At 33.9% G+C, this 66,073-nt stretch overlaps 13 protein-coding genes and 1 non-coding gene across 21 annotated transcripts; 7 read left to right on the top strand and 7 right to left on the bottom strand.

Annotated features, from left to right (window-relative positions):
- Positions 1–258: 258 nt before the first annotated feature.
- On the bottom strand, positions 259–6,422 carry LOC105648786 (CBS / octicosapeptide/Phox/Bemp1 (PB1) domains-containing protein). The gene is made up of 15 exons (XM_012235289.4): positions 6,057–6,422; positions 5,743–5,931; positions 4,203–4,371; positions 3,962–4,094; positions 3,699–3,869; positions 3,488–3,566; positions 3,274–3,387; positions 3,065–3,131; positions 2,811–2,916; positions 2,657–2,715; positions 2,150–2,259; positions 1,931–2,064; positions 1,157–1,242; positions 963–1,052; positions 259–726 (listed from the first exon to the last, which is right to left on the bottom strand). The coding sequence occupies exons 2-15, from the start codon at positions 5,877–5,879 to the stop codon at positions 547–549; spliced, it is 1,635 nt and encodes a 544-aa protein (XP_012090679.1). The 5' UTR covers positions 5,880–5,931; positions 6,057–6,422; the 3' UTR covers positions 259–546.
- A 1,704-nt stretch (positions 6,423–8,126) lies between these two features.
- LOC149492950 (uncharacterized) lies at positions 8,127–8,720 on the top strand. The gene has a single exon (XM_089715596.1). The coding sequence runs from the start codon at positions 8,384–8,386 to the stop codon at positions 8,591–8,593; it is 210 nt and encodes a 69-aa protein (XP_089571722.1). The 5' UTR covers positions 8,127–8,383; the 3' UTR covers positions 8,594–8,720.
- Positions 8,721–10,061: 1,341 nt separating this feature from the next.
- Positions 10,062–13,030, top strand: LOC105648784 (uncharacterized). Of its 2 annotated transcripts, none has more exons than XM_012235286.4 (2): positions 10,062–10,776; positions 12,472–13,030. In XM_012235286.4, exon 2 carries the CDS (start codon positions 12,507–12,509, stop codon positions 12,714–12,716), a length of 210 nt encoding a protein of 69 aa, XP_012090676.1. In that variant the 5' UTR covers positions 10,062–10,776; positions 12,472–12,506; the 3' UTR covers positions 12,717–13,030. The 2 variants fall into 2 exon arrangements, with proteins under 2 accessions (XP_012090676.1, XP_089571809.1); XM_089715683.1 differs by lacking the exon at positions 10,062–10,776 and adding an exon at positions 12,206–12,378.
- A 2,080-nt stretch (positions 13,031–15,110) lies between these two features.
- Positions 15,111–17,598, top strand: LOC105648782 (MADS-box transcription factor 15). 2 transcript variants are annotated; one of them, XM_012235284.4, is made up of 7 exons: positions 15,111–15,406; positions 15,515–15,593; positions 16,505–16,566; positions 16,644–16,743; positions 16,906–16,947; positions 17,037–17,078; positions 17,169–17,598. In XM_012235284.4, exons 1-7 carry the CDS (start codon positions 15,225–15,227, stop codon positions 17,262–17,264), a joined length of 603 nt encoding a protein of 200 aa, XP_012090674.1. In that variant the 5' UTR covers positions 15,111–15,224; the 3' UTR covers positions 17,265–17,598. The 2 variants fall into 2 exon arrangements, with proteins under 2 accessions (XP_012090674.1, XP_012090675.1); XM_012235285.4 differs by having other exon boundaries at positions 15,112–15,406; positions 17,175–17,598.
- Positions 17,599–18,934: 1,336 nt separating this feature from the next.
- LOC105648781 (gamma carbonic anhydrase-like 2, mitochondrial) lies at positions 18,935–20,494 on the top strand. Its single transcript, XM_012235283.3, has 2 exons — positions 18,935–19,368; positions 19,947–20,494. The coding sequence occupies exons 1-2, from the start codon at positions 18,999–19,001 to the stop codon at positions 20,321–20,323; spliced, it is 747 nt and encodes a 248-aa protein (XP_012090673.1). The 5' UTR covers positions 18,935–18,998; the 3' UTR covers positions 20,324–20,494.
- Positions 20,495–25,820: 5,326 nt separating this feature from the next.
- Positions 25,821–30,772, bottom strand: LOC110008614 (F-box/LRR protein). Of its 3 annotated transcripts, none has more exons than XM_012235282.4 (10): positions 30,292–30,757; positions 30,024–30,134; positions 29,834–29,926; positions 29,612–29,740; positions 29,226–29,330; positions 29,097–29,136; positions 28,177–28,332; positions 27,626–27,807; positions 27,090–27,208; positions 25,821–26,560 (listed from the first exon to the last, which is right to left on the bottom strand). In XM_012235282.4, exons 1-10 carry the CDS (start codon positions 30,490–30,492, stop codon positions 26,095–26,097), a joined length of 1,602 nt encoding a protein of 533 aa, XP_012090672.1. In that variant the 5' UTR covers positions 30,493–30,757; the 3' UTR covers positions 25,821–26,094. The 3 variants fall into 3 exon arrangements, with proteins under 3 accessions (XP_012090672.1, XP_020540716.1, XP_089582895.1); XM_020685057.3 differs by having other exon boundaries at positions 29,226–29,327; positions 30,292–30,756; XM_089726769.1 differs by having other exon boundaries at positions 26,303–26,577; positions 30,292–30,772.
- Positions 30,773–30,918: 146 nt separating this feature from the next.
- Positions 30,919–35,183, bottom strand: LOC105648780 (F-box/LRR-repeat protein At5g63520). The gene is made up of 10 exons (XM_012235281.4): positions 34,449–35,183; positions 34,200–34,307; positions 34,021–34,113; positions 33,767–33,931; positions 33,485–33,586; positions 33,323–33,362; positions 32,905–33,057; positions 32,520–32,698; positions 31,760–31,872; positions 30,919–31,571 (listed from the first exon to the last, which is right to left on the bottom strand). Exons 1-10 carry the CDS (start codon positions 34,659–34,661, stop codon positions 31,118–31,120), a joined length of 1,620 nt encoding a protein of 539 aa, XP_012090671.1. The 5' UTR covers positions 34,662–35,183; the 3' UTR covers positions 30,919–31,117.
- A 491-nt stretch (positions 35,184–35,674) lies between these two features.
- Positions 35,675–38,701, bottom strand: LOC105648779 (squamosa promoter-binding-like protein 13A). Of its 3 annotated transcripts, XM_020685056.3 has the most exons (5): positions 38,250–38,701; positions 37,300–37,679; positions 36,820–36,953; positions 36,260–36,454; positions 35,675–36,151 (listed from the first exon to the last, which is right to left on the bottom strand). In XM_020685056.3, the coding sequence occupies exons 2-5, from the start codon at positions 37,551–37,553 to the stop codon at positions 35,868–35,870; spliced, it is 867 nt and encodes a 288-aa protein (XP_020540715.1). In that variant the 5' UTR covers positions 37,554–37,679; positions 38,250–38,701; the 3' UTR covers positions 35,675–35,867. The 3 variants fall into 3 exon arrangements, with proteins under 3 accessions (XP_020540715.1, XP_020540714.1, XP_020540712.1); XM_020685055.3 differs by lacking the exon at positions 38,250–38,701 and having other exon boundaries at positions 37,300–38,229; XM_020685053.3 differs by lacking the exon at positions 38,250–38,701 and having other exon boundaries at positions 37,223–38,227.
- A 2,647-nt stretch (positions 38,702–41,348) lies between these two features.
- SAE1A (SUMO-activating enzyme 1A) lies at positions 41,349–45,790 on the top strand. Of its 2 annotated transcripts, none has more exons than XM_012235279.4 (11): positions 41,349–41,504; positions 41,577–41,734; positions 41,820–41,871; positions 41,964–42,159; positions 42,330–42,409; positions 42,548–42,664; positions 43,406–43,456; positions 44,738–44,804; positions 44,997–45,100; positions 45,178–45,282; positions 45,384–45,790. In XM_012235279.4, the coding sequence occupies exons 2-11, from the start codon at positions 41,652–41,654 to the stop codon at positions 45,492–45,494; spliced, it is 966 nt and encodes a 321-aa protein (XP_012090669.1). In that variant the 5' UTR covers positions 41,349–41,504; positions 41,577–41,651; the 3' UTR covers positions 45,495–45,790. The 2 variants fall into 2 exon arrangements, with proteins under 2 accessions (XP_012090669.1, XP_012090667.1); XM_012235277.4 differs by having other exon boundaries at positions 41,350–41,504; positions 41,639–41,734.
- A 120-nt stretch (positions 45,791–45,910) lies between these two features.
- On the top strand, positions 45,911–47,172 carry LOC149492949 (uncharacterized). Its single transcript, XM_089726768.1, has one exon. The coding sequence runs from the start codon at positions 46,414–46,416 to the stop codon at positions 47,104–47,106; it is 693 nt and encodes a 230-aa protein (XP_089582894.1). The 5' UTR covers positions 45,911–46,413; the 3' UTR covers positions 47,107–47,172.
- Positions 47,173–47,419: 247 nt separating this feature from the next.
- Positions 47,420–47,808, bottom strand: LOC105648777 (uncharacterized). The gene is made up of 2 exons (XR_016322911.1): positions 47,668–47,808; positions 47,420–47,579 (listed from the first exon to the last, which is right to left on the bottom strand). It is a non-coding gene; the product is annotated as an uncharacterized LOC105648777 (transcript).
- Positions 47,809–48,691: 883 nt separating this feature from the next.
- On the bottom strand, positions 48,692–50,866 carry LOC105648775 (putative UDP-arabinopyranose mutase 1). Its single transcript, XM_012235274.4, has 4 exons — positions 50,289–50,866; positions 49,838–50,088; positions 49,546–49,714; positions 48,692–49,232 (listed from the first exon to the last, which is right to left on the bottom strand). The coding sequence occupies exons 1-4, from the start codon at positions 50,610–50,612 to the stop codon at positions 48,924–48,926; spliced, it is 1,053 nt and encodes a 350-aa protein (XP_012090664.1). The 5' UTR covers positions 50,613–50,866; the 3' UTR covers positions 48,692–48,923.
- Positions 50,867–51,348: 482 nt separating this feature from the next.
- On the bottom strand, positions 51,349–52,501 carry LOC105648774 (uncharacterized). Its single transcript, XM_012235273.4, has one exon. It carries the CDS (start codon positions 52,233–52,235, stop codon positions 51,480–51,482), a length of 756 nt encoding a protein of 251 aa, XP_012090663.1. The 5' UTR covers positions 52,236–52,501; the 3' UTR covers positions 51,349–51,479.
- Positions 52,502–60,299: 7,798 nt separating this feature from the next.
- LOC105648773 (heavy metal-associated isoprenylated plant protein 7) lies at positions 60,300–62,362 on the top strand. Its single transcript, XM_012235272.4, has 5 exons — positions 60,300–60,512; positions 60,604–60,862; positions 60,962–61,176; positions 61,261–61,348; positions 61,776–62,362. Exons 1-5 carry the CDS (start codon positions 60,504–60,506, stop codon positions 62,216–62,218), a joined length of 1,014 nt encoding a protein of 337 aa, XP_012090662.1. The 5' UTR covers positions 60,300–60,503; the 3' UTR covers positions 62,219–62,362.
- Positions 62,363–66,073: the final 3,711 nt, after the last annotated feature.

Raw genomic sequence — 66,073 nt, 5'->3', positions numbered from 1 at the left:
TCCGCCGCTACTCTCGCCACCAACTTACACTGCTACTAAATAAGTAGAAAATCAGATTTAAAATGTTGGCACCTAGCAATTTGCCAATCCCCAAACAAACTGGAAAATGTTGCTATCAAAAATTAATACTCCACCGTCCGAATTCCAAACTCGCAATTAAAGAAAAATGTAAAATTGACCAGACTAGGGTTCAAGGAATGTACTTGCTGAGGCATGAGGGTTTAGTCGTAAATAAGAATGATTCTCGACGAGAGAGAATTTCCAAAGTCAAAATTGTATAGTGCAAAGTGGAAACTGGAGCGGCACAATAATTTATTTTCTATACATCAAAATTCTCCAACCTGTATATCTGAAAAAGAATACACAGCAGTAAGTCCATACATGTCAAGTGTGCAGTGCAGCACCCAGCACCAAGAATTTTAGTTTTTTTTTTCTTGTCCATTTGTACTTCTACAAGAACACATTGTCAAGCAGAAGAAATGCTGTCACGATCAATTCCACTCTTTCTCAATTTAATTCAGGTAAATTGATTTGTATTCCGACACATTAGTATCCGGATCTTCGCAAATATGCAAGCACGCCTAACCCAGCAACCAGAGCAGCACCTGCTGCTACAGCACTGTATGCAGCAGCCCATGCATCTGTGTGTGTGTAATCTAAATCTCCTGAACTAGAACCACCTCGGCGACCATGTACGCCAGAATAATCTAAATGCAACCTCAGACCCTACAAAAATTCATTATGATGTTAGCGACCGCAGAGTTTAATGGTTTACAAAGAAGAAGAATTCCTTGAAAAGGGATCTCTAGTATATGAAGGATATGAGTTTCTACTTCTGTTTGCAGGGTAGAACAAGGACCAACTCCCTTTTTGTCTTCTAAGTGAAAGGAAAAGTTATCCCATCTCATGCTTCTTTTTTCTGACAAAAAGCATTACAAAACCTATAAAAAACAGAACCATACCTTCAAACCAGCTGATTTTGCATGATCGACAGCTGTTACAAGATCACTATCTGACTCCAGAACAACTTTGTCATGATCTTCATCTTCATACTTCAGAGTGCAACCACAAGTTAGCATGAAACTAAGAAATCAAATATCAAGAATCCCAGCAGAAGAACGTAAAAATATGACCATATGAAGTTCATAACATGTACCAAAATTTGAGGCAAGTTGTTACGGTCAATGTCATCCCCTAGTCTCTGAAGTATTGAAGTTATTAAATCTGTTAAACTCCGAGTATCTGGTACAAAATGAAACCATCCATCAGATCAACTATCTATTATATAAGGATGACTTAATATGCGAAGCATCCCATATTTGTGTGCTCTAGGAAGAGTCAACATATGCAACCTTCCTCCTGCTTTTGAAAAAAAGGCTATTTCCATGACTTGAACCCACGATCTCCAAGAACCTTATCATTACACCAATACCGACATTTATCAACTACCTATCTATGAGAATCATAATTTGATTAAGAAAGCTCCCATGGTTATGTCGGCATTTCAATCTCCTAAACCAAATGCCTCGACCAATCATGAAAGCCAAAGAAAAAATAATATTTCAGCCAAAAACAATATTGTTGTAATGCTTGCTTCTTAAGGCAAATCACCTGGCTAGCCACCCTCTAATCAAATATCTATTCTATCAGAATCATCATTTGATCTAGAAAGTGCCCATCATTTTGTCGGAATTTCAATCTCCTAGACAAAATTCCTTGACCGATTATGAAAGCCAAAGCAAAAAAATATTTCAGTCAAAAACAATACTGCTGTAATGCATCGCTTCTTAAGGAAAATCACCTAGCCAAATCCATAAACTAGAAATAAGGGCTACATCCATGTCCTACATGCATGTGATACACTATATGGAAAACACACGAATAGTGATCTGATAGACTTGCATAAATGACATAAAAAAAAAAATCTTACCACAAGTAAATCTGTGCATCCGGCCCTTCTTGTCTTCAATTTTAAAACTAAACGTATTTGGCAACCCCGATGATGAAGGATAGGCAAGAGATCTCCCTGTATCTCCTTCGGAAGGTACTTTTAAGGAACCTTCACTGAGATGTCAGCAAATTAAGTGTAAGTAAATGCTGATGGAAAAAATCAGAAATCTATTCTAACAATAACGCTAAAGCATATTACCTCCGTGTATCCTCATCATCCTCATTGGGACTTAAGGCCATTGCAGAATCCCAAAACTTTTGCATCATTGTACTTGCTGCCTCATTATTTACTCCAGTAGTGCTTCCAGCCTGATTATAAAGGAATGGAAAAGAACTTTGCTTGATGATAAAGATATCACAAAATCATAACATAGCATATGTTTCTCATGAAATAACTTTCTGCCTTCAGCATGCAGGAAAATGATATCTATTATCGGATAGGCTGCATTACAAGGGGTTAGACCAGTCCCCCAACTCGTCTTATCTCAAGAGCAAGTGACATTACAATCAAAAATAGCTTGCAACCGTTGTTTATAGTGCCACCACTGAGATCATTATTCTAGTTTCCATTGTTTTGTAGAATTTATTGTCCATATTACACATTATCTATAAAGAAAGAACTGATTCTGATACACCCAGCTTATAGGGAGACAAATTATGGGCTATAGAGCAATATATAGTTCCAGAAAGGCATGACTTGACTTACCGTGGCTACTGCAGCATGAGTAATATGAATTACATCAACAACAGCAACTACATTCCCATCTGTATGCAATCAACCAGGATCATCAGAAACTAAGATGACTTAAGATAAAAGAGCATGCTCTTTATTTCTAATAGAACTTAAAACAGCATATTACCTCTGTCTACCACTGGAAGGTGCAAAAATTTTCCATCATGCATGGTATGCAGAGCATCAACAATCGGCGTATCAACAGTTGCACATTCAGGGTTAGGGGTCATGACCTATAGATAAAATCAAAAGAAAAGTTTCTGAATAAAGATTGTTTTCTTTTATCAATGACATTCAAGGGGTATTTTCTCAAAAACTATATTCATTTATTAGACAGAGCCACTTGAAGAATGATTTGAGCCACCAGGAAGACAAATATACCTTTTCCACCAAAGTGGAATCTGGGGGAAGATTTTGTGCTATTACCCGCATCAAAATATCCTTTGAACTGAAACAAAAAACAGGTGATTACATTATGTAATAACACAATAAAGGAAAGATTTCCCACTGTAAATTTTACATGAAATATTGATTGGGGATGTGCAACTTTTATTGGATCCACCGTTAAGCTCAACTGAAAAGAGACTCACGTCAAAATTCCCCGTGGTTTGCTATCAACAATCACCACTGCAGAGCTTGTTCGAAATTCAAGCATCTTCTTTGTCGCTGCCAAAACTGTTTCAGTTGGTGAAACTGTTACAACCCTGAAAGATGACACACGTATCACACTACTTGCAGACTAACTTTCCCCAAATGCTACAATAAACAATGCAATGCAATACAATAAAACAAAACATTACCTACTTTGAATTCTCTGGAACTATGGTAGATAAAGAAGGCCTAAACATCCGCTCTCTAAGTGTCTCGATGAATGTATTAGGTCCTGCATACCAACCAAAAAAACAGCGTTGGCGGGAAACTAATTGAACAAATCTGCAGTACAGTATATAGTGAAAGGGTAGCCAAAAGAACTGCAAGTAGTCCAAGGTTAATCATAGCAACATTTTTCACCAACCAGAAAAAGATGTCCCCCAATTTTTCTCTACACCTTCAACTGCTGCAGCAATTGCCTTTCCTTTCTCAGCTGCTCTTTCCATGCGAGCAATTGCATCATATAAACATTTTGCTATGTCAAGTAATGCAATGACCTCTCCATTTTCAACAACAGGCAAATGTCTGAATTTTCCTGTACATATTACCAAAATTGGAAGCATCATTAACGGGTTAAGATATGCAATAGCACAATATAGCTGTTATGATTTTCAATTTTCTACCAACCTTGAACCATCTTCTGGAGAGCTTCCACAGCAAGAGTGTCGGAAAGAACAAAAACTGGGTTCCTGGTCATAACTTTAGAAATGGGTGTTTCCTCAAGATTAACTTCACGAGCAATAACTCTTGTTGCTATATCCTACAACAAAAAGGGAGTAGCACACGAAATAAATGTATGAAGGTAAATACACCAAAGGAATGTGGATTTATTTTTAGCAATCTACAATGTAAAAACTCATAACCGTACCTTGTCTGTAAGAATTCCACAAAGTAATGCATTTGAGTCGGTTAGCAATAGGGCATCAACTCTACGAGCAGCCATACGACGGCAAGCATCATAAATACTTGTGCTTTCAGGTACTGTCAAGGCCTTTGACAGGCGCAGTCGTTTTACTGTACGCTCACCAGTTAATCCCCTGTTTCAAATGCACATGTAAATAGAAAGCTAGATTATGTATTAAGGAGGTACTAGAGTAGCTGTGTATGTGACTGACTAGAAATTATGGAATGCAACTCCTCATGAATATGACTTAAGGCATAATGAACCGTTTTGTATATTGACCAAGCTACCAACTGGTTGGGATGTCAAACTATATGCACCTTTCAAGAATATACTAAGTGGAAACGAAACAAATAGCCATAAAAAGCTCTGATCAGAAATAGACAGTAAATACCAAGCACATGCATCCAAAAATGAAGTAGCAGAGTAATTGATTATTTAATGGACTTATTATCTCTTGCATCTCAACACTGTTCGGTTGAGTTGACTGGAAAGGTAGGAGAGGAAACAGTGCTATTGATTGCTTCATCTTTTTTTTTTTTTGGGGGGGGGGGGGGGGGGTGATATGGATGAATGATTTTGAAAATATTCCCTACTTCTACCAAAACCCCATAGTATACTTGGATAATTAGAGGAAACAAGTAAAAGGTAAATAGCATATGACTGCATATTCATTAAAGCTGCACTTGAAAACTCTTCTTCAAACACAAATAAGGAATACACTTCAATTTACTTGTTAGATCATCCTTTTCCTTTCTTTTCCACGTTATACACAAACAAGAGAAAGGTGATAAGAGATAACCTCAAGGACCTGTTTGATCATTGGAAATGAGAGGACTGGAACAAACCATGAATCTAATCCACCTTGTAATGATCTGTTAAACTGGAATGGACAGGATTGGGAATGATGAATCAGAAATGAAAATCACTTCACTATTTTGATTTTCTTTACCACATAGGAACCGTGTATTGTAAACGGGAATGCTCTTTCTTCCACTGACATTCCTTCATTTGCAGTAACCAAAACCACAATGAATTGCTGCAACTTAATCTATAAATTTATTCTTTTGAACCAGAAGTTTTTTGTTTCACTTTGATAAATAAATAATATGATAGATTCATTAATGCAATTGACACTAGGTAACAACCTTAATATCCCCTAATTCTGACCACCTTTTCTCTCTCAAACTTAAATAGCTTCCTTATCTCGTAAACCAACTATCATTTCAATCAAATCAATAAACATATAGAATGAATAAGTGGTTTTTTTAACGAATAAAACATAAGCATAATTGGCAAATTAAATACCAAAAATTCCTTGCCTTTTCCACAACATTGATTGTTCAAAACTATATACATAAAGAGTGGGGAGAAGAGAGCATAGAAACCAAAAGTTGTTGTGTAAACAAAGAGGAAATGCCAACAGAAACCAATAAATGGCAATGAATAAACAAAAGATTATTCATTCACGCAATGCTTTAGGGGGAAAAATATCACAGCAACGTACCCGGGCCGAGAAGAGTTGAAGGATTTTCGTGAAGGATCGGGGCCTCCACCATTCTCAGATGCTTTCTTCCTCCCAAGCACAGAAGATGAATTTGTCAACGACAGACTTCTCCTGGAAGATCCGCCTTGACTGGTCATCTTCGCTTATAATCCACGCACAATTAACTATCTAGAGCCCTCCTCCAAATTCCTGCGTCCAAAATCACCAAACACTGAAATTTCAATTTTTTATTTGCAGCACCAATTCCGACTTTTCATGGTAAAACATTTCCCAGTCCATTTTTAAATTTTGCGCAAAATTAAAAAGGAAATCACCTCGGCAGCTATAACAATAGCAATAAGGCAAGTGAAGATTTCAATCTAGAAATGAATATTTGGTAAAGACAGCCTCAGTCTAAAATTTCGAAATCAAAGATTTTGGAGGTAACAAAGTAGGTTAATTGTGCGATTGGCAATGAAATTTTACAGGGAAAAGTTGAAGACAATCGCAGGTCGGGATTGTTATCGGAAAATAGGATTTTCCGTAATATTCACCGACCGGCGAGTCAAAGAGAGAGGGAGACGTAACTAGGTAAGGAGAAGGTGGAGAGAGGCGAAACCCTAAAATACGGGAAGATGTGAAATTTGCTCTACGGTGGGATAGGGCCCAATGAAATTCGTGCACGTTAACGATTTAAACTGAAATTGCTCCAATTTCACAGGGATGTTATGGCTTTTTCCATAAACGGTCGATTTTCATTTGAGTTACAGGTAAATTATTGAATTTACTTCCTTACCCTTACTATGATTTTGTTTATCGGTAAATTTAGTCACCGTTGATGGATGCTAAAGACTTTTCGTATTTCCTTTCGAATGAGTGGATGTTAGTAAATATTCTCTTATTCCCATAATAGAAAAAAATTATTAGACACAAATAAAATATGTGCTTGCTATGTTATAGAATCTTATCTTTTGTTTTTCAAAGTAAGACTACGGCTGTTTTTAAGAATTGGTCTACATGGTATGTTGTGCATATATGGTGTCAACGTGTCATTAATATAGTGTCAATAATATTATTTTTAATAGTATCCATCTTTCTAATAAAAAAGTAGAATTGAGAAATTATTGATAATAAATACATATTAAATGAAGACATACAGAAAAATTGAGAGATCAATTTAATTGTACAAAGTCAATTTTTATTGTTTTATCAAAGTCAATTTTCCTTTTCCAGAGTTAATTTTTCAATTTTTTTTACTTATTTATTTTATCAAATTTGTCCAAAATAATTTAAATTTTTTATTTTTTTAGAAAAATAGTTTCTTATTATTGTGGTTTTCTATTTTAATATTTTTCATCTTTTATTTTTAATATTTTTTAGTATTTTTACTATTGAGAAGAGAGATTCAAGTTAAATATACATTTATCACCAAAATTAAATCCAATTTTATTAATATTACTTTTATTTTATATATTTATTTTACTAAAAGTATAAAAAATTTATATAGCATAACATAAATATATTTGGTATTTATTATTTATTTTTGTGAAATTAATATTTCAAGGATATTTCAGGAAATAAAAGTAAATGAATTTTCAATTATGAATTTATTAAATATTAAATTATATGAAATTCAATTGAATTACATGTTTTAAATTAATTATACCAAATATGAAAAATTCATTCACAAATGAATTATACTAGAATTCATTTATAAATGAACGGGGTGGCATTATATTATTTCTTTCTAAATTTTTAGTTAATTTTTCTTTTAATTTAAATATAAATGACTACTCCTGATTCATAGAATATTAAATTAAATTTCATTAAGGATTATATGGTAAGTAAAGCTTAAATTTTATCATATTGGATAGAAGATAATTAATTAAAAAAATTATCTTCTCTCATATCACTGAAATAGATATATATATATATATATATAAATCAATCCCCATGAGTATTTCTATCGTTACATTTCATCGATTTTTTTAAATCTAAGGGATTGATATTGACATGTCAAGACAAACAATTATTTTTCAAAATTATTAGTATACTTTTCTTTCACCACTAGTTTTGTCAAAATAAATAATAATTTTGTATTGGAAATGAAATTCGTAAGTGTGGATATGACAAGTATTGGGCCCACTATGGCCCCACATAGAATCACTGATCACCTCACGGACCACGGTCGACATCAAGTATTCAACTTTTGTGGATGTGTCTGCAGTTGGATCGATCTGCCACGTGTATGGTGAGTGCAATGGTTGAATAAAATCCCATAATTTTCTTCAGACGAAATATTGATCATCAGTTTAATATTTTAAAGTTTTAAATTCAATTTTATAAAAGATCGACAAAACTTATTTAGATGAAATTGAATTATAATAGAAAAGAAACATATGAAACATAATAGAATTTTTCAGAGGGGAATATGCTTAACCCAACCCAAGGCTCTGAAATGCATGTATAAAGTAATCGAAGGTCCCTTGCGTGAGGATTTAGTTAAAGTGATCAGGAATTCAAGGCTTTTGAGCTTCAAGTGCAAGTGGTTAGGTCAGAAACATAACATAATACACAGCATGTAGAACGAAAGTATATATATATATTAACAAACATATCAAGTATTCTTGTGGGCATTGTTTCAAACAGTTAGTGAGCAGCAATGGCGGATTGGGCACCTATATTAATAGGATTGTTGCTATTCATACTTCTATCTCCTGGGCTCATATTCCAGCTACCAGGAAGCACCAGGCATGTAGAATTTGGCAGCTTCAAGACCAATGGCAAGGCTATTGTTGTTCACACTGTCATCTTCTTTAGTGTCTTCACCATTCTCATTCTGGCAGTTCGCGTTCGCATTTACACTGGCTAATTTTGACACAGCCCGAGATGTGATCTTTTACATTTTTTTTTAAATTTGTTTTGATTTGTATCAATTTGATTGTTACTAGTTTTCTTATTGGCTTGCTATGTATTTATATAGGCAATTTTTCTCTTTCTTTTTCTTTTTAACAATTTCTTGATGCTGTGACTGATTGTTGGAAGCAAAGAGGATCAGACGATCAAAAATTTCTAAAAAGTTGGCGCTAAAGTATTGGACTGCCTTGCTGAAACGATCAACGATAAAACGAGGCAGAAGAGTTTCCTTCCAACAGGGGGAAACTTTTCCTTATCATCTATAAAAACTTGTCGTAATAATAAAAGGGGCAATTACATTTATGATATTTGACTTTCTTTTTTTTTTAAAAAAAAAAAAATTGTTTGGCTATTGATATCTGGAAAAAATTTGGAATTAACCGTATGAATTAATGATTTTTATATAATTAAGTTTAGCTAAAATTTCAACTGAAATATTAAAATGAATAATTTTATTTCATTTATTTTTCTGGATTATTTCACTTATTTCTTTTTATTTTTTCCTCTCTTTTTTGTTTTAATATTGTTTTGGAATAAAAAAAATTAGGTATAAAGAATTTTTAACACTTGTTTCAAAAAAGAGATATAAGGAAAAAAAAGAGAAAAATAAAAGGATGCGAATTGAATGGATATTTATATTTGATATTTATTGAGTAAAATGATTCATTTTAATTTTTCATGTATAATCCAATTAAATGCACTTAATTGCAACATTTTTAATAGTCTAAACACTTAATTATAATTTGTTTTTCAAACACTAAAATTAAAAACTAAAAAAAAAAAATAAATACCATAAGTATAATTAATCCAGAAAAATATTCCAAGAGGAGGATAGTGCGAGTCTGCGTGATGAAAAAAATATTACAGACCGTCTTATTAAATTTGGATTGGTCCGCTAGAGTATTAGAATCTTGATACCCAAATGTTTCTTTGGATTGGGCCTAATAGGAAATGTGAGGAGTAATTAAAAGAAAATAAAATGAATTTTATTTTAAACGTAATGGTTTACATTCAAATATTTTAATCTAATGATTAGCACTTTTCCAAATATTACTACTGTTCCATTTTATTTTGATCAAGAAAAAATGTTTTGTAATTCTAGAATATTCTTCAAAAAATAATTTTATAATGATAGAACATCCTGTTTGCCAGTTAGAAATTGGTATGCATGGCATTAAAAATGTTACAATAAATAACAATATATATTTGGAAAATTTTACGGTATCCAAATGCTGTTGGGACAAAAAAATGTAAAAGAAAAAAGAAAATGAATAATTATGTAAAAGAAAAAAGTTCTCTCTCTACCATGCGATCCATCCAATTCAATTGCAGAGGTGAAGGAAACTCTCGTGCGCTCGTCCTTGCTTAAATACAAATTGTATGGTTTTGAGTACGTATATAAAGCTCGCTGAACGGACTTTTAATGTGTTTGGTCGGCGAATTACTTTTTTAGGATTATCGTGTTTTTCTTTGTCATTTCTAGCTTTTCCGATCCTCTGCCATTTTTGTCTCTTAAGTTTCCTTTTTCTCTATCTTCTCTGTCTCTGTTGTTTTTGGTACGGTACTCTTCCCTTGATAAAAATAAAACTTAGATGAACATCAATATTGACTGTGCTGTGTTTACTGTTCAGCATTTGCTTTTCGTGTTTTTGCCTTTTTTATACTAACGTAATTGCTTAACAAAGGTACAAATCGCCGTCGTTTCTAGGTCATTTTAAGCTAAAGATTAGCTCGTGAGTACCAGGGTTTATACCCACATTTGAAGTCAAATCTGAACCGCTGATACTCTAATCTGACGGTTGGTGTATTAGAATTCTTTTCAACTTATGATGTGATATGATGGACGCAGATTACGGTATCTTAGAGAGAGAAAGAGACGCTTCTTTTCCAGAAGAACATCATGTCCATGGCGGTTTAGTGCTCCGAGTCCGACTCGCTATTTAACTGAGTTATGGATCCAAAGTATTGATCCATTAGACTTCTGCATCTCTTGTTTTCCGGAGAATAAAGAAGTTATTTGGTTTGAAAGTAAGAGATTCATTTTCAAAGGCGAGGGACTTTTCAAAGAACAGATTAGCCGTCGTGTTGCTTCTATTCCTCTTCATAGTGCTAATATTCATGCTTCCGCTTTTTTTACAGGTGCGTATATTACAAAACACTAATATATATCTCCTTCATTATATGTCCTTGGATCTAAGATATTCCCTGTGTTGGTGTGGTTAGCTTTCAATTTTTTTTTTTTTTTTTTAAATGGATGAGAGAATTCTTTGGCGCAACTCTTTCAACATGTCTTTCCCTTCCTTCAATAACTTGTTCAAAATAACTTTAGATTTGATGAACATTGATATCAACTGTGCTGTGTTTACTTTTCAGTATTTGCTCATTCGTGTTTTTGTCTTTTTCATGCTAACCAAATCGCTTAATCCTCATACAAAACGCCATCGTTTCTTGGTCGTTTTAAGCTAAAGTTTAACTTGAGTCCTAGGGGTTTATAGCCACATTTGAAGTCAAACCTGAACGGCTCTAAGCTCTAACTTGGGTCGTTTTGGCTCGCAGCAGCATCCTCTTTGTCATGCTGCTTACACTTTCTTTGTCTTGTAGGGAGGGAAGTAGAATCCGTTGTGTCATCTGCATTTTTCTTAGAAAGGAATTGTCCATTTTCCATATGTTTTTTTTTCTTCACACTAGTGGCAGAGTAAGAAAAAGGAAAGCAATAGCAATTTTAATCAAGAATCATCTTCAAAGAAGAAACACAAACAAGAATACTTTTTTGAGTTATTGTTCAGATAAAAGAGTGGCAGAATAAGCAAAAGGAAAGCAATAACAATTATAATCAAGAATCGCCTCCAAAGAAGAACTTTGTTAATAAAAGAAGCAAATAAGAATTCTTTTGTGAGTTCTTGTTTGGATTTATAGAGTTATAATATCTCATACTACTGGGAATTGAATTAAACTACACTACCGGGTCTGAAAACCTAATCCTAACTAAAATAAAACTAAATAAGTCCTGATTAGAATGGGACAGAGAAAAAAATTATTATTATGTAGGAATACGATGAAAAAGAACTCCTTTCTTGGCCACAAATAACAAATCCAACTACTGGTTGAAGTGCTATTTTGCAACCCCGATTTCAAACTTACCGTAAGAAAAAAAATACAACTTTTGAGATTGTTATGCAATGAAATTCATTAGCCTCAGCCCCAAATCTAGGCGAACTCAAATACTCAGAAATTCAAAGACAAAACATAGCTTAGTTGACATGAAAAGCAAAATATCTTCTTTCTCTGAATTTAACAGATCGGAAAGGTTAATGACAGAAGCCTTCACTGCACATCTGACTCTCCGATAACAATTTGGAGAGGCAGTTGTGCGAAATCTATAAAATTTTCTTTTTTTTTTTGGTCTGAATGGGCTGGGCTCCCATTCCTTTATTTATGTAAAAAAAAGTGGTATTTTCAATAAATGGGCCCAAGTAACAAGCTCAGTCCAGATGCTTTTGCGTCACAACTGGGCCTCCAGAACTGGATTGAAAACTGAATATAATTTTTTAGAAAAGATAAATGTTTATCCCGAGAAAATCTGAGCCGTCGAAAAAACAATGGGGAAAATGCAGAGATGCGTTTTGAAATGCCAGTGCAACCATTAGTTGTCACGAGAAGCATCCATATCAATGCACTTGTCTATGGGTATTCTCTTTAGTTTCAGTATCTGATATATATCTCGTCTCGACTCTCGGATCGGTACAAATTTTAAATTTTGTTCCCTTTGTCAAATCCTTTGCTTAAACTTCTATTTCCAGTTCCCTTTTCCGAATTGTTTTGATCTGTGATCAGAATACGTGTTTGGAGGAAAACGAAAAGAAAAGGAGATGGCAGATTGGGGTCCAGTGATAGTAGCAGTGGTGCTGTTCGTGCTGTTAACGCCAGGGCTGTTGTTTCAGATACCAGGAAAGGGTAGAGTGGTGGAGTTTGGAAATATGCAAACAAGCGGCGCCTCTATCATTGTTCACGCCATTATCTACTTTGGCCTCCTCACTATCTTCCTTATTGCCATTGGCGTTCACATCTACACCGGCTAGTCTTTATTTTTTCTCAGTCTGATAATATCATTTCATTTTCATTTTCTGCTGTTTTTTTTTTTTTTTTTTTTTTTTTTTTTCTCTTGTTGCTGCTGTGATTTTATGGTTTTATTTTCAATTAATTTAGGGTTTCATTCATCTTGAAATGGGAAAGGCCGAAAGGGTGTGCGTGAATGAGCGATAGCCGATAGACGTTTGATTGGTGGGTCTGTGTGATTGTGATTTAGATAGTGAACCACATAAATAATAGAATATGGACTTTATTGCTTGTACTTTGCAATGTATACAAAATAAACTTTATTTTTAACTTTTTACTGTTCTTGTATGAGATTGAATCAAAGTAATGTTGTTGAAGACTAATGGTTAAAATGGAAATTTTCCAATCTTACCGCTAATTACCTTAAAATGCCTAAATTTTATTTTTCAAAAAGAAATAAACACCAAGTTTCTTTCTTAACATAATTGGGATGGGTCGGTTTCCACATGACCCAACCGACAAAATAAGGTTGGGTAGAAGTTTTCAATTACGAACAGGGAAATTGAGAAAGTGAGGTGAAATGAAGGCCCCACATCAACATGTCTAATTTCCGACACCAGTTGCTGGATACAGGGGACAATTGAAACCCCACCTTAAGTTATCACTAAGCTGCAAAGTAAACTACGTTTCGATCTGTTCTTGGTTTTGGTCCCACTCCAACCATTCAGATTCCATTTTTGCTCTCTCTAGTCATCCATTCATAATCTCAGCAACCACTGAAAATGAGAGTTGGAAACAAACTAAGGAAGTTGACTGCCATATTTATTACTACAAAGTATATTTAATCATCTTCAATTTTAAGTGTTTCAAAGTTCTTAGAAAGCAAGACAAACTAAAAACATTATCTTTTCCCCTCCTCCAATCTCCTTATCTGAAGTGAAGCCATTGTCTGAAGGAATACAAGAATCTTTTTTTCTCTATCCATTTTTCTTTTCTTTAAACAAAGATTATACCTTAGTATTTAAGCACAAAATTATAGAGTTAATAAGGAGAATTTCCGCACCTTTTGCCCCTCTTTTTGAAATGTTTTTTCCTTTTCAGAGTTGGGCATATCTCGCTATTAACCATTAAACTTGCAAAAATTGCGGTCTAATGTCAAGTGTACCTTATGAGTTATATTTATATATTTTTAGTAGTATTAATGGATTAAAATAATGTGCTGTAATAAGAATAATTTTCTTTTTAGATTTCAAATTAATAAAAATTTTTGCGATAGAAAGTATTCGAATCTTGGTCGAGGCTTATAGCTTATTATAATTATGTTGCGTCGGCTAGCAGTCTAATTGATTATTGAGTTGATGAGAAGCACAGCAGAAGTTGGATATCATCATAGGTTTAAAAGAATTAGCACCTCCGGTTGGTAATAAAAATAGCCCCACAAGTAGAAGTGTTCCTTTCCCTTATGTTGACTTGCTTTGTCCTTTCAGTGACGTGGCCATTGATATTTTGAAATGTTTCATGTATGTTTTCTGGAGAAGCTTCATGGTATTAGCCTTAACAAAAAAAATAAAAGGAAAATTTTTCTTATTCAAATAGAAATAATTATGAGATATGCTAACTTTTTGGATTGTGTTATAAAATACATTCCACTCCAAATTATCCTTAACAGCGTAATCAATCAATCAAAAATTTCTTAAAACGTGTCGATCTACCACGGGATTGTATGGAATTTGACCTTGTCACTGTTTTTCACGTGTCAAGCATATGTCTATCTAAGGAAAATTGCTAACACCAGGGCGCAAGCTCCACGTGTCAAGTAGTACTTCGTTAGGCTGTATTGCCCTTAGTAGTTCGTACTTATTTAGCAAAAATTATGTCCATTTTCTCCCCCTGAAAGCTAATTAGTTTTTCTATTAAATTTTATTACAAAAAATATATATTTTTATTTTTCTAAACAATTCAATTGAAAAAAATATATATATTGTCAAGACAAGTTAAAAGTGTAATCTCTATTTACCATGAAACAGAGTAGTCATATTGCTGAAGCTTTGTTCCTTGTCTTGTGTTGAGAATGTTTAAGTACGTACCTCTTGAAATTTGTTTTGCAAATGTACTAAATTCATTTAATAGTCATATTTCACTACATATTACTAATTGCAAATTAGAAAAATAATTAAAACCAGGAAAGAAATGCATGCTAGAAATGGTTGATTTTTTTTTTTTAAAAAAAAAAAAAAGAAAGAAGAAATAGAAAGTCTTTCTTTCTCAAAGGGAAATGTCTGTTTAGTGGCGTCATGTCGCTTCATATGCTCCAAGAAAGTGCACTCATCTGTTAAATATTAATCAATGTTATTATTCTTAATTAGACATACTTAGCATTAATAATTTATATGGACAGGCAGCGAGCTTCATTATGCCATTGCATAAACTGTTTCTCTATATATAGTAATATCTTAGGTAACCCTCATTGTATGTGCCTCTCTCTCTCTTTCTCTCTCTCTCTCTGAAGTTTCTCTTTGCATGTAGTGAATATGGGAAGAGGGAAAGTGGAGCTGAAGAGAATAGAGAACCCAACAAACAGACAGGTAACCTTCTCCAAGAGAAGAAATGGCCTTCTCAAGAAAGCTTTCGAGCTTTCTATTCTTTGTGATGCTGAAGTTTGTTTGCTCGTCTTTTCTCCATCGGGAAAAGCTTACCAGTTTGCAAGTCATGAGTGAGTTTCTTCTTTGCTTCTTTTTCTTTTTCTTTAACAGTTTTTCTTCCTCTTGAATTTAATTACATGTTGGTAACTTTTGGTTACCATTTTCTTCAATGGTTGCAGTATGGATAGGACCATTGCCAGGTATCGGAGCGAAGTTGGATTGTTAGGATCAAATGATCAGCGTTCCAGATCCTTGGAGGTAATTAATTAATAATTAAATATTCTGGTCTTTAGATACACATTTTTATTGTTGATTATGAATTGATTTGACTTGACTTATCTTTTTATGGGCATAATTAAAGAATTAACTATACTATATATATTAGGGTTAATTATATATATATGTAATGTGTCTGAACTTTTTAGTTTTTACTCTATTTTGATATATAGAAGGTAAAATGTATAATTGGTATCTGAATTTAACAATTTTTTTTACAATTAAATGCATTTAGTTGAATTTTCTCATGGAAAAATCAAAATGAACTGTTTTACCATATTGCTTTACTTTATTTATTTTTCTAAATTGTTATCTCTCTCTTTCTTTTTTTAAATAATATTTTGGAATTGAAAGAAAATATTTAGAATAAATTTATGGGATTTTTTCATAATGGATGTACGATAATGATAAATTGAAAAAAATTGAAAGAGAAATTAGTCGAATGAATATTCATATTTGATATTATTTATTGAATAAAGTGATCGAATTTAATTTTTTTGGCAAAATTATCCGGCCAAATGAACTTAATTGTAATTTTGTTAATAGTTTAGCCACATGAATACAAATTGCTTTCATTCGTTAAGTAAAATAGGAAAAATTAAAAAGTTTATAATTAACATTTTTTACTATTCATGCTAGACATGTAATTGAAAGTTGTAACCTGTTTTTGGACTTTTGTGTTATATAGATTTCAACTTTTATACGACTTCTCTTTGATATGACACCCCCTTCTTTTATGTTTAAATATATATTTGTAAATATATTATTTTTATCTATTTAGCCTTTAATGAATTAAAAAAAAAAAAATCTAGAATATAATAACTGACTAAGAAGAAAAGAAACTTAAGTGTTTCTAATTTTTGAAGCTTACTTTGGATTTTGTTTGCTTTCAGTACTGGAGAAACGAGATTGAAGAGTTAAAGAGAACAATGGACGCAACGGAAACAAAAATCAGGTAATTAATTAATTAATATAATAACCTCCAGCTGGTCCTGTATTAATTAATTAATTAAATGTTGTAATTTTAATTAGGCACTTTTGTGGAGAAGATATATCGAAGTTGGGCATGAGAGAGTTAAAGCAGCTGGAGAGGCAATTAAGGACTGCGATTGAGCGTATCCGCTCGAAGATGGTACGGTAGTATTTTTATCATTATTTTAAATTAATTACAAATCTAAAAAAATGAGTTTCTATTTAAATTCAAACTCTTACTTGATTGGTCCACGTAGCACAATGAATTTGAATAAATAAATAAATAAATAAAAACTAATTTTTCGTTATAATGAATCAATAGAGCCGCATAATTTCGGAGCACATGAGCTTGGAAAAAAGAAAGGTACGTAATAACATCGCTCTTGGAATTTACTTAGATTATATAAATATTGCAACTAAAATATGAAATTTCCCCTCTTGGTTTGAACGCAGCATAAAGCATTGCAAGAAGAGAATGCTCGCCTCCAAAAAAGGGTGCGACATTAAAGTGCAATATTTATTCTAAAGCTTAAATAGATTAAGTGCTGGACTTCTAAATCTATCTTTTTTTTTCTGTATTTTGAGGTTAAGATTCATGAGCTAAATGATCCAAACGTAAGGTACTCAATTCTGGAGGCAGATGCTCTTTGCAGGGTTCTTCATGATGGAGCTGTGCAATAAACTGCTAAATGGACTGCTCCATTGGTCATGCTGATCTTTTATCCTCATGATTTTCATTATCATAAGCTTGTATTGTTAAATAAATAAATAAATAAGAAGTATAGATAAGTAAATAAATAAGTAATTGATATGAGAGCGTCAGGGACAACATCGCTTCTGTGCAGGAATTTCAGACGGGGATGTGGTGAATTCAACTACTTGAAGGGTAGATTACAGTTCAGATAGGGATAGCAGTTTCTATTTTGTATTAGACTTGAGAATTTCTCAAGATTGATTAATGTGTTCAATATATATACATACATAGTATGTTAATATGTTAAAAAATAATTGCTCATCACCTGTACAATGATTATACGTGCAGAATGGATTAATTATACATAATATATATAGGAGAAACTATTTTGTAGATTAATTAATTAATTAATTAACAAAAAGCTAGTCTAAACCGCTCTCGAACACTAGAAATGTATTTTGCAGCTCTTTCATCGATGTTTTCATTGGAGCCGGAGTGATTTATTGTCCTTATTATGATATACAACAGCAGAAGCAACTGAAGATGGATAAGGCTTCGCATACTGCACACTAGATGATGGGTTGACTGCTTGATAGAAAGACATCGCTATCTTGTGGTTTGCCTCCACTAATGCTTCTTTTTTCTCTTTGTCTTGAGTGTTATATATTTTGTGTCTTGTGAATGGCAAGACAAGTTTATATTTATAGCGTGCTTCCACTTGGATGAATCAAATGGATAAAAAAGATGGTATGATATGCTTTTTTTCGAGCAACCTGTTAAAATCTTTCTAGCAAATTAACAGGGAAAAGGGATTGCAATTTTAACCAATTAAAATGTAAAAAGGGCGGAGAGAGAACGACGGGAAGAAAGAATATATTTTATATGTAATTGGATAAAGCAGGGAAGAAAGGTGAATTACATGTACAGTAGTGCAGAAAAGTTGTTCATCTCTGTAAAAGCTTCAACTGAAAATCCAATTATTTGGTTGGCTCTTTGTTCGGATTTTACCTAGTCCAAAACATAACCAAAAGAGGCTGATACGTTGTTGATGGGATATATAACTTATCCACAAGCTTGTCCATGGCGGAGAGTCGAGTAAAGAGGTCCCAGACTCCACTTTATTCTCTCATCGGATGGAGAAGAGGAGATGATTCTCCACTTTCTTATTTTAATATTTTTTTAATTTTAATTGTAACTCTAAATTAGATTTAGAGTACAATTATTTTAAGATATTATAATCAAAAGGTTCAAAATAGGATACAGTTACAATAAGTGGAAGAGTTCAAGATATTTTCATGTGCTATTTTTATCCTAAAATATAAATCATTTAAAATTTTTATATAAAAATTAAAAAAATAAATTATATTTTGGAATAAAACTATTATCCTAAATTGACTTCTATATTTTGGAATGGAGGGCCTAATATGTTACGCCTTGCAATAAGAGACCATAGGGTTCTCTCGCGTGTGTGTGTGTGTGTGTCAAAGTTGGGTAGTTGTTTTGCTTCTGTGATCTATCCAATCTATTCGGCCTATTAAAAAGGCCGATAAAAGATAAATGGGCTTCAAACCTCAATCTACAGTACATTGAATCGGCTTAAACTTTTAAGTCTTGGGCCCAATTTATTTGGCCCAAACACTACTGCCAATCTCTCTCTCTTTCGTCGGTTTTCTCAACGCTCTGTACATTTCATTGAGTTGAAGCTTGATAACAGTGGAAAAATGGCGACTGCCCTAGCCCGTATCTCTAGAAAAGCACTAACCTCCACGATCTCCCCACAGCGCCACCTCCTTAACCGATCGTTTTCCGCTGAGGCATCAACCAAATCGATTACTCCGTCGCCGGATCGAGTGAAGTGGGACTATCGAGGTCAGAGGCAGATAATCCCGTTGGGCCAGTGGCTCCCGAAGGTAGCCGTTGATGCTTATGTTGCACCAAATGTTGTTCTAGCGGGTCAAGTCACCGTATGCGATGGAGCTTCAGTTTGGAGCGGATCGGTCCTGCGAGGCGATCTCAACAAGATCACCGTCGGATTCTGCTCCAATGTGCAAGAGAGGTGCGTCGTTCATGCTGCTTGGAACTCGCCAACAGGTTTGTTTGCTATTTTCGCACTTCTTCTTCTTATCTGATTAGTTAGGATTTTAGGCCATTTTTAGGTTTTTGTTGTGTCAAGTTGGGTTTTGAGCTTCTAATTAGTTAGGGTTCTAGGCAATTTTGAAATGTTTATTGTTGTTGTGTCGAATCGGATAAATTGTTCAATTGCTTTTTGAATGATCTTGATCTTGCTTAAACTCGTCAAATTGGGAAAGGCTTCTTTTGCCGTCGTGCTTGACATTTTTCTGTAATTTATGCGCCTGCATGTTGCATGTAAATTTCCTTCCATCTCTGCGGATAAACTACAGACATATTTGTTATTACTTGACTTTGATGATAGAAATTCCTTATTTATGCTCAGGCCTTAGGGTCACAGGTGTGATCTTTCCACTTTCTATGTGCATGTATGCGTGCCCCCTGCTTATTAATTTCTGCGGCAATTCAGTTGCAGCATTTCTCATTAAATGTAAAGTTCTTGAAGAAATACAAATGTGATTCTTTATTACGAACTCTATGGAGATGGAGAACCTCTGAATTTCCCTTTTTTTTTTTTTGGTTCTGTGCAACTTCGGCAGGACTGCCGGCAGAGACATCCATTGAAAGGTTTGTAACTATTGGTGCATATAGTCTCTTGAGGTCCTGCACAATTGAGCCAGAGTGTATCATCGGACAACACTCTATCCTTATGGAAGGTTCTTTGGTGGAGACACAGTCAATCCTTGAAGCAGGGTCTGTTGTTCCCCCAGGGAGGAGAATCCCAACTGGTGAACTTTGGGCAGGAAATCCAGCAAGGTTTGTGAGGGTTCTTTCTCATGAAGAAACACTAGAAATACCTAAACTTGCTGTCGCAATTAACGATCTTAGCAAAAATCATTTCTCAGAGTTTCTCCCTTACTCAACAGTATATTTAGAGGTTGAAAAGTTGAAGAAGAAATTGGGTATTTCTATCTGATTCTCCTGACTGTTATGTTTTTGTGTACCGGTTAATGGCAAGGGAATAAATAGCTCAAGAACATGTTAAGGGAAATTCCCATGTTTCTTTTATTTGTATTTGATTTTGTTGGCTGTTGAAAAAAGAGTTATGAATTTCAATCAAATGGGTGATATTAGTCACTGGGGAAAATTTCATTTTTTCTGTATGTCCTACACTTTGTGTGCAAAGCTCACTGAATTTGGCTGTGCTCGACCTCAATTGATGTTGGCGATCAAGAGAAATGTTCTTTTTTTTTTCTCCTGAATATAAGTTGGGATATTGAAGTTCATCAAAGCAACTAATAATTGTAGTAATTTGCGTCTCTTGTCAATGTTAGGGGTTAGATATATTATGGGAAACTCTTATTTTGAGTTGCTATGATGGTCGAGCAATGGAAACCAAGCTAGACTGATGTTCTGAAAGTGCACTTTCACATATGCTAGCTGATTTTACTAGTGTATGTAATGGGTTTCAAAGTAGTTCTCATCTTGAGTGGATTCATGTGGATCTCTTTTATATTGTGTAGATTTTACCATACAAATAATGTCAAATAGTGTAAGAAAAAGTTTGTATGGTGAGGTTTTATTTTATTAGAGAGATGCATATGGATCCGGTTTAAGCAAACATTTTCTGTTTGATGCATTTTTCAATTAGAAGCATCAATGTAGCAAAACTAGTGTTAGTAAGAATGAACGAATACCTGGTTCGTTGAACTCACCACCTCTCACAGAATTCTATAAAATTGAAATTTCATGGGTTTTATCATTGAATTTCACATTTCAGTCTTGGAATGAGGGAACAAAATTTATAGAATTAAGGGGTATTTTTACAATAAAATCAAGTCATTAAATTCTGTCTAATAAAAAGGAAAACAAAGAAAAGTGATTAATCACGGTGGTTGGGATGGTAAGTGATAGGGGTGAGCAAAATGATCAATCCAATCAAACTAAAAATTGAACAGACATTGTTTTGTAAGATCAATTTTTCAGTTTAATTCGGTTCAAATCTAATTTTTTTTTTTTTTTTTTTTAGTTCAACTCGATTAATCGGTTAAGTTAAAATTTGAACCAATCTGAATAAAAACTATAAACTCCAACTCAGTTAAATTCAATTTGGTTTTGATTAAAACTCTGGTTCGACGAAATTTTGCTATTGGATGTTGGGTATCCCTTTCTCAATCTGAATGAATTATAATCTATTGCGAGTGAATTTGGCACTCTAAACAGTTAAGTAACGTGTCTTTTATTCTTGGAATTGGTGGCCTAAACTGGGATTGTAGATTTAGATGGGTAGGTAGGTTCCCCTACGTTGTTGGTATATGTAGCAGAGCAATTGCCAATTATTAGAGGATATTGTATTGTAACTGTAAGTGGCCATGGCCGACCTATTTCTTCAGTACTTTACACTCCACCATCTCTCTGTTTTTTACTTCTTTTGGTTGAGCAGGTCATTAATGGTCATCAAGATCAAGCTTCTCTAATTACTCAATATGCAGAAAAGAAAGAAAGAAAGAAAGAAAGAAAGAAAGAAAGAATATACTGATTCCAAGCTCTCACGCAGATGGAATTAATTCTAATTATTTATTTTTTTTACAATTTTGTGATCAAACTTCTTATTGTTGAATGTTACACATCATGCAAATTTGAAATTATCATATATATATATATGAATGCTATTGCTCATTTGTTCTGCAAGTCATATAAAACTGTACCAGTAACAAATTATTTAGAGAGATAAATTTCAAAAAAAAAAAAAAAAGAAAAGAGAAGGTGAGCATTGGAGGGACCATTCGACAAGTAACCGTTCAACCAATCAAAAGCAATAAAATGAAACAGCTGCCTTTCAAGCTGGAGTCAAATGTAAATTAGCTTTGTTAATTATCCACTAATTTATAGTGGGGGAAATTAGGACAAAAATATTAGGTATTTAGTCATTGGAAACCGAATCTTTGGTTTCTTTTGTGGTGAGAATTGTCATATCATAAAGCAGAAGCTTCTCCACTAAAAAGGACCTTTAACAAAAAAAAAAAAAAAAAAAAAAAAAAAAAAAAGGAAAATGTAAAATGACTAATTGCGAAAATAATTATAAAGTAGTTGGATTTCCTGTCAAAACAAAATTTTTAATGGCCCCATTTCAATCATTTTAAACACTTTTCAACTACTGCCTTTGCAAATATTTGTACTATTGCTCAATAATTTCGTCCCTTAATATAATTTTATCAAACAAATTTTTGAAATTAATACTGAAATCAAAATACTTTGCAATTTAATTTATTGGACACTTACTTAAGATGTTAATTAAAATAATAAATAATCTTAACCCATGTAAGAAAAAGAAACGCAAGTTCAATTTTTTTGAGAAATGTACTTTATTAAAATGATAAAAAAAATATTTATATTTTAAATAAATATCGATCTTTAAAATAGTCGGCATTTGATAATATATATCGAAATATATTTTTTTTAATAAACGATATATATAGATATTTTAGTCTAACGTTACAGCCGACATAAAATAAGCGAAATGACAAATTCCCACCTCACAAGTCACAGTATATATACGGTCAAAAGAAAAAGAAAGTGAAACAGAAGGTTTCTTGTTTCTCTTCTTCTGTATGAAGTGATAGAAAAGGGTTGAAGATGATGTGTTTTCTCATGCAAATTGGTTGCTTGCTTGCAAACTGCTTAGCTTTGATCACAAGAATTATACTATATCATGTGTATAAACACACACACAAAAATGACGTAAGGATTACGTGATATCAGGGGAAAAACAATTCCGAGAAAATAACCAAACAGCTATAGAAATATTACATACTTTTAATGTTTATTATAAATAAATTAGAGAAGAAAATGAATACTGTAGCTAATAGTTAATCACAAAACAAAACATTTCCACCAACATTTGATTTCCAAGACCAAGTCAAGCAGCCCAGCCCTTGAATATTTCTACATACGTTATTGATTCAAATAAAAATGATATTATCTAATCTATATAGAAATAAATTAGAAATTATGCTTTAAATTCTCATATACACAAAATAAATATTTATTAGATATATATATAAATTAATAAACTAGTGAGAGAAAAAGAAAGCTTTTTGTATAATCTTCTGGCAATGACATCAACCACACTGAGAGGTGAGAAGACCTAATAGGAGATTTTATATAAATTATCACTCTTCTAAATGAAGCAAAGATTTTGACATCTCAACCATTTTTGATTTCTTGATATTATCTCCTTCGTGTTTTCCTACTTTCTTCTACCTCTATCAATTCTATATATAGCTGATTTATTAACCCTCTATTTTCTTCATCTAGATTCTAATAACTGATCATCCATAATCTCTGAACATATATATAAATATGATCTGTGGAGAACGGTTCAATCATCTCTTATTGGCTCTTAATTTTCATGGTAAGTAAGGAAGTGAGGATGTTGGAATGGCTCAATCAAATCAAATCTCCCAAAGGCTTTTGGGTCCTTTAATCTGATTGAGCCGTGCCAATATCATATACTTCATCATCATTATTATTCTTTTTCTTACTTCCCTCATATATACATGTATATGGTCTTTGCCTTTTCTTTTATTTCCAACTATTAGTACTTCTTTGTTGAAATCACTGATGATCGATCAGTAATTTTTGATTAGATGATCATTCATGCACTTCCATGCATGGTTATGATGGTTTAATATATGTGCAGAAAGGGATTTTAATGTTATTTTCTTTGATTTGGTACATAAATATATTAATTTACTAAAAGTAATCTATAAAGGGTTCATTTTTGTTTCAGATTTTGAAAGTCCCTTAGACTAGATGAAATCCTGTAAGGTCCATGATAAGAGAATTAAGATTTTGAATAAGCTCAATTTGTAATTTCTTTATTCATTCATATTTAGTGGGTGTCAAGATAACATTATTATATAGCTTGCTAGATATACAATAATCCTTGTTAAATACTAGTTCTTACCTTGTTATTCAGTTATTCTCCTTAACACTTTCACCTGTGAATAAAATGAGACAACTGATAATCATATGCATGCTTTCTCATTGGATTACAAATATATGTACGTAGTTCTTCCTTTTTCCTTTGGTCTGCACTGGAAGAAGTAGATTACATAGAAGATTTTTCCAACATCAGTCGTAAAAGTTGTGTTTTCTTCTCAATTTATGGGTATGTGCAAGAGATTATAAACATACACTAAATATTGTTAACATTTAAATAATGATTTGATTAGCGAATAATGGTATGCAAAAATAAGAGTTGGACGCTTAGAATTCTCTTCATAAAAAAGAAGATTTTGTCTGTTGAAAGGTTAGGTTTTGTTTCATTCCAAAAAAAAAAAAAAAAAAAAAAAAAAAAAAAAAAAAAAAAAAAAAAAGAAAGAAAGAAAGAAAAAGAAAGGTTAGGTTTTCTTCAGTTAAAAACCAGTAAGACGAGAAAATTCTTTAGCTTTTCTTTTTCTTGGGCTTTTCGGTTTCTTTTTTATACTGCAATTTGGTTAGGATTAGGAGTGGGTAGGGGAAGTGAATTTTTCACCGAAGATCATAAGTAACATATATACTTATCCTGTGTCTTCGCATACATTGTTCAGCGATAAGTTTGTTGTGCAGTGCATGGGATTGGTGTTGTTACGCTTGAGCTTTGAATCCCTTTTGGTTGTTGCGCTTGTCTATTTCTGTTTATGTTGCATTTTCTAACGTCTGCACTAGTTACCTGCTATATTAAGCGACCTTCAAATTTGAGAGAGAGTGAGAGAGAGAGAGAGAAACCATTTGTTCTTGTACTGTTGGGAGATTCTAGTCTTTAACCATATATAGTCTTTGCTGCCCGGGATGCCCCAAGGCATTGAGCCCTTGTACGGTAATCTTGGATATGCATTGCTAGATGAGTCCTGCAATCGGAAAAGAAGCAAAGACCCTTTGTATATGTATGGCTGGCCTAGGTTATGATCTAAGTCTAGGCGCCACACGCGTATCAAAGGCTCTGAGATTCTGGCACCGTGACATTTAACCTTCAAATTTGAGAGAGAGAGAGAGAGAGAGAAACCATTTGTTCTTGTACTGTTGGGAGATTCTTTTCTTTAACCATATATAGTCTTTGCAGTGATAACTCAAAAATGCGTTTTATTACATCAAGTGCATATATTTCTGCAAGGCTTATCAAACATACGCTTGGTGTCTATGCCTTAAATCACCTGTAATTCATGTTTAGACCTGCAATCTTCAGTTTGTTACTGCAGTTAGCTAAGCTACATATATAAACTCATCGTTCATTCGTTAAGATTTTTGTTTCCTTTTTTTGTAAAATAATACCAAATCTCATCAGAACTGTTGGAAATGTATTGGTTCAAGATAGCAAGCGACTAGAACAACAGCAATGGGATGAATATTTCAGCTAGAATTGAGGTGCAATGTTGGTGAAACCGCGGTGTATATGGTCTTTCGCAGACTCTGAAATTACTTTCGCAAAATTCTATCGAACCACCAGTTCTATGTAGAACATACAATTATCCAATACATTCAACCCCAATACCCAGACATGATTCTATACCCCAATGGAGAAAATAAATATGAAAAAAAGGAGGATATTTACATGACATAAGGCTCATCTTAGCATCTCAGCCAATTAGTTTTGATTGGCTTTATTCTTTCGCTGTCTGAGATAATATATAAACAGTACATACATTTCACACGCACAAAAAAAAAAGGGTGCGGGAGAGAAGAGGCATCATCAGCTGCACATAATCAAGTCATATGATGCTCAAGTGGTGCTGGGGCATACGTCAGCAACAGGAAAACCGTGCTAAATACATGCAGAGAACAAGAGAGGATGCTTTCTTCTTGCCCTTCAGGAGCATTCAAGATTGAAATGCCACGCCCTATTTCCCCGCCACAAAATATCCCTGCCACTGGGGCCTCAGGAAAATTCTCCAAGAATGGGGAGCTATCAACGTTCCGACGTCCCAAAAATGATTCACCACGGCCACAACAAGAGAAAATAAATCCCCCAATACATTCCTTCTTACACTCATTAACAATGTCTGTTGGATTAAGGCCCTTTTTACAACTCCAATCTAGCCTCAAGTTTCTCAGGTTTGCAGAGACGGCATTACATGAAGATAATGCAGTGCATGGATCAGAATGGTAAAATTGGAAATAGTCTGCAGTTCTGATGCCAGTACCATAAACAAAAAGGTACTCTTCATCTGCTCTGTTGAAAAGCAATACCTACAAACGTTATTCTTAAGCAGAAGAGTGGAATGGAAGTTTTAACCAAAAAAAGGAGCAGTATCTTTCCTTCTTGTGAAAGGAAGAGGAAAAGAAATAACAGGAACTATTTGATATGATGCAACAATGCAAAAGAATCATAAATTTTTCAAAGTACAACCACCCATTACCCGTGCCTTTTACACTTTAGCAAAAATTTGAAACAAAATCCTAAAAATTGGTCCGGCAGTGAGTATTTTAAACAATACCAAACAAATTTCTAAACAAATTTATCACTACGATATTACCCTACATCGTTGATTTTATTTGTTATGTTCTAGTTCTTCACTGGTTAACTTCATAATGAAATTAAGAGAACAACCAACTATTCAGCCGATCAACACAAAATCTCTTTGGTTTACTATGTATTTAAAGTGCATGGCTACCATCCATAGGAAAAATCTGCCCCCCCCCCCCCCCCCCCCAAACAAAAAAAAAAAAAACAAAGATAAGAGGAAAGTTCAAACTCTCACTCCATGACTCCATGGAAAGCCAAGGAGGATATCAGCCTTGACTTCTCGGTTCCAACAGAGCATTTTCTGTGTTTTGTTACCCCAATGTACAAATCAGTTCCTCCAACGCGATCTTCCAACTGCAATGAATTTTTACCTTAGAGAGAGGAGTCGAAAAATAAAATGGCTAACATCCAATAAATAGGTATGGTGTTTCCATTTTTTAGTCCAGATAAAAGAAATCATGATATTTTGTTGGAAAGCAACTACCTCAAAATTCCAAGTAAACTGGTGGCTTAAAAAGCAAAGAAAGATTATAAACAATTGAGATTATGGTGTTTTACTCATCATTAGTGTCATAACTCATAATCATATTTGCTCATTAAGAAGCCACTTACATTGCCTTCCGATATGGAAAAAAGAACTTTTGATTCTCTACAAATTCCAGCTGTTTTTGCTTTTCTTTTTATAGAAATTTTTTCTATTGAAACTTGAAAGGAATTTAATAGATAATATTTTAAAAAACCAAAAGCATACTTATCAAAATACTATCATACCTCATCATTGATTTCATTTACAATCATTTGACCATCAAGAATCTCCCGTTGCCCTTCTCGTCTGGCAGTGAGCCAAGTAGTATGAGCACGACCATTGACTCTGACAGAAGCTGCCTTGTACCTTGGACCTATTTTGCGAAGGCCATTTGATAATGCCGCGTGGAATTGAATTTCCCCTATTCCTGTTCGGTAAGCCAAATTACAACATGTATTATATCATAACACATCACAACCTTGGATAAAAATACTGAGCATGCTAGTTGCAGCATCATCAGTTTTAGTTGCAAAAAGGAACTAGACCGCTGGTTGCGGCATCATCAGTTTTAGTTGCAAAAAGGAACTAGACCTTTAAAATTGTAGAGACTGTATATAAATTGACAACGAAAATATATTTAGATTCTTGCAATTACACACTCCAACAAGAATGGGATCAAATTTTGGTTGAGTTGATTTAAGGTTGCATAGAAATTTTGGAGGGGCCATCCACGTAATGCCACCTCTGGTTGTGAAAGAGAATGAAATAGCAGATACATAAACAATTAAGCAGCTACCTCGAGGTTTTTCTCTATCCCTTGCAAATACAAGAGTAATGGCATCAGAAAAATATTTTGTGCTTCCACAGAGATTTCTTGATTCTGTGCCACTTCTGTACAAAAATTTAGTGTTCTCATCACCAGCAATAATAGTTTCCTTTGACATGGCATAATCTGTAACATGTAACATATTATGAACTTGAAGTAAGTGCACAAGCTTGATGTAAGGCAAAAATCTGAAATGTACACACATGTTCAACTTGAAGTAAGCGCACAAACAAGCTATATGGCAATGACATCCTGAATTTGTCAACATCTGGGCCAATAAATAAATGCATCGTAAATTTGTCAATTATCCAGATACTTTAGATTATTGCTCAGCTTGCTTCATGCTGCAGACATGACCTAATAAATAAATACAAAGCACCGACTAGCTGAAAGAAAAATGCAATATCTATTGATCCTAAGCTCTAATCCCAGTTCTAGGTCCTTATTACTGCCGCTAAAAAGTCAAGCAAAAAGCACAACAAAAAGAGATCTCCTTTCATCAATGTATATCACAAAAAAGACATCTGCATCTGCAGACTTCAAGAATAACAAATTATGTAAAAATAAAAAGGAAACTTCTTTCGCATCTTTTTTGGGATTTTTAAAGGTATGAATCCCCAAGCGAACTAAGCCATACAACTGTGCTATAAATGTCTTCAATGGTTGGGTGCCAAAAGCAAAAATCATAAGATTTCTAAAAGGTATGAATCCCCAAACAGACTAAGACATGCAACTGTACTATAGATGTCTTCAATGGTTTGGGTCCCACAAGCAAAAATCACATCTTTTTGTTTACCAAGTTCTCTACAAAGAAAAGAATGAGTTGAGATCTTTTTCTGCACACACAATCACACATAAGAAAAAAGATTGCCTTATTGAGAAAAACTCACCCAGCTTTTCAATGACAGGTTTCAGGTCAGCATCTCCATCCTGCAGAATAACAAAATCAAAATATTTCAGAAAAGAATGAAATCAAAGGTATACAAGCATGTGCTAGCAAGTGGCAAGACGTCACTCACACCAAACATTATGATTCCAACTGGTGATGTGCTATCCGAAGCAGAAGCTGTGTAATTCCTAATATCCATCACAAGGTCATCAGCCATTGATACTCGAGGTGCCTGCTGTCAGTCAAAAATAGGAGATCAGTTTGCATTAGTGATTCATAGCGCACAAAAATAATATAAAGTTTCTCATGCTCTTAAGAGTGGCCAATCACGAACTTATGGAGAATATTTGGCTACCAATGAATTTTTTTTTTCTTCTAAAATCACTCATATATGTCATTCAAGATGGAATATAAGGAACCTTAAAAGAATTATCACTTCAATTTTCCATAATGAGAAACAGTTTCAAAAAGAATCAAAAGTTAACTAATTTGTCTTTAAATCCTATAATTTTTTACCTTTACTGGTCTTAGCAGTGGGATGGCCTCAACTTTTAACCCTGGTATAAAACCCACAGTCAAAAGGATACCAGAATTGGCATCTGTATGTTCATCGTTATCATCACTGTCATCATCACCTCCCATGACCTACATAATTAGTAAAGATCATAACTTTGTTTCATCATCCTTCCTTCAAGACAAAACATATTTATACAGAGAAGAAAGAGAGTAGAGACAAACCTCTTCGAACTCACTGGTAATAGCATCTCTTCCCATGATTCCATTAGCCCAAGTAACAATAAGAGGAGTCCTGGAACCCAGTCTTCCAGCAAACTGAAAAATTAAAAAATAAAAAAAATAAACTACCATTTCAGAGCAAATTAAATGAAAGACCAAAAACAATAGAAAGCAAAGGGATACTGATTCATACAAAATCAAAAGCTTTCTGCATGCCACAGGTATTGCCAAAACCATTTGCAATAGCAAAATGCGGGCGAATTGGCTCGGAGAGAACCTTATCAAGAATCTCTTGCATCGCAATCTGTCGATCAAACATCAAAAGAATACCGCAAGTTTTGAATGATGCTTTTTTTTCAAAACCTTAGAATCTAATCAATTTAGTGTGAAGTTTATCATCAAATAAGAAGTCAAAAGGAAAAAAGTCCATAGTGAAAATTGCAGGGCAAAATTAGACTTACGTCAAGGGAAGGGTTGAGAGAGAGAGCAGAGGAGAGCTTAGGTCGAGAGAGGATCCGATTGCAATTTTGGTACCATGATTTGCTAACGCAAGCTGCTGATGCTAATGATAAGGCTGGTAATCGTCTCAGTATCTTTTCCACTATGTCTTCGCTTAACGAACCGAAGCCCATTTTCACCTCTTCCGTAGGTTTTTTCTTCATTTGACAGGAGGCCAAAGCTTTCCTTCTACTTTAGGCGACGCCTTTTATAGAAGCAATTAAAGAAGATCTTTGTTTTTTCTATAATAATCGCCTCGTCTCTAATCAGCTCTCTACTTGAAAAGGAAAGGGACACGGGGGAATTGGAGACCAGTTGGACGCTCAAGATGCAACGCTTTTATGCCAATGTACATATACATATATTTCCAAAGACGAGGGAATTATTTCCTCGTCGGGCGTAAACATTTCCATCTTCAGGCGAACAAGTTTGGAAATTTGTTTTTTCTTTCCTTTGCGGAGGAAACTTTTCCAATCCGGAAATTTTTCTTCACAAGTTGTTCTCTAAATTTCAACAATTACGCTTAGCTAGTGTTAGTTAAAACAATAAAAAAATAAAATAATTTTTGTTAATTAAACGAAGACAGGAAATTCCAAAACAAACATGAGCTAGCTGATGTATTGGAGCTCTTAGGCATACACAAACAAACTGAGCTTACAAAAAGTACAAAGATAACATTAACAACACACAATAGCAAGTTTCCATGCATCTCTTGTGAAGGGGCAGATAACATGTTTGCCTTCGTGCACTTGAAGTCTAACCAAAATTAAGCAAAAAGTAACCAAAAACTTAGCGCTTTGAAATTGCTGGAACGTATGACATAACCAAGTACACTGTGCTGTGGTAATGTAAGGAGCATCGAGCAGAGTTTTGTTCATCGTCTTCTTGAGATATCGAGCTTGAAGAACCTCGTCCTATTTCTCCACTGCAAAAGACTCCTGCTAGTGGTACCCCAGGAAAATTGTCACTGAATGGAAAGGTGTCAACGCAAGGGTAAAATGCCTCGCCTCGCGGATAGCCAGAGAAAATTAAACCTCCAAGCACCTCTTTCTCTTCATTGTTACCTGCAACATTCCTTGACTGCAGGCAGTTTTTGTTGCTTGATTCTTCCTTCAGAATTGCAAGGTTTCTATAGGCGTTGCCGCAGGAGGATGATGCAGTATCAGAGTCTGAGTGGTAGAATAGGAAGTAATCACCAGGTTTGACGCCAACACCATTAATGATAAAGAACTCTTTATCTCCTCTGTTGAAAACCAAAAGGCAAGAAATGAGGCAGATAGTTAGAAGCCTTCTTATTCTTACTGTCCATATTACAAGGCAATTGGACATGTGAGATAGTGATTAACTTCTGTCTTGCTGGTTTAGATTTCTTCAAAACTCTAAATAAATTATATTGCAGAATATAGATAGAAAACCGGTTCCATTTCTTACCCTAAAACTTCATAAAATGCCAAGGATGCTCCTGATGATGAACTCTGACCAGTAGAGAATTCTCTGTGCTGTACGACTCCAATATACAGATCAGGAGTCTCATTATCATCCAACTGCAACAGAAATTTTTCCTCTTTCAACACAATCAATGGAGCTTTGGAAAAAACATAAAGCAGCATTTGACTAGAAAAACACAACCACGTAGTTACCTTGATCAAAAGAATGAAATGGTCTCAAACATGATCAAGCTGATCATAGAAGGAACCGTTATATATTACAGTTAATCATGCTAATTGAATCACCGGGAAAGAATTAACCACGGAAACTTGTAAAGACTCTCATTAAGATGACGGATCATAAGAATTCAGTAATTTAAAATGCATCTATCGAACCTTATATTACGCCTTTCCAAAGTCCAAACAATTGAATAAATCAAATTTTAGCCTCAGTCTTCCAATTTGCAAAGTGGCTTGGGTTCACCTCTTAGGCAAACTGATTCGTAATATAATATGCGGAAGTCTACAGCCAAGGAAGATAATACTAGAGCTGATAATTTTGCTCAGAGTAATTAGCCATTTGATACATTTTTCAGGCCATTTATCCAATCCAGTTTCTTTAACACAAAGTTATCAGAAAATAGAAGCAGAAGAATCTTCTATTATTCTCACTGCCATAAATGTCAAGAGAAATGATATTCTGAAAAACAAAAGAGCACAATCACCAAAAGATCCATTTTTCATATTCATGAAAAACATTTTACCTGATCTTTGATATCCACTAAGAGGCCCTCACCATAAAGAATTTCGGGCTGTCCTTCCATTCTAGCAGTGAGCCATGAACGCTCTGAGTCTTTTGCTATCACACAAACTGCCTGGAGCTGGGGTCCAAAAGGTATTACACCAGTTGACAGCGTAACATGAAATTGAGTTTCTCCAATATCTGCTCCATCAAAAAAATCCAAAAAAATATAAATTGAATGAGGTAAATAGAAAAAAGATACAATGGAAGATGTGTTTTGCAACCATGTGGTTCCAACAATGAGATTTTTGTTTGTCCAACTTCAAATGAAGCATATTTGAAAAGAAGGTTGGTATTATTAACTGTAGTATATAATTTAGACTGAACGAACAGTAATCATCAAGTACCAGCAGACTTGTGTTTGTCCTTTGCAAAAACGAGAGCAACAGCATCTAAGTAGTACGTATCTGAATGATTATTTCTAGTATTATCTGCACTACTGCACAAGAAGCGGCCATTTGCATTGCCCACAATGACAGTTTCCTCGTCCATTGCAAAATCTGAAAAGATAACAGAGTCATCTAACTTTTATGCAAGACATGAATGGCTTATGAAAAGTACAGAAGTATCTCGCAAAACCATTCAGTGCATATTATCATGTATTCTACATTCATACTATATAGAAAAGATTCATCATTTGCAAATTATATACAAGAAATCCTAAAAGATTAGATGGTGAAAATAACGCCCTAATCACTTTTGATTAGAACCTGTGAATATTATTCATATTGTAGATAAAAATGCAAGCAAAATATGAAAACTTACCCATATTCGCAAGGACAGGTTTCATGTCAGTTTCTTCATCCTAGATAATCAGCAATATCACATGTTAGCAATACAAAGAAAAATTTTCAAAGTAAGTGTAGAAGGACATGCCTTCTCTTGATAAAGGAGCAATCAGAACCCTATGGAGGAGTGCCAACTTACTCCAAACACTATGATCCCAGCAGGTGACATGCTATCTGAAAAAGAGGCCGTGAAATTTCTAATATCCGTCACAAATTTGTCAACCAAAGGTATTCCAGGTACCTGATGATATCATGATAGTTAAAGATAGTGTGAGTATTTGACAATCCTTTATATAGAACAAATAAAAGCCTATTGAATAACGTGCAGAAAGATTTGCCCCAATTTTGGTGACACTGCACAAGAATCAAATGGAGAATTGCTGAAGAATATAGCAATCCATTTTCAAGACAATAGACTTACTTTATTTGGTCTCAACAGTGGGATGGCATCAACTTTGAGTCCAGGTACAAATCCAACAACCAAAACAATCCCTCGATCAAGCAGACTATCTCCTGTGGAATCAGGACCATTACTGCCACAGCCGTGATCCCGATCATCTTCATCATCGCTTGATTCCCACTTAACCTGTGTGTTATTTTTTCACAAGAAAAATAAATCAGTAGAGAAATAAAGATGAATGAAATCAGACATCAATAGAGATATACCAGACTGACCTCCTTTAGTTTATTAGTGAGAGCATCAAAACCAATGATTCCATTGGCTACATTAGTAATCGTTGGAACGCTTGAGCCCAATTTTTCTGTGATCTTCACCACAGATCATCAAATTGAAAGTTAGAGAACGGGGGCAACTATATTATTTTAAATACTAATAAAAAGTAAAGAATAATTACTAGTCTGTGAGTAACTTCCAAGCTGAATTTCTTGCCAATGCAGGCAATAGCAAAATGAGGAGCAATCGGCTCTGAAAGAACCTTGTCAAGAACCTCTTTCACAGCATCCTTTCAATTACAACAAGCATTGTAAAAAAATTAAAGAAAAAAGAAAAATAACTTAAATAGAGTTTGGGAATTAAAACTCATAGAAGTTCTGCGCTTTTTTTTTTTTTTTTTTTTTTTTTTTCACACACATAGAAAACTTACATGGAGGGAAGGGTTGAGAGAGAGAGCAGAGGCAAGCTTAGGCCTTGAGAGGATTCGACCGCAGACCTCATTCCAGCTTTTGTTAACGCAGGCTGCTGATGCAAATGACAAGGCAGGTAACCTTGACAGAATATTTTCCATAACATCTTCACTGACCAGGGGAAAGCCACTGGCCCTCATCATCTTTTCCTGGGATGGGTTGTTCTTCTCCATTTACTACGTGTTGTGGGTGTATATATTTATGGATATAGAAAGAGAGAGAAAAACTGAACAGCTCAGTCTTTCGCATGGAAATTGATGGCGCAGTGGTGGCATTTTTATACATGGAAATAAATTAAGGATTTTGAAACAGAAAAAGAAGTTTTTCTGCTAGAGAATCCTGTTGCAATTAATAGCATTAATGGATATTTGGATTCATTTCTTTCTTAGAATCGGACTTTGGATTCTCTAGATTTATTGGATTTTGGTGTTTTGTGCCACCGCCAACTGTTGTTTTTGCTCGTTCAATCTGATTCTTTAAAATCTTTACTTGAAAATCCACATTTAAGACTTTCGTTTACTCTTATTTTGTACCCATTCATCTGGGTTCATTGGCGTTAAGGTTTGCAAGAACAGCTATGGGATTTTCCTTTACAATTTGCAATCACGGGTAACCTACCAGCATCTGATTCTATTTTCGTCGACTCCTGTGGCCTCCAGATTTTGGTTAATGTTTCTGACGCAACCCTCAGAAAAAGAAATCTGAAACCTGAGCAAGGTCCTAAATGATTCAATCATTCAGTCAATGTCGCATTGCAATCCGAATTTTCACCCATCCTAGGAAATTTTGCATATTATGTGCGGTAAATTCTGTATTAGTGGAATCTTGCTTACAGAATCAGCAGGAAAAATTAACCCAACTTTCTAATTCTTGAATTCTATGGTTTATTTTTTAAACGACAAACAAATCCTTTGTTCAAATTTGCGCAAAACGGTCGTTAATGGCTTAGCGTCGTAGAAATCCTCGCTTTATGATAATAAGGTTGGGCTTCGCAAAAATGGGTTTGGGCTGATCTTGACCCACGCTATCGGCCCACTACTCAAAACGTTTAACAAAGCTTGCCTAGGTCTAGGATAGAGCCCAGGAAATATACATTGAGTAGCATTTATGATTACATTTTAATATAATCAATTGACTTCTTTTATGAGGCTTAAAATTTTCAGATCAAGAATCAATGGAACTTAAATGAATAATTAAATTGAACAAAATATTTTATTATAAGAAAAATATTGTTGACATGCAAACATAGCATGTATAAGCTACGCCAGAAGCAATGAACATAAAGATTCCAAATTTCCAACAATGCAGTTTAGATTTTAAAAGAGATGGGAATCCACAATTATTACCCACAAAGATGGAAAATCCCAGCAATTATACGATCACTCCCAATTAAAAGGAAGTGTTAATGGGGATTTGTTGGCAGAGGACCAAGGGGAGTGATTCGGACCATGTGCATCAAGAGCTGAATCCATTGTGTCTAAGGACTGCACCAGAGGGATTGAATTAGGCTGCTGGAGCTGCACTATACGGTTCCCAGATGTCTGCGTCTGCGTTGATGACAGAAGAGAGAGAGCACAATCTGAGCTTTGAACTTGAGTTGTTGTTGTTGTTGTTGTAGTTAGCCGGTCGCAGAACATGCTGTAGCTACCACCCACATTGTTTTCTGACAAAGGAATGGGGGCCTTAGAAGAGGCTTTTCAGAAAGAGGAAGGAGATGTAGTTTGATGATGGTTATTATTCTCAACTTGAAAGAATGGGAATTGCTTCATACCTTTATAGCTTTTGCTCAAAGAGCATTCAAAGGGTAGATTCTGTTTGCTAGGCATATGCATTTGTTGCTGTGGACTATAGTGGATGTGGGTAGTAGCATCTGCCTCACTGGTCACAGCTCCTGACCAAGTGGGACTCACCAATGTGGTTGATGGATATGCATGTGATGAACTAGAAAATGGCAACAATTGGGACCCTGAAAAATGAAGTTAAATTTGTACTTCATTAGCTGTTCTGGTTCATTTGCAACTCCAATTAAGAACTATTTTAAAGCAGTAAAACCTCAAACTTTAGGCAAACCCTGCATTTCTTAGATCATCAAAATATTTAACCATGTGCAAAATGCCGAAGGTTTATGTATGGACTATCAGAAATAGCTTTAGGAGCCTCTAGATCATCATTATACAAATAACATCACCCAAACAAGTTGCACAAGCGCTTAACTGATAAATGTAAGAATATGAAAAATTTTATACAAAATCATCATCAACATCCACGAGATTGTACAACTACATCTGAAACAGAGTTCACTAAAACATGATTCATGTGAGTGTGACTGACCTTTAAAGTAGGACCAAAAGCTTCCAGAACGAGAGAGGAGATCTGGCTGAGGCTTCCTTCGTCTCCGATTATGTCCATCAAGACGCTTTCTGCAGCTTCTTTTCCCTTCATCAAATTCCTCCAGGGAATGGAATCTACAAAGAAAGTAATGAAACTGCTAAAAACCTTTATCTAAATGAAGGCAGCTACACACATATATGGGATACCATTTCTTTTTATGAACTTAATCCCCCACCAAACAAGCCATATATTTCTTCTATCATTATCTTACGGCATAAACTTAACATTACATCTATCAGCAACAAGATTCTTCTAAATTTAATTTTAGGACTATACAATTTTAAGTCTAAAATTTTTTGCCACAAAATTAAGAAAAAAGAATACCATACTAATGAATATAAACCTGCTACACTGCTGGCAAAACCGTTGCTTGAGGCCTCCTATTGTAACTTGTGGGGACTTGGAGTGAAACTCACAAACCTTATGGCGCCTGTGGTAGTCTCTACAACTGCTAAGGTCTGCATTGCATCCGTCAACAAGGCAAAAGGTTGCTTGAGTTCCAGTTTTAGTTGCTCTTGTCCTCTTTGCTGATACTGAAGGTGAAGAAGACTCCATTTTTGAGACTGCAGGCTGTTTCCACTGGTCATTTGATTCTGGTCCGTTTGAATTACCAACCCTACCGAGTTTGAGATCAATTGAAAAATCCCCACCATTATTGGACCTTTCAAATCCATCTATATTTGGAATAGCTTCTTGCTTGAATTCACTCAAGTCCCAAGAAGTTGCCTTCAAGTTCCAGTCCATATGTAACCACTTTCAGATCTTCCAATTGCAGCAAAACCCTTTTCTTTCACTGTTCACTGTTTGTTCCACCCTCTAGGAAATTATTTAAAACTAAACCCAAGTAACATACCAAACTGAACCAGATTCAGATTCAAAACCAACTTAATTCAATTAAATCTAAGCAACAAGTAAGGAATAGAAACTGAAAGCTAAGAAATAAGCAATGAACAGCAGACCTTACAATTTATACAACTAAGCAAGCACTGTGTTTGAGTTTGAATCCTATTTCATATGAAAAAACAACAGAAAATCCATTTACTGAAACAAAAATTACTGTTGAATGTTCAATTGTACTTGCAGGTTCAAACACTTCAGCAAAACTATAAATGCAACAATCTCAAAATGATTTATTTACTTAATTAAGTAAAATATATATAAAAAAAAAAGAAGGGAAAACAAGAAACCCATATAAGAAAAAGAATGCTTTTCTTGATATGTTGTTGTTTCGTGAAAATGATGAATACAGTTGCAGAGAAAGAGTTCCAAGAAGATTGGAAGCTGTATACTATCCAGAAAGAAAGATAGAATGAACGAAATATTAAATAAATAAATAAGCAAGCAGAAGAAATAGCTGAGCGAGTACTCACAGACAGTGTTCAACACCAGAAGAAGACTGTTCTGGTCTTTCCATCCATTCATTTACTGACAAGGATTCCATATGAGAAACCAATAAAAAGGAACCAATAATAAATAATCAAACTATATAAAGTAAAAGAGTGCAGGTGGAGGAAAATCACTTGTTGCTTCCACTACCAGAAATTCAGAATGCCATAAAGAGCTAAAGTACATAAAGTGGATGACTGAGACTGGATATAGATTAGTAGAGAAATAAAAACCAATCAGCAATTAACTAAATGACATAGAGAAAGTGCGAGAAAGAAAGCTTAAAGATTATGTTTAGTTTTAGTGAGTTTAACTTGTACATATTAATATAATATATATATATATATATATATATATTGCCAAATTTAGGGTTTTGTTTGTATAGAAATGTGGATGTGGAGAAAGGAAGGAGAAAACAGGGACAGGCTGTTTGTTGCTTTCAAGCTTTATTAGCGAAGGAGAAAAGGAAAAGAAGTACAAGGATGTATTATGAATGCTTGGGACAAAGCATGTGGCCTTGTGTTTCACATTTCATGACATTTTTTTCTTTTCTTTTCTTTTTAGCTTTGTTTTGCTTAGAAATGCGTATCCTCTCTCTCTCTCTCACCCTGTGCCTGTGGAAAACCAACCTTGCTTCCTGTTTTACAAAGAATGATCATTGTATACGTTTTATTTTAAAAGAATAATCATTGTATATGTTATTCCCATTTTATTTATTTTTCCTCCAATGAATGAGGTTAGAAACACCTTCATTTAAAAAAAATTAATTTTCGTTAATTTAATTCATAGGTAAGACTATAGATTCAATTTAAGCAAGTTACTCTCATTGCTTTGGGGTGGAAAAAATTTATAATACTCGATTTGAATTTATAGCTTAAGATTAAAGAATGATGATATGGAATATTTGCTGTCCGAGTACTAAAACATTATGATATCTTGTTATGGGCCCTATATATTGTTCAAGCAATTATTCGTTTGTAGGTTCTTCTAATATTATTTAATAGCGCTGTTAGCTCAAAATGAAAGAGAAAGTGCTGTCTAATGAAAATTGATTATTTATTTTATCATTTCAGTATATATGTAAGTATTATGAAAATTGATGGTTGATTTGCAATTATTTATGATGCTTGATATATTTTTTTAATTTTATTTAAAAATAAACATTCAATCGATTTAATTTTACATTGAATAGGAATAAATTAAGTGAATTGAATTTTTTTAAAAAGAATATAAAATCAAATCGAGTAATATATATAAACTAAACCAATTTGGTTTGATCCGTTTTTAGCAATTTTTCCTATGATTTTAGATATTATACAAACTGGATTGAATTGAAAAGTTTTAATCTTTATTTAAAAACTAAAGTTAAACTATATGCATTATAAATCAAACTGAACTTATTTAATTCAATCAATCTAACTGGAACACACTCAACCTTATTTTCATTAGATCAGAGTATTTGGTCAATCGAATCACTAATAATCGAGAAAATTAAACTTTTAAAAAATAGAACTCAAACCAAATTGAATAAGCATGAAAACTAAAAATAAATTAATTTATTGATAGAGAATTCAGTTTAATTGGTAAATTGAATCAAATCGATTAAAAATAGGGTCAATTCGATTATATTTGATTTCATTTATAAAAAATATGAAATATCATACCAAAACCAATTAATCAAACTTTGAAAAAAAAAAAAAAAAAGAAATCAAACCAAACTCATTTTATATAAATTGAATAGCGCTATTCATTTCGATTATTCAATTTTAACCAGATATTCACTTTAGTCACTGGATCAAAGGGGATTTTCATTAACGATTGATTCTAAACTCCAAACCATTAGCAGTGATTAAGAAATATGATTAAGTATGTAATTAAAAATTGCGATTCCGAATTAGTTGATTCCAGTAAATTTCAAATATAAGAACGTTAAAAAAATGTTGATGAATTGGATGGTATTAGTATAAATAATGATACTACAGTAACGAGAGACAGGGCTTTCAAATCTGCAACTACCAAATTCAGTCGGCAGCTGTAATTGACATTGTCAGTAGGACCACCTCTTAATAGTACTTAATACTGTAGTTGAAGTATGATTGATTTTTTCAATTTTATTTTTATTTTGATTTTAATTTCGTAAATTTAAGATTCTGCTCTTCCAATATTACAAGTTTGAAATTTTTGCTGTCGGCACATTCATTTTCGTCTTTTCTGCATTTTCCTTTGCAATCATCACTAACCATAAATGTATATTTAACCTAGCTTTATAAGGTTGGGTATTAGGGTTTTTGTAACCCAAATTGGCAAGCAAAACAAAAATTAATTCATTTTAGCCAAATCTAATTTATTCCGATTCATATTATAAAGTAACTTTTCATTTACTTATAAAATCGGTAAAAATTTAGCTGTCAGGAGATTTTGAACTTCACACTTCATCCTCTTTATATAAGTAAAACGATTAATTAGAACATACTTAATTGATTATCAATCACAACTAAATTGAAATTAAAACTTAATTATTGTGTTTAATTTTTCATTTTCACATGATGAATAACAATTTTTTATAGATTTAGAACTACTTTGATTATTGCATAAGATTTTATAACCTTTCCTTAAGCAAAGAAATCAAAACTAATTATAGAACATACAAGTAAAATATTATTAAATCAAAAATTCAATTTTGACATATTATTGGCTCAAATTTTTGATCTATAAAGCCTATGAAATGTAAATATATTATAAATTAAAAAGGGAAAAAAGTGAAATTCCAACTTTAGATATTAAATTATAAATTATAACTTGGTAGAGCATGTAAATATGATATATTTGGCCAATAGCCATGACACTCGTCAAATTAACTTTACAAACAAATATGACATGTCGTTTTTTTTTTTTTAAATTATTGTATTTTTATTTTAGATCTGAATTATATCGTATCCATCTCGTTGTCTGATATCATGTGGCCTAAAAAGCAAGAAAAGTCGAACGAGAATTGCCCATTGGAAAAAACATAGAAGGCCCAAAAACGTCGACCCGCCCGTTGACTTGGATATAATGGGTCAGGGTCAACAGTTCTTTAAGGTTATAATAACGGGTTAAAAATAAAAGTGGGAAAAGAAAGGGCAAAAAAAAAAAAAAAAAGAAAAAAAAAGAAAAAAAGGCGCATCAGTTGCCCCCCAAAAAGTTGCTCTGTTTGCACTTCTGAAACTGCTGAAGCTGCATTCTGAAATCGGCTTAAGGTACCTTAGCTTCACTTCTGTTTTAATTGGCTGTTTATGGTTTCTAATTTTTCCTTAATTCGCTCTGCCCAGTGTCGTAATTAGGGTTTCTATATCATGGAATGATCGAGGTTGCTGTGAAATTGGTCAATTAGGTTGAAGTTACATATGGACGGAGAGCAGTTAACGGAGCAGGAGACAGCATTGTACGATCGCCAAATTAGGGTTTGGGGCGCAGATGCTCAACGAAGGTATGCCTCTCTTCATATTTATTGTATTCCTCCTTACAGATTGATAACTATATTGAATTGAGCGTTTTTATTTTGGATGTTTTAGATTGAGCAAATCCCACATATTAGTATTTGGGATGAAAGGGACTGTTGCCGAGGTATGTCGTGTTATTCATATTAACTATGTTAATCATTTATTTTTTAAATTTTGGTGCGTAACTTATAAATTTCGGTATTTTGATGTGGTTAGTTTTGCAAGAATATTGTATTAGCGGGGGTTGGTAGTTTGACGCTGGTGGATGACCAGGCCGTGACCGAAGATGCATTATCTGCTAATTTTTTGATATCACCTGATGAGAATGTGTATGCTGGGAAAACACTTGCTGAACTTTGTTGTGATTCTTTGAGAGAATTCAATCCAATGGTTCGTGTTTCTGTTGAGAAAGGTTTGGTCCTTCTTCATCTGTTGCTTTTTAATTTTTGCATCTTCAACATTTTTCTTAGTATTATTTGATTAAAAGGTTGTTGGATTGTGTTAGTCTTATGAAATGTCCTTGTTTCATAATTTTGGCATTATATGAGACTAATTAAACAAGCACAAATACCCAAAATATAGGTGATCTGTCAAGCTTTGGTGGAGACTTCTTTGATAAGTTCGATGTTGTGGTAGTCAGTTGCTGCACCCTTGCTACCAAAGTACTAGACAATCTCTATTTGTTAGTACTTGATTAAGTTTTTGACAATGTCTTTGTTATTTATTTATTTATTTTCCTGCCTCTTTTCACTGGTCATGATTCTTTCTTAATTTTCTTCTGTTTTATCTTTTTAATGCAGAAATTGATCAATGAAAAGTGCCGGAAGTTATCAAAGCGTGTTGCATTTTATACAGTTGACTGTAGAGATTCTTGTGGTGAGATATTTGTCGATTTGCAGAAGTATATATACACAAAGGTGACTATCTCTTGCTTGCATTCTCACGGTTTTTCTATTTTGATGCATGCTTTTCATATGTTTATGTTGCAACCTGATCATTTTGATGCATAATTCTCTTATTGTTTGATGCTAAGTTTCTAGTCCTAGATAGAAAACTGAGAGAATGCTTCACTAACTTAGTATCAAATTTTTTCTGTTGTGGATGGTAGTGTTCTGATTTCTTGTTTTACCACTTATTTTGATGGCCATCTGCTTCTTCTTTGTATGCAATGCTCAATGTCCAGTTATAAGTATTTAGCATAAATGCATATAGTTGACTGACTACTTCAAATTGTATGCTACACTCATTTTAGATCACAGTGATTTGCTTATTTGGTCTAGGGAGAAAAAGAGGGTAGCCAAGGGATCCTTGAACCAACACAATGCTTGGCATGTGGAATTTTATTTGTTTTAATGAAGTTAATAACCTCTTCATATTGTCATAGTGACTGGCTTCTCATCTGGAATGTGTTCTGTAGCCTTGTTTTATAGAGTAGATGTGATGCTCTTTTCTGGTGTTATTATATTGTGCTTGGATTAAATTGACATCCTTAATAGCTCATCTGTGTTTTCTTTTATTATTAAATTATTATTATTATTATTATTATTATTATGAAGTTGCAGCTGATAAGTGGTGCATAATTATGCCATTTAGTCATCATTAATCATCACACCTCATCACTGAGGCACTAACATTGTATTGTTTTCATTTATTGACAGAAAAAGAATGATGAAACTTCTGAATGTGAACTACAATACCCAAGTTTTCAGGTATCACCAGGATCTGAAATTTTCTAATGACTGTGTGTATGATTGTGCTGGCCAAATAAATTGTAAAATCTGGTCTCTTGCTAAATGCCTAATTTCAGTGCAGAGAACAATGCAAAAATCTCGTATATGCATTGAGGTATATGCATTGAGGTAGTACAATAACATACTTCATGAGTGAACTAGAAGTAAAAATCTTTTATATCAGTGTTGAAAACCAAGCTGTTTTTCTGTTAATTCTCTAATACAACAAGTGCATCTCTTAGTTGAGGATTAATGTAACCACATGTGCCATTTGAGGTGCTAGCACGAGGACATTAGTGAAGAATTCTATCCCAGTGACTCGAAATAAAATGTTTAAAGAGTTTATTTAGGTTAGTCGTTACTGTTCAAATAACTTTGGGTTAATTGTTGACTTGTGGTTGAACCCTATAACAGCAGATTATTTGAAACCAGTTGCGGGGCGAATTGTTATAAATGATATTAGAGCCACCTTGGGGTTAGGATTATCTGGAGCTGTTTGGTCTGACAAAAGGGTTATATGTGGGATTAGAAGGCACTTGTGGCGCCACTCGGGACAGTAGTGAACAACAATACTCAGGGCTGGATTTTGGACTAAGCCCAATTGTAAATAACCTAGATGAGTTGCAATGATGAGATCGCTGTAAGCCAAAGGGGAGAGGATGTAACAACCCGCACCATTTGAGGTCTAGCTTGAGCACATTAGCCAATAACTCTATCCCACATTGGTTGGGAATAGAGTTTAAGAATTTATATAAGTTAGCCAATTACCATTCAAATGACTTGGTTAAACTGTTTTGTGTCATGGTTGAGCCCTAAATCAAGAAGACAATTGGAGCCAGTTTCAGGTTGGACCATTACACTTAATGTGGATAACAAGCAAACTGATGTATTTTGCCATCAAACCTATGTGTTGGATTGATTTTTGATTTTTTACTAAAATAACAGCGCTGGACATAGTGAACCAAATTTCTGACCATGAGAATCAACTAATATATTTTGCATAACTTCTTTGTTATCATACTTTTACAGTGTTACCATTTTAACTGTTACATGCATATTGCGTTTGTTCTTGATTACAGTCAACTGCCAAAGTTTTAGTTATCATTTCATTTAACATGCATGTAGAATATAAAGCTTCTTAGGATTCCCACCCCATCTTTGATGAGATAGCGTTGGTTTTTAAAGTTGAATTCTATTATTTCTGATAGTCATGTATACATTGTTATCCAATTAACTTTCAGGTTGTGTAACTCAATGTAGGAATCAATATCAGTACCTTGGAGAATGCTGCCCAGGAAAATGTCAAAGCTTTACTTTGCCATGAGAGGTGTGATTTCTTATTCTTATTCAATTGTCCATCTAATATATATATATATATATATATATATATATATATATATATACAAAATGGGAAAATGAGGCAGCTACCCAAGCTAGCCAGAAAAGTTGGCTGTGTATTTGAATAGAATAATTCTCATGCATTAGAAGAAGTTACCTATTTTGTCCTCTCTGTTTGCAGTGCTAGAAAAGTTTGAAGAGGCTGAGGGACGAAATCCAGGAGAAATTTCTATTGAGGATCTTCTTGCTGTTCTTAAGCTGAAAAAGGAACTTTGTGAGGCACAGGCATGTTTGTAGAAATTGGTTATTTGTTTCGATGTTGGTACATCTTCTTACACCAGTGCTATTCCAATGGTTTTCAGTCGTTGAATGAATCTCATATTCCTAATGCCCTCCTGGAAAGATTGGTGATGGGTAGAACAGAATTCCCTCCAGTTTGTGCCATCATTGGAGGAATCCTTGGACAGGTTGCATTTCTAATTGTTTTCTTTACTGTTATATCTTCTTCCCCCTTTCAACGATTAATCACTTTAATTTTATGTCTGACACTTGACATTAAATTTTGTAGGAGGTCATCAAAGCAATATCTGGCAAAGGAGATCCTCTCAAGAATTTTTTCTTCTTTGATGCTATGGATGGGAAAGGCATGATAGAGGACATAGCACCTCCAAACCTATGAAATAGAGAAGCTTGTTTCTATCTAACTTCGATTTTAATGGGCATCTGTCTTCATATGGTGTCCCATGTAGAACCATTTTAAGTTGATGATTTTATTTACCAGTAGAAAGCGACCCAATTCTAGCCTAGAAAAATTATAGTTCATTGACAGACTTTTCAACTGTTTTTGGACATTAGGTTGCTGATGTCTTAATTATTGCTTTCCATTTTCATAATTTAAGCTCTAACATCGATGTTGTAACCAATGTGTTGTCTTCCTTAAATACCAGAGCTGAGAAATGTTTCTATTGATGATCAGTTGCTAATCTTGCTGTACCAGCTGATTATTGGTATTGATTGGTGATAATGGCAATCGATTTGAGAAAAGAAAAATATGAGCCGCGTTATATAATTTTTTGAGTTGGTGGAATGTGGATCCCTTGTCAATGGTTATGGCCCATAGAAGAAGACTGATGCGGGTGCATTCAAAAATGTTCTTTTTTTATGGGCCACAACTAGGTGAAAAAAGAAAAAGCAGAGACATAATTCCTCAGAAAAAGAAATCTGAAAAGAAAACAAAGTAATCAGATTTTAGAAGCCAAAAGAGAACTATAACTAAGGAATGGTAAAGGTCCCAATGTTTTGAGGGGAAGTGCAAAAATCTCCAGGCTAGTAAAAGTCATCAAGATTCTATTACAGAACTAACGGTCCAGATTTTTCTCCATGACATTCTCAAGATGGTTTAAGAGGCTCCAAAATTAAAATTCAAACAATTATGAAATAGAAGAACGTGGGTAGTTGTTAATTGTTATCCCGCTATAATCTAATCTAGTAAATCAGGTTCAAATAAAACCCCACTAGCATCATCATTAGTCCGAAATCATGATAAGGTTCGATAAAGATAGAGAAAAAGAAAAGAAAAGAAAAGAACAGACCCCACCATGGAAAGAGCAAGTAAAGAAGAACAAAACCTAAAGCAGCAGTACAAGCATTTGCAACAAGAATGGGACTCCATAAAAAATTCAAAACCAAGAACCTTACGCAGATCAGCAACTGACTCAAGAACCATTCTTAAAGGTCTTAAACTTTTCGATAATTCTCCAAGAAAGCTAATGTCTTCACTTCAACATACTAGGTCGTCTTTAGACAATGGAGAATGGAAAGTGAGGGACAATGACTTGGCTGTTGTTGAGATTTTGAGAGAGAGAAGGGCTGCCATTCAAAGTGGCAAGTTGAAGGGAAGAAGGCGGCTTTTCAACGACGCAGAGGAGGGTGATTTTGTTGAAGAGACTGAAATGAGGTCAATCTTCTCCTATGATTCTGATAATGAAAATCAAAGTGTCCAAAACAATCAACTATGCCCTCTTTATGCTTCTTATTCTCCATTATCATCAACTTCTTCTTCTTCTTATGTTTGTGATGACTGTATGGAGAAAGAAATGGTAGCACACGAGGGAGAGAATAAGATGGAGAAGGAACCGGCAATAACTAAGCAAGAAGAGAAGAGATCAGATGTAAAAGGCATTACAAGGATAATTATTCTACTTGTCTTTTTAATTGGAATCATCTCATTTGCAATGAGGAGCTTTAGCGGTTATGGGTATAGAAATGAGATGGTTCTAGTACCAACATGATCATTTTTCATACTTATATATGTATTTTCTAAAGTATTAATGATTCTGTTTGCTCTTGTTAAGTAATTGAACAGTTTTTTTAAATTATAATTTAACTTACATATTATCATGAACAATATGAAGATCATAATCAAGTACATATCTCTGAATTAAAATTCTAAGATGCACATCTGAAAATAACACATCACTATTTACTAATCTTGGAATCTAATAATTGTTTGTGCTGTACTAGAACATAATTATTATTAATTTCTTGTAATCTAATTTACAGTGCATATGCTGAGGATTGGGCATTAGAAAGGAAAGTATATGATTGCATCTGTTTAATAATAATATCTTCAAAGTTATCAGTAGAAATCTGAGTTGGATGAGTATGAATTCCTTCATAAGTGGTCACCACAATCTCTTCATCGTTAGTATTCCGTTGTATTTGCTTTTTCACATTGCACCCATTTTGCGTGCACTTGTAGTAACTTCTGGGAAGAAATCAAATTAATTAGTATAAAAAAACAGTTAATATATATATATATATATTAGGAGATTAAAGATGAATATATTAACCTTGGGAACTTGCTGTTCTTGACAGTCTTCTGGCCATATTTCCTCCATCGATACCCATCATCTAATATGTCAACCTGACTTCTTGTTTGAAACGCATATCTATGCTTTGTAATCTCCTTCTCCTTTCCAGTTTTTGCCTTAATATGATTATCACTTTTTCTGCTCGAGCTTCCACTCTCAATATTACAGATGTTATTATTAATAGGATTAGAATCCAAATGCTTTGTAATCTCACTTTCTTCATTTTCATTATCGCTAAAATGGATTCTGAGATTTGCCATTAGTGAATCAGTGGAGCTGAAGATGTATCTGACTGCAGGTTTCTAATGGATACAGAAGCAGACAGATTTATTATGCAATTATATAAGGCAAGTGTTCACCGCAGACTGTATATCAAATATGAGTCGTAAACGGCACGATATCTTCTATAATAGACATGCATGATACAAAAAGGTCGCTTTCATTTCTATTCTGCTTTGGGTCAAAAGAAAACATGACAACAGTATTTGAATTAGTTTGGCAACAAATTTGAAAATTAATAATGAATTGAACATAGACAATTTTTCTTAGGTGGGTTTGTAATAGGAAATCCCATTCACCTTCAACCTGATGGTATCAGCCACTAAACAAGTGACATAATTTGCATTTTTAGTGCTAATTGTTATGGCTGCAACTCTCACTCGCGCCGCTAATTTTTTTTTTCCTGAATATGCGTTTCACGCACTTTCACTCTCTATTCAATTTTTGTTGGATATATATATATAGTTTTGCAAGGTAAACTGATTTTTATATAGTTTGTTACTATTGCTTAATTGCACTAAATACCAAATTACTAAGTTTAATGTCATTTTTAGTTCAATCCCATTGAAACTCAAAATATCACAATGAAATGGTAGATCATAGAAGCATTGGTGTTATTCTTGCATCAGCAATATTCCATTCAAATTTCAGTGTACTATATCCTTTTTTGAATGATTAACAGTAAAAATAAAATTGAAAGTCTTTCCATCTCAAAGCTCCTCTATTCAAAAACACAGCCCAAAGGCATCAGAATCATGTAAAGAATAACATAACTATCTGAATTCGATCATACATACAAATAAAGTAACAAACTCGGCATGACATGAAGAAGCATAAGAGCAAACGAGTACACATCATTGGAACAGCACAAGTCGCAAGATAAGATATGCTGTCTAGCTGCCAAGGAAAAAGTAAAGGGCTTATTCTTTGTTTGTACCATTAGGCTGAGCTGAAGCTCATTGTGCCGGTGAATTAAGCTCCACCCAGGCTTCAATCCAGGTAACCATGGCGTCACCGAGTTTGTGGAAGTAAGGATCAATAGTGCCAAGCTTTTCCTTAACCAGTTTGGAAAGCTCAATATAACATTTCACCACATTTGTGCACTCTTTTGGGAGGACAACAGATTGGAAAAATGGGATAATGTCTTCCTGCCAATATATGCCTTTGTATTCCTTCTTCAAATTGACAAATGGGTTGCTTGCTTTACTATGCCAAATGTATGGCAACCCTGTTTTCACCCCAAGACCCAAATGGTCACAGATTACCTGAAATCCACTTCCAATTAAAATCAAAATGGCTACTTGCATTTTGTAACATCTTTAGTATCTCATAAATTAGATACCTTTGATTTGATTTGTCATGATCTTACCAAGTCTGTTTAAATTCAAATATGGGTCCAAACACAGGTAGATGGTGCTCATGAAACATTTAAAGCTTCATACAACCAAATTGAGCATTGGCCAATTTAAAACTTCATACAACCAAATGCGGTCCCTATCCAAGTCTCATGCCTTACAAATTAAATAGGTTGAAAGTGATTAACACAAAAAAACAAGAAAGGAGGAAGAAAGGAATTACCTTGGCACACCAGCCAGCCCACATATCATCATATCTGCCAATGGGTTGACCATCACCCATGAGTCCAAAGTACATGGCAGGACCAATCAGCTCCCTGTTAAAAGCAAGGTTCATTCCACACATTGGGAATAATGTGCCCTTTGGGATCGTCAGAACAACATCCACGTATCTGTATGAGCTAAAATTAATTAATAAATAAATGAACAAAAAGATTCACTCAATGCACAGAAACATAATTGCCAATATCAGATTAAAACAGAGTAATATAGTTCAGAAAGTACTAGGAGACAACCTGGTGTTGCGCTCAAGAGGCTTGACGAGCTGAGTTGGGGCGTCATAGTCAGGGATATTGAGCCAAAGCCCATGAGAAATGGCAGTAGACGCTCCTCCTCTCAAGCTAAATGGGTACCCTCTTACAAAGTCCGCCCCTTCTCTGTATGGATCATACAGAGTGTTGAAGAAGAACGGTGTCGATGGAGTTAGCAAGTTCTGTATGTGCTGTGCCAATGCATTTATTTCCTTTCCGCTTGGATCCTTGGCCACCTACTTAACAGTAAACAGTAAACAATAAAGCAGAGTACTAAAACGACAATGTTTTGTCGAAACAGAACATTTGGGTCCCACGTCCATCCTCAACGGTCAAAATTTTCCAAACATAGAGGTAAGTAACAATTTGACTTTTTCTTGAACCAAATAGACCAAAAATCTGAAAAGTCGAAAGAGAAGAAAGAAAGAGAACTTACAAAGCAATCATCGTCAATTGTGAAGATATATTTCTTCTTGGAAACCAAGAATCCGAAGCACCGGCAAGCGGAGTCTTTATAAGAGATACAATTGGCCTTGGGTCCAAGAACCCGATTGACATCGTTCCTATTATAGAGCTCGTAATCGAACCCATCGGGTACGCGAATGTTATTGGTCGGATCTCCGTCCTGGACTATGATAAGATGATAAGGCTGAAAGAATTGCCTCCACATCTCCAAGAAATCCAAATTCCTGATGGTAGGGATGACTATGTCAAGCTCGTCCTTCAATGGAGGTGAGACGTGGCTGGCTGGTTGGGCCATCAGAATTGTCAATTGTGCAGAGATGAGGGGAGAATTGAAGATTTATAGTTACAGAGACGGAAAACGGAGCGGGGGGGGGGGGGTGGGTGGGTAGGGCAATGGGAAAAGAGTGAATAAAAATTGAAAAGGGAAGAAAGGACGGAATTAATTTGAGTTGAGTAAACGATTCACATGAAGTATGGTGGGTTGGGATTCTCTGCGAATAACGCTTTGCTATACAACCCGGGACTTGGAATTTTTTATGGTCAACTGTGACTCTCATAATTGATTAGATTACGTGCCTAATGATGTTCAATATAATTGTTAATCATTCAACCTTGTTTTTTTTTTTTTTTTTTTTTTTTAAATAAAATTAGAACAAGTCAAGAAAATAAAAATTAGAAAAAATCATTTTCGAGTCCCTGAGTTCGTGCTAGTTGCTTATGATACGATAATTATTGTTGCTTATGGTATGATAATTATTGCAGAGTTCCTAAGGTTTGCCTTAACTTTCGATAAAAAGACCGAAACAGTAGTGTTATTAGTCACTCGCAACTGCAAATAGTAGAAACGTGAGTTGATTGATGGTTTATAGAAACTAGTACTGAACTTCAACGAGAGGTTAGGAGTTCAAACTGTAGTTTCTCCTGTTGGAAAAGTTTCATCTGGCTCAGAGAGATATATTTTTGCTTATATATATATATATATATATATATATATATATATATATATTCATCCGAAAATCAAAATCCAGAAAAATCCTAAAACAGGGCAACAAAAATTAATTTATCCCACTAAACTAATACTACAATTAATAGTTTCTTGCCTTTTTTTTAAGCTGGTAATTGCAGAATTTTGACAATAAATAAATATAGGAAAAATATATCCTCAATTGCCCGGACTCCAAAGACTCCACAAACGGGAATTCAATAAACCTATCACGTCCGGTAAAACCTTCCTGACCAAACCCTTGTGGTTAGCCACCACGGCTTCTACTTGTACGGTCACCACCTCCATATCTATACTCTCTGTCATCTTCCCTTCTTCACCAACAACATCACTTCCCTCCATATCTCCTCCGTCAATATCATCTGCAGGCGCCATAACAACATTACATTCACCTTCAGCTACCGATATTTGGGGTTCCGACTTAGGTTTAAAAACCGAAATATCGGATGCAACACTGGCCACACTTATCTTGTTGACTCTCTTTTTAACTTTACTCTGTTTCTTTGGCGATTCACTTTGCAGCAAATGCTCTTCAAAAGCTTCAATGACCTGGTGAATAAGCACTCTATTAGGAGAAGAATCCCACCTATACCAAAAGCTGGTGTAACAATCAAAGCAGCCACATTGAAAAGGAGGGACCTTTTGGAGATTCTTGTTCTTCCCATTATTAGGGGTTTTACACTTGTTCTTGAGATGTTGAGTGGTATTGAGATTTGCAGTGGTGGCAATAATGGACCTTGCAATCAAGTAGGCTAAAACTTCACGGTCTTGGTTGGGGAGTGATAAGGCTAGGGCTAAAATGGCAACTGGAAGTAGCTTTAGAACAGAGTCAGGATCTTTATATGAAGAAGATGATAATGATGGTGATGGTGAAGAAAGAAATGGGAACATGTTGCCTTTTCTCTTAACCTTCATCTTTTCTGGTTTATCCCAAAACAACTGAATGGGGTCTCTTTTGTTTTTATTATTATTGTTTTTAATTTGAGAGGGTTCAGAGATTGAGGTCTTTCTGATGGTAAGTGTTAAGGTGTTAACACTGCCATAACCAAAAAAGCCTTAGCTTTAGGGATGAAGCAGGCCGACCGGCTATTTAGGTGTCTGTCTCTACGACCATGGATTATAGAGCGTCGTGTTTGGTGCCCTTAACTTTTCAGAGGAGCTGTGGAAAGTTACATATTATGCCTTGATTTATGTGTGAACTATTATTTATTTTCCGTAAGTCAAGTGATATTCACAATTTTATGCTGAAAAATAAAAATTAAAAATTAAATGAATGTTTTTTTATTTTATTATCATTTAGTTAACTTTTTTTTGTCAGTTTTTTCCGTTAAATTGTAATGAAATATCAATTAGAAATGGTTCAATCCCAATTCTCAGCCAAAAATAGAAAAGTCACCCAATTAGCAACGTTTTGAAAGAGTTTTTCCACTTTTAGCATGGGAAATTCTGTGTTAATCTTATGTAAAAAGGTTACAAATATAGTAATTTTCAGTTACATACTTTTAGGAAACAGTCGTGGAGTATCTGCATTTCTGTATCAAAATTTATTGATACACATCATGGGTGGTACTAATAGCCACTGGTCTAAATCAAATAGGCCTAGACTAGCCCAAACAGTCTGCTGGAGGTTTTATGCCCTTATGGTTTGTACATAAGGAAATGTAATGCAACTAATAGAAACAAAACCTTCCGAGCGTTTGGGCCAATTTCTAGGCCCATTTAAACTGTTGTCATTGTCATTTGGACTTGGACAGGATCTTGGCTCATAGTAAAAATACAAAGCGACGTCAATACCGCTTGTTTTACATTTTGAAGAACAAGCCGAATGTATGACTAACTGACTACGCATCGATACCCATTTCATCTCAATTTTAAGCTGAGATGGCAATTTTACCCTATTTTATCATGCCATTCAGATCCCAACAAAAAATATCTTATCTAGCTAACTATGTTATATGGAAACCTTAAAAGATTTAAACACATTTCTTTCATGTCATTTCTGGACATTGATAACTCTCACACACTCCCGGACAATTATCATATCCGTGTCCGTGCCCGTATTGGGTTCAGTGTTGTTGATTAGTGTTAATATTGATCAAAACACTCCAAAGGTCAGTGTTGACATCAAATAGTCAGTTCAATGTTACTCCCCTTGTTTAAAACGACTCATAGCCATTGTTAGGTAATAAATGCAACTCAAAAGCGTCACGTCTTCTTGTAATGGGCTGCTTTGGGATTCCATTGGCGACTGGCATGTGATTTATGGGACTCAAAGGCTCAAACCTCTCGAAAGCTTGAATTGTTATTTCTCAATATATACAATTGGGTCGTTGAAAACCCATGTTAATGTGGGACCAAAATGGGCTCCACAAGACATCATCACATGCATGCATGGCCAATCAAATGATCTTTTCCATGATATGCCAAGCTTTTGTTCAACATGAGTGACACCTGATCTTCTTTGGGATCATTTTTCATTTCTTTGTACAACGCTATTGCTCCACCTAAACTGCGTTTGCCTATTGCGTTTTTGTGTAAGGCTAAGGCTTTGTTTGTTTTTGGGTTAGGAAAGAAATATTACTTGTCAAAGGAGACATCGATGATATTAGACAGAGGCACGTACTACGTTGTATGTAATGTCCCTTTCTATGTTTCCCAAGTTAGTTATACTTAGCTACACTGACACTGTAGTCTTCAAACTTGACGAGCTGTTGAGTAATTTTTAAAGATATGGGATTGTTTAGTCAATTTCGATTCAACCATAAAGCTTGAAAATCCCAAATATTAATTTTCCCAAATCATAAAATACAATATGAGACAAAGTTGACATGATTACAGTGCCAACTGCTCTCAGTTATCAGTAATTAATCTTACTTTATACCCTAATCATGTTTGTTTATTCTCTTCGTTTTCCATTAAACGGAATTAATGATTGCTACTGGCCAACTAAACCCATGTCCACATGCTTTGAAGAACTTCCTATTCCAAATGCAAATATACATGTTGTGATCTGTGGTCTTCCAGCTGGCCTCTTTGCCAAATTTATAGGCCCAACCAATCTTTCCAAAAACACGTTTCTTCATTTCCAATTTTTGGTTTGTTAGTTTTTTCTTGATTTGGACACCATAAATAGTAATCTGCAATCAAAGATGTTGAACATGATATATAAAAATTAAAGTTGTTTCTAGTACCGTACTCAAACATCTCCGGTGGCTTAAAATTGAACCAGAAAGTGGAAACCACCATGTCTTGCATATCCACGTGTATGGAACACTTGCACAAAAATTTTTTTAACATGATTTAACATAACAGAGGCATTGTCAATTGTCAAAAGGTGAGTGCACAGTTTGCTTCCTTTAATTATGAGTTTAGTCACGTCTTCTTTCTTTTAGATTATTATTTGGTTCAGCTGTTTTAATAATATGCGATTAACGCCGACAACTAGTAGTTAGAGGATAAAATGTTAATAATTAATGTACACCCGGTATGCACTATACCCATCGACCAAACCAATTAAAAATAAATTTTAATTAAAATGAAAATATTTCTAATTATGTATTTTGAGAGAGAAAAAAAGAAAAGATACAGTCCCAATAGCTTTCAAAAAATATCTAGTTTTGTTAGTTTGAGCCGATGGGTTTTGCAGGCAACATGTGGTTTTGTCACTTGGGATTGCTGACTTTTTGCCACGAGTTAAAAGGACAAACATGTTTACATATGACATGTCATTGTCACGTGGCACTTATAGACTTGGATTATCACGTATTAAGAAGGTTAATTAGTTGAGTAAGCAAGAAATAAGATGTCTAGAAACTTCATATAAAGGAAGGGAAAGGCAAGGTTTGCGTTGAGTTTCTCCTGGCAGTGCATTAATTAGACAAACTCATAATGAGAAACAAATAGCATAAGTCAGGGTCGAGGGTCCCTTACTCCACCGCTTTCTTATATATGCAGTTCATTTAAACAAAACTTAGTGCATTTTCAATTATGCACTTGCAATTTTCGATGTTTGGATCAAAATTTCATATTTTAACACGATCATGAGCAGAAAGAAAGATATATAAACAGTTTGATGCATACAGTAGAATAAATTGGGAGAGGACAATATATGTGATGGTTTATATGAATGTCTAGCTGAATGAAGAAAAGAAAGGTGGACGTGCCTCCAAATAATTGTAATATATATGGAGTTGCTGTAGGGCAGGGACCTTGCTATACGCATACCTCTTATTATGGAGCCTCGCTTGTGACGCAGCTATAATACAAACATATATGTCTCATATCTTAGCTAAAATAGGAACACCAACTTTGCTTTCCAACTAGACCACATATTGGGAAAAAGAACTATTTATGCAAATGGGTATTGTTTTGCCCTAATTGCAATATTATTACCAATATGCGGGACGTATTTTCTTCCATTATAAAATTTTTAGAAAAGATATTTGTATTCCAACAAGTATACATTATATTATAATTTAAAAGCTGAACATTTAAGTATGGGTCAATTTGGAATTAATAAATGGTCAACAGGAAGAATAGCATGAGCACCACACTTAAGAAGCATGCACCAGCAATGAGTTATACACGATCAATTTGTAGTGGTCTTAATTAGGTACCAATGCTAACTGACTTAATCCAACCTATTGCTAGATTGAACCTGTAACACATCACAGGCTTACTGAGATATTATCCGTTTTGGGCTCTAAGTCCGCACAATTTTATTTTTGGGCCAGGAAACCACCTTCCAGCCCAAAACACATCTCAGTAGCTCAAGGCCTGTCATACTTTATGTACATTACTTCCACCTTATGCTTAACCGATGTGGGATTCGCCTAAGGTGTCACAGTCCGACCGATGTTTTTTTTTATAATTTCCCCATTATTTTTTTTACTCAAAAAGCTTAGATTTATAAATTACATGAATTTACTATATATAAATCAACAAACTGTGTGCTAATCAGGAGGAAAAAGAATAGTATATGTACTCATCATCATCATCATCATCATCATTCATTCGTACTGGAAAGAAGGAAGATATATTAATGAGAAATGTTATCCTCAATAGTACTTCCTTAATCACATTATTTCTGGCAACAAAAGCTTATGAAATTAATTATATATATCAACAATCTAATCTAACGTGAGTGCTTAATAAATAATTATGTAATCCATAATTAAAATTTGATTATATCATCAACCCAAAAAGCTATATATGTCAAATCAACAGTCATGTCATATTTTGTCATCCAAACAAGCTATTACTTACCTTAATAATTGTTTATGATTCAGAGCCAACAATGTCTCTTCCAAAATTATTCTCGTTATTTCCTCCATTACCATCCACTGCATAGCATGGTTAGAGTCAACAAAACATTTCCCGTCGTTTGAAATTTTGTTGATCTATTTTGTCATGTTTGATACTAAATATTCTATCAAATCCTATAATTCTAATCCTGAATTCTCTAGCTCGCATTTGAATGGATCAACAAACGGATATTCTTCGATTTTTATGCTCGGATTAGTTTGATATCCTTTTCAGGAATATTTCGACTATCAGATCACTTGTTTATTCCAAAAACAGATTACTGAAACATCATTATCAATATTCTAAATTCAAAATTTTCTAGACGATAAAGAAAATTTTAATTTTATTTCATAAAAGCTGCTTTAGTTAATTACCTTCAAATACTAATTTTGACCTTTACATTTACTCTTTGCTAAAAGGTGTGAATACTTAAAACGGTATCAAGAAAATATGCATTCTATTTTGGTGAAAGAAAGAATTTTTCATTTCGGTGGGAATAGATACGAGTTTGATTGTAAAAAATACAATTATACTATTCATTATACCTTAAGAAGTTACAGTAAACATGAAATTTTTACATAGGAACTTGGTTGTCAGAGTGGCAATTTCTAATCTTTTTGTGCTAATTACGATGAGGGTCCCCTTATTTTCAGGTGGGTTTACAACTTAGTCTGCAAATAAGTAATATAATATTAATGAAAGTTTGTTTATGGCATCAAAAAAGGGTCATGCAAGTTGCCTTTTCTTGAAGGCCATTGTAAAATAAGTAAAGTACATAGCATTTGAATTGCATGAAAACATTGTAACAAGAACTCAGAATTCATACTTGGATTTGGAAAAAGTGGTCCATATTCCAAATTTAGTGTGTTTGTATACTTCCAAATAGTCTAATTAATGGTTCGATTTAATTAGTAGACATAAATCAGAAACGAGCTAACTCTCAACACCCACTTTTGTAGTATTAATAAATGGCATGTGATATGGGCTCCCCTAATCTATGCGGTTTTTGGTCAAGTACCAAAGCACATCTCTTTATTTGCTAATCAAAATTCACAGGTCTTACAGTACTTTGTCACCATCTCTTTATTTGCTAATTAAGGACTTCACTGGATCATTTCAATTAATTGATAAACGTACCATAATTTCCCATTTTATATAGTCGATTTTTTTTTTTTTTTTTTTTGTTATGCTTAGGTTTAAAGAAGAAAATATACTCTGGAAGAATCCAAAATTAATAACTCAATCAATATGTGGCGGTAAAAAAAGAAAAAAAAGAAAAACGTGGCTTCTTCTATGGGGTAAACTTCAAATATAGATATCGTTGCAATAAATTCTGAAAATTTATTATTTTCCTACCTTGGCAGTCATAATAAAATCATGGTAAAGTTTAGGGACAGCAGCAATGGTAGAATATACAATTTTACCTTTAAATTTTATTATTTTAATTTTGTGGTAACATCAATTTTAAACACTTCAACTTTTATGAAATTAAATTATAAATATCTGTTAAATAATTGAAAAGATGTGAAAAATTATTATTCTAAAGGTTATATTAATGATATTGTGTTGTAGTTGCGTTTAAATTTATCTTTACACATGTCAGGTCCTTTTTATATCTCCTAGTATCATTGGATTTTAGCTACTATTTGGTGGATTTGGAAAGGGATGAACTTGTATGTTTTTCAGAATGAATTTGCTGTTGTTTCTGCTTTAAATTATTGTGTTTTTCAAATAGCTTTGGCTATTGTGAATTCTTCTACTCCTGCTATTGTTTCGGTTAGAGTTAGTAGGCGATTTTGTGTGGCTTGGGTTAAGCCTCGGTAGAATTGGGTGAAGTTAAATAGTAATGGCAGTAGTCTTACTAATCCGGCATTGACTAATGGCGGTGGTGTGTTCCGTGATTGCTAGGGGAGATGGCCTGGAGGCTAGTCTCTTAATATTGGTCACTCTACTATTTTAGTTGGTGAAATTATCCTCTATTTGAACATGGGTTATTCTTGCTTGGAACTATGGTTTCCGCAAGGTGGTTGTTGAGTCTCATTGTTTAGAGGTTGTTAGGCTAATGAGCTCAGGTTTATCTATTGCTCATCATTCGGCTATTCTTATTTTGGATATTTAGAGCTTGATTACTCGTGATTGAGAGTGTTCTATCCATCATGTGTTTCGTGAAGCTAATTCTGCGGCTGATCATTTGGCCAACTTCGAACATGCCATCCTTCTTCTTTATTCATTTGGGAAGCCAATTCTAGTTTTTTGTCTTTGATTCTTTGGACCGATGCTTGTAGCATTGATAGGTTTCTGCTTTTTGTTCTGCTCTTCTTTTGCCCAAAAAAAAAAAAGTTACACTAATGATACATCAAATTAATTTTTGTGTATAAAAATAAAACATTTAATAGTGTTAATGCATAAAGTAAATAATTATATAAAAAATTTATAAATTCAAGTGTAATATAGATTTTCCATAGAAAATTGAAAACCACAAGATTAAAATTGAAAAGTTGAAATATAAATTTATGTATTAAGCTTATTAGCAATTTGTCAAAGATATAACTCATTGATGACCTTCTCAACATATTCACAGTCGTTGTCCAAATTATCATACTCTTCTAAGTGAACCTGCTTATTTACTCAAAAAATTTATCAACACTTAGTGAATAACATATTTATATACTAAATTAATTATAAATAGTATTTTGATTTAAATGATGGTATTTTTTCTATATACTAACTTAGTATATGAAACCACCTATACAGGGACGCAGGTAAAAAACATTTTTCCTCTAATTATAACCAACTTTCCTACTCACGTACCATGGGGCCACATTTAAGTTACTAAGCCCAACAACCATGAAGCAGCCCTTTTAGCCGATGAAATATTATGAAATGATTATGAAAAAAAAAATACGAAATAAAAGATAAATTGTTATAATATTAAAAATTGATATTATATGTCGTGGATTAGTTTGAAGTGAAACGGAATTTAACTGTAAAATCAGATATTTTAAAGTCTTCACTTGATATGAATGAAATGGATACCGACGAGTTAGGTATGAGATGAATTTTTTAATATCTAAAAATTGTTCCATGAAATTAAACATGCATCCTCATCATCCATCTCACAATAAGACCAGATAGATTACAGATCGAGTTTTATTTTTCAAAAAAAAAAAAAAAAAATTAAACAGAACTTTTTATGAGTAAATCAAATTTTATTTTTAAAATTTATATCTTCGTCTTTAAATAGATGAGATTTTACTTGTCCATTCCATAATAAAGATGGAATTTTCTTTGGCAGAGGCTCATTTATAGTATTTCAAATTACGAAGTCATAAATACGGGCATTGTTTTTGTTGGTAGAGTTAAATGGAAATGGGATAGACATTTGGTTGCTTCCTGTCCAAATTAGGAAAGGAAGAGATGATGAATAAGGGCATCCATGATGGAATTCTATACATTGGATCAAAGTTACAGTTGGGTGGGACCACAGTGAAATCCAAGTTACCTATTAAAAAAACAGTGAAAAAAAAATGATAGAGATTTTTACTTAAAAAGTTAAAAAAAGGCCAAGGAAAAAGACCAAAAGAGCATGTAACCTCCGGCCACCATTTGTCTCAAGCAGGTCCTTCCTACACTGCACGTGCCCCTTATAAAAAGCCACGTAATTTTGATGATGATGATGATAATACTACTAAAATACTAGTCTGCCTCAGATCTGATGGTCCTCAGCTCATAGTAGTGGTGTGGGTATACAAACTCATCCAAGTTCTAGACAGAGAGAGATAAAACTCATTACTCGACAGAGAAAGAGAAGCGCTTTCAGTTTCAGAGTTCATCTCCGCCACCGTATCAGTGTATTTTTGAATCCGGAAAAACAAGAAAATGGGAGAGGTCTTTACTCTACACTCTTCAGCCCTAAAATGAATCTTTTTTCGCCTTTTTTTTTTTTATTTTTTGTTTTATTTTGGATTTGTTTGTGTAGGAGGAAAAGAAGCCAGCTGCAGAAGAAACGAAAGTGGAGGAAAACAAACCAGAGGAAGCAAAGAAACCGGAAGAAGGAGACAAAGCTGAAAAGAAAGAAGAAAAGCCAGCAGAAGAAAAGAAAGAAGAGAAAAAACCAGAAGATTCAAAAGAATCCAAGGATGAACCTCCTCCACCTCCACAAGAAATTGTTCTCAAGGTTTACATGCACTGCGAGGGTTGTGCTCGGAAGGTTCGCAGATGCTTAAAGGGCTTTGATGGTTAGTGCGTATAGTTCTCTACTTTCTTTTTAAAAATCACTTTCTATTAAATATAAAAGGGCCTCTTCTCTGATTCGTTCATTGCGATTAATGTTATAGGGGTTGAAGATGTAATTACTGATTGCAAAACTAGTAAGGTTATTGTGAAGGGAGAGAAGGCAGCCGCGGATCCATTGAAGGTTCTAGCCAGAGTTCAGAGGAAAAGCCATAGGCAAGTCGAGCTCATCTCTCCGATCCCAAAACCGCCATCTGAACAGGAGGAGAAGGCGGCTGAAGAGAAAGAGAAGCCCAAGCCTGAAGAGAAAAAAGAAGAGGTTTTTACTTTTCTTTAATTTATTTTTTCGTGATTCATGTTTTGTTTGTAATTAAACTTTGAGCTCATTTTCTTGATTTTGCAGCCTCCAGTGATCATAGTTGTCCTACAGGTTCACATGCATTGTGAAGCTTGTGCAATGGAAATCAAGAAACGGATACAAAGAATGAAAGGCATGGCATTTTTCTTTTCATTTTCGATTTAATTAATATATAATATAAAGTGGCTAAATCTTTTAGGCATCTTTGCTCTATTTTTGGTTCATGCAATTTCTCTTCAGCTTTTTTTAGTTAGATTTATTGGTGATTCACGTTTTAACCCTTTTTTTTTTTAAAAGAAAGATTATTAAGTTATTGTCTTTAGCACCTTTTGAATCTCTCAGAAAAGATTTTATTCTCTTTCTAATTCTTATAATTAATCCTTTCTCTTATTATATTTAATCATTTCATTAGATTCCGATTCAATTTAATCAAATCAAAGTATTAAAAATTCAGTGGATTTCCAAATCCCTATCAAATCCCACCAGCCCCACATCATAATTCTTGAAAGTTTGCATTAACGAGACCCAAATCTTGATTTTGAAATTACTTTTATTATTAGGTGTTGAATCAGCTGAGCCAGATCTAAAAAGCTCACAGGTAACAGTAAAGGGAGTTTTTGATCCTCCGATACTTGTCGATTATGTGTACAAAAGAACAGGCAAGCATGCAGTAATAGTGAAGGCAGAACCGGAGAAAAAAGAAGAGAAAGGAAAGGAATCCAAAGAAGAGAAAAAAGAGGAGGAAGGTGACAAAGAAAAGAAAGGCGGTGAACAGGAGGAGAATAAAGAAAATAAAGAAAGTAAAGAAGGTGGCGGCGGGGGTGAAGGGGAAGCAAAACCAGAGGCGGCAGCGGAAGCGCCACCCGCAGAAGAAAGTACAGTTGTAGAGCTGAAGAAAAATGAATATTACTATTTCCCACCAAGACCGTATGCCATGGAATTGTATGCATACCCTCCTCAGATCTTTAGCGACGAGAACCCCAATGCATGTTCTGTTATGTAAAAAGTTAATGAAATCAGGGGCAAATATGAGATTTTAGGGGAAAATATGCTCATAACCCGCCCATTCTGGACTCTCTGATGTGCTGCTCCCTCTTTTGTACTTCCTGCTCAGTATAATCTACAGATAAGCTGTAGAATTTTGTGATGTATTCTTCTTTTTTTTTTTTACCTTTCTTTTTCTATTCCCAAAAAAAAAAAAAAAAGAACTGTCATATATATAAATATAAACAATAGTAATAAATAACAAATAATAATATATAATATTTTTACAGCAGCATATAAATAATAAATTTGAAACCATGTGGCCTTTGTTCTTATTTGAATAATTATTATATGAGGGTTATTATTTCTTAATTAATGAATAGGTAGGTCTTCTTTGCTACTGCTGAAACAGGTGGATTGAACTGGAAGGTGTTTTAGATTTGGGAAATGATTAGAAGATGGACCCAAAGTTTGCCTGCTTTGCACTTGTATTGGCTGTGCTATTTCCTTCACCTAAATCACTAAAACAAAGGAGAAATGAATGACAGAAAGAAAAGAAGAGATGGAATGGTCATGTTTTATTTTTGTTCACTGATTATATAAGAAAGAGTTGATGGAGGGGAGGGGAGGGGACAACCATCAAAACAAAAAACAATAATTCAGAACAAAAAAACAATAATTTATAAAGTGGATTCTTTTGGTGGAAACAGGTCTTTAATGACACTTTTGAAATATATGGCATCTTTTTAGACATAGTTCTTATGGTATTTTTGATATGATCATAATGGAAATCATAATCATTATGATATGAATGGAATGATAATTGAACAGTTTGTCATTTCTGCTTTAAATTTATAATAGCAAAAAAAGGGATTTTATAGATACCAGTATATACACTTAATAAATTATTGTTGACAGAAATATAAATATGAGTGTCTTTAAAATGAAAAATAAAAAGGATAAAATAATGTCAATCATGGTATTATTGGTCTTAGTAGCGAGAGATCTCAAGAGTTTGAGTCCTTTCGATCATATGAGTTTAAATCATTTTTATTATAAGAGTCTTCACCAATTGAATAGATTAAGAAAAAAAAATTATTCTGACGTGTAACTGGCAGTATTATTTTGATCCATATTAAACATTTTCATAAATTGAAAAATAAATATAAAAGAATAGTAAAAAATGACGGATTTTTAAAATATCAATCCACTGTTAAGGATGAGACGTAGATGTTCCATCCGTGAAAAAGAAGCATAAGTGTAATCAGCGCCTTTTGAAATTAAATTAGTATCATGTACAGAAAGATACGGAATACAAGTTGGAGAATAAAAAAAAAAAACGACGAGACAGACAAGTTGTGATGTCAAATTTTCGCATATAAACTGTAGTTTTCAATAATAGTCATTAAAGCATATTAAACGACAAATGGTTATAAAGTAACTTAAAGCAATAATTATTATTCGTCAGGCAAAGTTTAAACTGAATGGTACTTGTTAATCTGGTCTTAGTCGAAATTAGGTTTACTTAATTTTTTGAAGTTGATCTTCGATAAACCGGGTTTAGAAGACCACAACTTCCTCAAAATTTCCACCAGAAGTTAGAACTGAATAGTAATAAAGAAATAATACCTTGTAACTTGAAATCCGTTTTCCCAGGAGGACCATAGAAACCTACCTCAAATGGTTCTGTTATTCTCGATAAGGAGTAAGATTAAGAAAGAAGAGGAAACAGGAGCAGGCCATGCAAAATCATATCAAATAATTCGATTGGGTCATGAGTATGAATCTGGAAATACCCAAAAAGCCTGTGTTAAATTTAATTGGTCCTCGAGCACTCAATCTTTACAGCACACCTAATTAGTTTTTACTGTTGTTATTCTTGGAAGATATGATGGTTTTTTCTGAAGGAAGCGAAGTGGAAATATAATGACAATGGAGAATAACAACTCCAAGGTGCTGACAAAGTTGGATGGTAAAAATGGTTCGTCAGTGGGCTCATCTCATCTAGAACTCAAATCAAATAATGAGAGTGAAAGAGATTCTTATAACCAGTAACCACCATGGTAGCCAAAGGATATTAGCACATGCAATGAACTTTTTGTGTTGAAAGTAGCATGTCGATTATTGTGCCTACACTTCACTACCATCTAATAATAAACTTAATCAAATCATACACTATAAATAGGATGTCCTCCCAAGATTAAACCCCCCTTCAAAGCTTCTGTACCGCAGATTCCATTCTCACATGCTAATTCCATTGTTCCAGCTACAGATTTTTTGTTTTTGTTCCCCTTCTTTTCAAATTATTTTCCAAGGGAAACATATTATATTTTACTATTTATTAAATTAATCTAATCAATCAATCTTTTTAGCATTTCTGAGTGTACTAAATTTAATTAAGGCTGCAACCTCCAATAAAAACAAATAATTTAATTATCTTTTTGGCATTTCCTAATATAAAATCCATAAATATGACCTTTTTACTAACATTCTTCCACCAATTTTTATTTTATACTTTCGTTTAAACCTTTTTTGTCCTTAATTTCTAATTGTTTCTCCTATAAAAATAGTCAATTGAGCATACATCAACCCAGATACTTCAAAAACGTATTAACCCATCCACTTTATGGAGAATGAAATTGATTTGAGTAAATTATTTGGTAGAAAAAGGATAAGGTGAACTGGTTGTCAAAGGAAATGATTATGGAAAAATTATATGGAGCAGGAAAGTTGGTGGTTGTGGCGGATTAATCACTCCATCGATCTCAATGTGGGAATTGTCCCTTTCTATATATTTGCTCACGATGACGAAATCATACATGTAAATTTCTTGACAACGATATGTACAAACTCTAGTGTTTGTTAGTGTTTTTCTTTTTTTCTTTTTCATTCGTCGACACGTTATCTCATCATCCCTTTCCTTATCTTTTCTTTCTCTTTTCATGGGCTTCTTAAAAGTCGATTCATTCCGTTTCCGTCTCTAATTTCCTCATTTCCTTTCCTCGAAATTCAGAATATGACTATGAATAATAAGCTAATGCAGTCGTTTTCCGTTTCAACTTATAGTTTCTATGGAATTTCTCTGACGACTCGACTTGGGCTGTAGACTTAGGGTTTTTCTTTGTTTTTACTTGCAATGTTTCCAATTAATACAAATCTGTAAATATGGTGTTTCATAAAATTTTATTCCAATTAAATTATTTTTAAATATAATAATTTACATATTTCCAATATAAATTTATTGAAATAAAAGTATTCATGATCATCTATCAATAATAAATAAATAAATAAAAGAAATACAAGCGATTTTTGGTGTAGGCAACCTTTTATCCATTTTTGAGAAAGATGATCTTTCAACATTGATGGAAGGCTCAACTTTATACCGATCCAATAGTTAATTGCCATGTTAAAAATTGATCAGCATTTATTACTATTTTATCTATTTTGATTCTTAAATTTTTGTTGAATATTTATTTTCATCTAAAATTAAATTAGATATCTAGAAAAAATTGGAAGTTGAAATTAAAAATTTATCCATTTTGTTTATATCACCCTATTTATTTATTTATTTATTATTTCTAATTTCCACGGTTGTTTTTGTCTGAAATGAGACAATGAAAATGGCGCCGGTGGGCATACGCATAATTTAGATAGACACCAAGGGGTAAATTGGTCTTTTCAAAACTGAAAAGAATAATTAGCTGACTTCCATTATTCCAGGTCGTGAGAGTAAGAAAGCAGTTGACGGACTTTGACGTAATTAACGCTTCGGACAATTACATCTCGTTTTCCAATGAGTACGGAACTCGTTAATTATTAATATAACGATACTAACATTTTTAATTGCTCATAATACTAATAACAATAATACGAG

This window comes from Jatropha curcas, chromosome 10 (assembly GCF_041381405.1).
Source record: "Jatropha curcas cultivar XTBG-Jc1 chromosome 10, XTBG_Jcur_1.0, whole genome shotgun sequence".
Lineage (NCBI taxonomy): Eukaryota > Viridiplantae > Streptophyta > Magnoliopsida > Malpighiales > Euphorbiaceae > Jatropha > Jatropha curcas.
Note: the sequence above shows the minus strand (reverse complement) of the source record. Positions and strands in the feature narration are given on the sequence as shown.

What these genes read in the sequence shown, in the direction of transcription:
- LOC105648786 (XM_012235289.4), bottom strand. Translation starts at nt 5,879, where the DNA reads ATGACCAGTCAAGGCGGATCTTCCAGGAGAAGTCTGTCGTTGACAAAT. An exon ending in GTGGAATTCTTACAGACAAG is followed by an intron (nt 4,095 to 4,202) that starts GTACGGTTATGA and finishes TTTTTGTTGTAG; the next exon opens with GATATAGCAACAAGAGTTAT. An exon ending in AAACCACGGGGAATTTTGAC is followed by an intron (nt 3,132 to 3,273) that starts GTGAGTCTCTTT and finishes TTTTTGTTTCAG; the next exon opens with TTCAAAGGATATTTTGATGC.
- LOC149492950 (XM_089715596.1), top strand. Translation starts at nt 8,384, where the DNA reads ATGGCGGATTGGGCACCTATATTAATAGGATTGTTGCTATTCATACTT.
- LOC105648784 (XM_012235286.4), top strand. Translation starts at nt 12,507, where the DNA reads ATGGCAGATTGGGGTCCAGTGATAGTAGCAGTGGTGCTGTTCGTGCTG.
- LOC105648782 (XM_012235284.4), top strand. Translation starts at nt 15,225, where the DNA reads ATGGGAAGAGGGAAAGTGGAGCTGAAGAGAATAGAGAACCCAACAAAC. An exon ending in GCAACGGAAACAAAAATCAG is followed by an intron (nt 16,567 to 16,643) that starts GTAATTAATTAA and finishes AATTTTAATTAG; the next exon opens with GCACTTTTGTGGAGAAGATA. An exon ending in TGAGCTTGGAAAAAAGAAAG is followed by an intron (nt 16,948 to 17,036) that starts GTACGTAATAAC and finishes GTTTGAACGCAG; the next exon opens with CATAAAGCATTGCAAGAAGA.
- LOC105648781 (XM_012235283.3), top strand. Translation starts at nt 18,999, where the DNA reads ATGGCGACTGCCCTAGCCCGTATCTCTAGAAAAGCACTAACCTCCACG. An exon ending in TGCTTGGAACTCGCCAACAG is followed by an intron (nt 19,369 to 19,946) that starts GTTTGTTTGCTA and finishes CAACTTCGGCAG; the next exon opens with GACTGCCGGCAGAGACATCC.
- LOC110008614 (XM_012235282.4), bottom strand. Translation starts at nt 30,492, where the DNA reads ATGAAGAAAAAACCTACGGAAGAGGTGAAAATGGGCTTCGGTTCGTTA. An exon ending in ACCTGTCATTGAAAAGCTGG is followed by an intron (nt 28,333 to 29,096) that starts GTGAGTTTTTCT and finishes TACATGTTACAG; the next exon opens with ATTATGCCATGTCAAAGGAA. An exon ending in GGATAGAGAAAAACCTCGAG is followed by an intron (nt 27,808 to 28,176) that starts GTAGCTGCTTAA and finishes CTTACCGAACAG; the next exon opens with GAATAGGGGAAATTCAATTC.
- LOC105648780 (XM_012235281.4), bottom strand. Translation starts at nt 34,661, where the DNA reads ATGGAGAAGAACAACCCATCCCAGGAAAAGATGATGAGGGCCAGTGGC. An exon ending in TCACTAATAAACTAAAGGAG is followed by an intron (nt 33,932 to 34,020) that starts GTCAGTCTGGTA and finishes AATAACACACAG; the next exon opens with GTTAAGTGGGAATCAAGCGA. An exon ending in GGACAAACACAAGTCTGCTG is followed by an intron (nt 32,699 to 32,904) that starts GTACTTGATGAT and finishes TTGATGGAGCAG; the next exon opens with ATATTGGAGAAACTCAATTT.
- LOC105648779 (XM_020685053.3), bottom strand. Translation starts at nt 37,623, where the DNA reads ATGGACTGGAACTTGAAGGCAACTTCTTGGGACTTGAGTGAATTCAAG. An exon ending in TTTTGCCAGCAGTGTAGCAG is followed by an intron (nt 36,954 to 37,222) that starts GTTTATATTCAT and finishes CTTTCTTTGTAG; the next exon opens with ATTCCATTCCCTGGAGGAAT. An exon ending in TTTGAGCAAAAGCTATAAAG is followed by an intron (nt 36,152 to 36,259) that starts GTATGAAGCAAT and finishes TTCCTTTGTCAG; the next exon opens with AAAACAATGTGGGTGGTAGC.
- SAE1A (XM_012235279.4), top strand. Translation starts at nt 41,652, where the DNA reads ATGGACGGAGAGCAGTTAACGGAGCAGGAGACAGCATTGTACGATCGC. An exon ending in TGAAAGGGACTGTTGCCGAG is followed by an intron (nt 41,872 to 41,963) that starts GTATGTCGTGTT and finishes TGATGTGGTTAG; the next exon opens with TTTTGCAAGAATATTGTATT. An exon ending in TACAATACCCAAGTTTTCAG is followed by an intron (nt 43,457 to 44,737) that starts GTATCACCAGGA and finishes AACTCAATGTAG; the next exon opens with GAATCAATATCAGTACCTTG.
- LOC149492949 (XM_089726768.1), top strand. Translation starts at nt 46,414, where the DNA reads ATGGAAAGAGCAAGTAAAGAAGAACAAAACCTAAAGCAGCAGTACAAG.
- LOC105648775 (XM_012235274.4), bottom strand. Translation starts at nt 50,612, where the DNA reads ATGGCCCAACCAGCCAGCCACGTCTCACCTCCATTGAAGGACGAGCTT. An exon ending in CAATTGACGATGATTGCTTT is followed by an intron (nt 50,089 to 50,288) that starts GTAAGTTCTCTT and finishes ACTGTTAAGTAG; the next exon opens with GTGGCCAAGGATCCAAGCGG. An exon ending in GGGCTGGCTGGTGTGCCAAG is followed by an intron (nt 49,233 to 49,545) that starts GTAATTCCTTTC and finishes AGTGGATTTCAG; the next exon opens with GTAATCTGTGACCATTTGGG.
- LOC105648774 (XM_012235273.4), bottom strand. Translation starts at nt 52,235, where the DNA reads ATGAAGGTTAAGAGAAAAGGCAACATGTTCCCATTTCTTTCTTCACCA.
- LOC105648773 (XM_012235272.4), top strand. An exon ending in ATGCTTAAAGGGCTTTGATG is followed by an intron (nt 60,863 to 60,961) that starts GTTAGTGCGTAT and finishes TTAATGTTATAG; the next exon opens with GGGTTGAAGATGTAATTACT. An exon ending in CTGAAGAGAAAAAAGAAGAG is followed by an intron (nt 61,177 to 61,260) that starts GTTTTTACTTTT and finishes TTGATTTTGCAG; the next exon opens with CCTCCAGTGATCATAGTTGT.